At 41.4% G+C, this 72089-nt stretch overlaps 1 long non-coding RNA gene and 1 pseudogene across 4 annotated transcripts; one reads left to right on the top strand and one right to left on the bottom strand.

The window, feature by feature from the left end:
• Window positions 1-6260: 6260 nt before the first annotated feature.
• Window positions 6261-6995, top strand: LOC124248674 (olfactory receptor 2AG2-like; annotated as a pseudogene).
• Window positions 6996-26444: 19449 nt separating this feature from the next.
• On the bottom strand, window positions 26445-46650 carry LOC124248338 (uncharacterized). 4 transcript variants are annotated; one of them, XR_006890987.1, is made up of 4 exons: window positions 46189-46241; window positions 40021-40302; window positions 31997-37178; window positions 26445-30179 (listed from the first exon to the last, which is right to left on the bottom strand). It is a non-coding gene; the product is annotated as an uncharacterized LOC124248338 (long non-coding RNA). The 4 variants fall into 4 exon arrangements; XR_006890989.1 differs by lacking the exons at window positions 40021-40302; window positions 46189-46241 and adding an exon at window positions 46537-46650; XR_006890986.1 differs by lacking the exon at window positions 40021-40302 and having other exon boundaries at window positions 46189-46271.
• Window positions 46651-72089: the final 25439 nt, after the last annotated feature.

Below are 72089 nucleotides of genomic sequence, written 5' to 3'. Positions count from 1 at the left end.
GGAAGGACTAATCTTGTTGGAGAGCTCCATAGCTTGTGAGCAGCCATACACTGAGATCACCAACATCGTCTAAAAAAGAAGAGGGTCTCGGGGGAGTTATGGAATCTCATGGGGTTCCGTATATTGTTCAATGGATGCATGAAAGCAAAGAAGATGTCTGTGCAAATCCAGGAAGACTGGACAATAAGATTGATGAAATGATCAAGATTTAACATAGAACCAATCAAAACAAATATCTGAGCATTCACATCCTAGGGTGTGAGTGTGTGAAGATAAGCATATTGGGGATTCTTACAATTTAACTGGGAGATAAAAACATAAACAACTAAAATAAGATGTAACAAATAAGATCGGATAATACAGTGCTTAAGTCTGAATTGAATCCCTGATCTAATACTAATTTGTGTAATCTTGGGCAGGTGACACTTTCTAAAAGTCTTGACCTTCTTATCCATAAAATGGGGTAATAGCATCTACTCCACTGTGCTTTTGTGAGGGCTTAAGATCATAGTGCATGCCAAACACTTAGCATAGTGGCACCCGATGCATTTCAGCCCCTATTATCACTATCATGATATTTATTTATTATTAAGAATAATATAATAACATAATATAGAAATCATATAAAATTATCATATAATTAATTATAATTACATAATATGTATTATTTATAATATATATAAATGCTATGGTAAAGGTATCTTGTCCTGGTAGGTAACTGCGAATTTAATGGAGATAATAATGAATTTTAACACTTAGTTAATAATCAATCATGCAAGTAAGGATTGAGGATATTTGGTTTAACAGATATTCAAGTGAAACAGAGTTGAAAGTTTTCGTTAGCAATAAAATTTTATTTTAGCCAGCAGTGTAAGTTAGTACTGAAAAAGAGAATGACTGAATTGATAAAAGCATTTTGTCCAAGTCAAAGAAATTAAAAGTCCTTTAGCACTCTAAAATAGTCAGACTGCATGCGAAGGACTGTGGGGTCTTGAACAATGTGATGAGGGATATTTGTTGAGCACATACAGAGAAAATTTGGAAGGAAGAGGGTCATAGCCTTAAATGGGTTGTCAGATAGCTCAATGATTGCACCCATGGGATTGTAATTTATTGAGGTGACCAAGTGAAACACAGGGAGGCTAATGCCAGTGAAAGAAGATGTTCATTACTTACAGTTCCCAAGAGGAAGGGCGTGGCATGCTACACGGCTACATGGGGAAGCACCCGTGTTGATCAGGAGGCAGAAAAGAGCAGGGGAAAGCATAGACCGCAGTCTTCGTTGTGTTTCCCATGGGAAAGGAAGGCAAAGCAGAGGAACAGCTTAGGAGTTGCTGGTCTGAAAGATTCCAGCAGGCCTTGGGGCCAGGGGGATGTCCCTAGTGATCTGGCACCTGGCCCTGGGGTGACATAGGGCAGAGGAAACATTGGCTTGGTGTGTGAGAGTTAGATAAAGGAGATTGTGAGGGTATGGACTTGGGGTTGGTTGGTTTTTATATGAAAGGTGTATTCTCAGGCATGCTTTTTTATTATCTTAGGAATTTGTTATCCCTGAGAGGGGCAATTTCTCCCCAGCCCGCTAGTCCCATAGATGTCAAAACATCATTAAATATGGAAAATCAAAACTATGATTAATACATGAGAGTGCAAGTTTCAGCTCCAGGGGAAGTACCAGAAACCATGGGAGGAAGTTTGATGGAGGCAGACTTTAGGGAGAAAAGCAATCATTCTATGAAATAGAGCCATCTAAAAGTGGAAGAGCTGTCTTTGTCAGACAGGGAACGCCTGAATGCAGATGCGTTCTGAGACGAGAAAATAGGTCATGCACGTTTTAGGTGGGATTCCCTCAACGACTGGGAGGTTGCAATAAAGTCCAGCTGATAGATTCTATGATTCTGTAGTTAACTGCACGCCTCGTCTATGAAGGAAATTGTATGGCAATTGTTCCTCTTTGTGCTCTGCTCCTTAACTTCTCAGGGATAGAACCAATTTAAAACGACTAAGATTTAGTAATGAGAATAAATGTCATTTTTTTTACATAGTTGCAATAACTGGGGCTCTGACGGTAAGGATTGGAAGCAAGCCACCGGAAAAAAATACCCCTATTTCAGTGCCAGTTAAGTGGAAGCCAAGTGGCCAGACGCCTTAGTTAAAAACAATGGGCTGACCTTGAGTTCTCCTGAGAAACTGGGGATTATAAGATTTGTATTGGCAAAGGCTTCTATGAAGTCATTCTTCCACTAGACGTTTAGCGAGCCCTCCCTTTGTCCCATCCATTGGGGACTTTACCGTGTGTCAGAACCATCTTTTAGATCCAGCTTATTTATTAGTTATCATTTTGAGTCTGTGCTCCTAGGAAATATTAAAAGATTTTAGGGGATAGTAAGAATCTCAGTTTCCCCTTCCTTAAAATGAAGGGGTTGTACTAGAATGATCTGTAAGTTTCTTTGTGATTCTAAAATTGATTCCATGATGATGTTCTTTGTGGTAATCTAAAAATCCCTGCTCAAGTCACATGATTCAAGTCACACGAGCTCCTCTTTGTTGGTGGCAGTGCACTGTGTGTCTATCCACCGCTGCCCTAGGTGCTTTCATGTGTTACAAGGTAGGGAGTAATGCTCTTATTTATAGCCAAAGAAGCTGAGACTCCAGAACCTGGGGAATTCAGTATGTAGATCTGCTTTTACTGGGTAAGCTTTTCTTTTCAAACATTTTAATGAAGGTTTTTACATCCAGTTTCCACTGTATACTTGTGAAAATGAAGATAACGCATGTCAACAGTAAAATGAGTAATAAAATTACCTATTTCATGAGGTCCTACAAGGATTAAGTAAGATAATGAATGTATGTAAAGTCCTTAGTCTAATTTCTGGTACACAGCAAACACGCAGGTTTACGTCATTAAATGAAATATTAGTCACGCTTCTGTCAGTGTTCACCACCAACATCATCATCGTGATCATCATCAACACCTTTGTCAGCTTATTTCAAAATACACAAGAGCTTTGAAATCCTTCAGGAATAGTTTTTTTCTTTAAATTTATCTTCTAATAAATATTTAATGCATCAGTAACAAATAAAGCAGTGAGCGTATGAGTGTGAGCCTGAGTGTTAGTACATGAGAGTGTTGTGAGTGTGAGTCTGTGTGTGTTAGTAGAGCCACGTGTTGAAAACTCTATTTGGTCTTATCAGACTTCACTTAAAGTCATTGTTTCATTTACTGAACTAGTGCCCGTTGTTAACATAGAGTAATTCCTTTTCTCCCTTTTAAATATACAGATATACTATTGAATATGTTGTTACAGTGAATGTTAAAATAATGGCTAATACACAAGGGGCCAATTTAGCAAGAACCCTTAATCATGGCTTCCTGCCACTGGGCCCCTGTTGGAGATGCATAATTACAGATCAGTAATTGTGGATAAATGAACACCGGAAAACGGAGCTCAGGCTGATGGAAACCAGCCCCCCAGCTCTTTTCAATATAGGTTTTAAGAAATGGGAGTTACCTTAGGCATCATCCAGCTATCTCTTTGTCTCTCCACTTCTCTTGACCTCGCTGTCCCCAATCAGCAATTCACAACAGCCAGGTTGCTCAGTAAACGAAGAACCACTTTCTCCTTTCTGGTCGGAATTAACACGCAACATCCAGTGTCAGGTGCTTTGGGAGGGCGTTTGCTGGAGGACAGGTTACAACAAAATCACACACAGTCTTTCTTTTTTTACAGGGTCATAATCATATGATTCCTTTCCCTATATTTTTTGTGATAATTAAAAGAAATGAAATGTGAGGTTTGTCAAGGAGCACAATATTAAGCACTCATGTCAAAATAGAAAGGTTTGCTTACTGTATATACAGAAGCGTTGCTGTGTGAATGCATCATCTAATAAACTGAAAACGAACGCAGGGTCCAAACTTGTTCGGACGCTAAAGTGCTAATTGGCAACTTGGTAGAATGCAAACAGTGTGGGGCTCAGCGCTGGGGACCTGGATCCTAGGACTGCGTGACCAGGGGCAGGGTGCTTACTTACTGTCAACTCTTGGGAATCTCAATTTCTTCAGATTAAAATCAAGAATTTGGTCACTCGATATCCTCTACAGTTCCTGAAAAACAATGTGTCTGGCCTGTGGCATTTTTCAAATGCTTACAACTTTATATAGAAATGGTGCTTAGTTTGTGGTGCCTGCCTTCCTTCCTCCCTTCCCTCCTTCCTCCCCTCCTTCCTTCCTTCCTTTCTTCCTTTCTCCTTTCCTTCCTTTCTTCCTTCTTTCCTTCCCCGCCTCCTTCGTTCCTCCCTCCCCTCTTTCCCTTTTCTCCATTCACTTTCTTCTAACACATCAATTGAAAATTCACTGAGTACCAGACTTGAATTAAGTGGTGAATAGAACAGACATTTTCTTTGCTCCCATGGAACTTACAGAGCAGACATTTAAAAAGTTATATAAATAAAATAATTAATTTTATGTTTGTAAGGGCAAGGAAAGAGAAGTTCACAGTGTGTGAGAGCTTGTAACCAGATGGTGGATGGGCAAGAGCAGTAGGTCTGGCAGCATGACGTTGGAGCTTGATGGTGGAAGAGGAGTTAGCTAAGAGAAAGGGGAGGGATGGGAGGGGAGAGTTCCTAAAGGGCACAGCACATGCTACATGAAGGCCGTGAGGCAGGAGAGTTAGGGGCAGCGGGAAACTGAAAGAGCCTAGAAAGAAGTGAGCCAAGAAGAGAGTGGCTGACGTAGGTCAAGCTAGGGATTTTTAGTTTTATTCTAAGAGGAGTGAACAGCAATTGAGTGATCTTCACATTGTTGGTGTTGAAAATAGTATTTCAAATATACGGAAAGTTATAGAAGGTAATAAACAAAGATCTCTGTGTTGACCACTCAACTTCATTAAATTTGGACATTTTGCCCTAATTTCCTCTTTTTGGAGGAATATAACCCTGCAGATACACGTGAAGCCTTTGTGCATACCTTCCTGATTTCTCTCTCTCTCTCTCCCCCCAGAGATAATCACTCTATAGCATCTGCATCCACCCTTCACATCCAGGCTTTATATTCCCACTAAAACTTTATGTAGCTATAAATAATATGCAATATAGTTTTGCAAGGTTTAAAACCTTATATAATTAACATTATGCTCTATAATTTTGCAAATTGCTTTTTTCCACAGAACTTTATGTTTTTGAGATTTATATGTATTGATATATCAAGTTATTTATTTTTAACTGCTGTATAATATTTTAGTGTGTGACTATACCATCAATATACTACCATTTATTTATGCGTCTTCCCCTTAATAGACATTTAGGAATTTTCCTGACTTTTTTTGCGATCCAGACAATGCTGCTAAGAACATTGTTCTACATGGCTCATGATGTAAATAAGCAAGAGTTCTTCTAGGAAATATTCCTAGAAGTAGAATTGTTGGATTGAACGATATGCACAACTTTCGAAAAATTACTTTCCATTGTCTGTCAATCTCATTGCTATAATGTATGCTACAGTTTAATAATGTCTTAGTATCCTATATGGCAAGTGCTTCTTCTAGTTCTCTAAATTTGTCTGCCATGTGAATTGAAAGATCAGCTTCTCAATGATTTGCCCTTTCCTGTCCGTCGCCATGTTTCTTACTGTGGCGTGTGCCTTATTCTTACTGAGTTTTCCGTCCCTATTGATTCTAATCTTTTGTAGGATCTTGTTCTTTGACTTGTTCATTCTTGTTCATGATGGTTTTTGATACACAGTAATTTTAATTAGTTAAAATATTCCACATTTTCATTTATGGTTTGTACTTTTCATTGTCTAGTTTAGGAAATAATTCCTCAAGATGATGTAAGTTATTTTTCTGCATTATTTTCTAAATTTTTAAAAGTCTGATTCTTCACATTTACACCTAATCCAGATGGAATTTATTTTTGTGTATGGATGCAATTTTACTCTATTCCCCTGTGAGTAATCAATTGTTCTAGCACCATTTGAGCTTTTCATCCTTTTCTCCACGGATTTGCATCATCACTTTTGCCATGCATCGAGTTTTCGTACTCCTGTGGTCCCCCTTGTGCACTCTCTCTTCTGTTCCATTGGTCTACTTGTGGAACCCACTGCTGTACAATATACCGTATAACATAACGTTATAAAAAGTCTTGGTATCTTACACGGTATGTCATAATTCTAGTTCTTTAAAGTTGTTCTCTATATGAATTTAAGGACCAGCTTGTCCATGAAATCCCTCTTGGACTTTTAAAAGAAATTTATTTATTTTTTTATGTTTGCATCTATAGTTACTCCCAAAACACTTGTGGTTATCTGCACGGCAGGAACACCTTCTCCTTTGGGGGCCGGGCCTTTCAGATGCTAGTGGTCCTCAACTTGGGAGATGCAGGAGACCTCCACTGGTGTTCATGGCCCGTGACAGGTATGTGGTTATTTGTCATCCTCTGAACTATGTCGTCCTCATGAGGCCAAGGATCTGCTGGCATATGAAGGCCACATCTCGGATCCTGGCACTCCTGAATTCGGTGATGCTCACCTCTGTACTATGCACTTTTCTTTCTGAGCGCCCTGGGAAGCCAGGTGCCTGCTCCGCCGCATCCCAGCCTGGCTGAAGTTGCCTTTTGGAACTTCAACTCATTCCAGACATGCGCAAGTGGTGCATGTGACAGATGTGACCTTTGTCACGTCCACCCTTGCTGATATCCTTGCTTTCTATGCACTTGTCCTAGTTTCTGTCCCCCACACGTCCTCAGGTGAGGGAAGGCAGAAAGCCCTCGTCACATGCTCTTCTCCCCTGACTGTGGTAGGACTGTACTATGGAGCTACCACGTTTACGTACATCCAGCCCGGTCCCTACCATTGTCCCCAACAGGACAATATCCTGTCTGTATTTCATACTATCATTACTCTGATACTGAACCGTCTTATCTATAGTCTGAGAAACAAGGAAGTAATAGGGACCCTCAAGAGAGTACTGGGGAGATTCACTTCTGCCCAGAGAGGGTAGATGCCAATGTCACACGGAAGCCCTCATAGTTTCCAGATGGGACTTCAGATCTGCTCTTGGTCTTGAGCTATCTCCCTCCACATTTTGAAAATTCTGAAAATCTGACATACTGGAGAGAAGTCCTTATTTGCCTTAGAGACACAATTCTGTCTCCATCAGGTCTACGTTTCAATAGCAAAGGATGATTCGTTTCCCTGATCAACAAACATCCCAGGATCTGGCTGAAATTCCCCTTCTATTCTGTTCTCACTTCATGTTTTTCTTTTCCTCCTCTACAACAATCCTATACCAAATCACACAGGAAATTAGCCAGAATTTTTTTGATAGTTCTATTTAAAGCATGAAATAAAGAAGAAAAGGAAGATATTGCATGAAGATAAAAATGTTAGACTTTACTAGTTGATAGTGACAATATTTCTCAACTCTTACCTCCTCATTAGTGTGAATTTGTAGTCATATAATATTAGATGCTTTACTATGGGCAGCTTCCCAGGTTTGTATCAGAGTTCCAGACTCTGTAAAAAGTTCCTATCAGACACCTGTGTTTTGGATTCTAGCATCAACTCCTTAAGCTGCGCATATTGCATTAGCACACAAGCACTTTCTGTGTCACATTATTTACAAACAAGGTTCATTACAAAAATATTAATACAAAATATTAATGCCTTAAAGAAATTGTGTGAAAGCAGCCAGGACACCTGGTAGGGAGGCTTATAATGCGAGAGCTCTCTGCTGGGAACACGCTCCTTTTGAGCCTGAGCCCAACTTACACTGCTGCGTGCGGGCGGACGGTCAATTTGACATCTGAAATGGAAATGGCCTCCCCAAATCTTCCCCATGGGCCTCTCCTATATCTGCATCTTCACCATGTACACTTTGCCCAGGGCCCAGGTTTTCTTGATGACTCCTTCCTGCCTCGGGTCCTCTCAAGGTTCCCTGAATTCCCATTTGAATCGAGACTCCTCTTTGCTTTGAGTCCCTTGAAAACCTTCAGGGGCTCTGCAATGCTTGGAGCTGACTCATAAGGAAACAGATAAGAAGGTACCTTTCCACACACACAAAAGTGAACTAATATTTCCTTTGGATAAGAATCAAGAAACAACCAAAAGGTAGAACAGATATTTAAATTAATGCTCCTGAAGGAAAGCAATATTAAATACTGAACCAGGCCAAAATCCTAGGAATCATCATAGCTCTTCCTTTCTCTCACACATAATATCTAATCTAGCAGGAAGTTCTGTTTTTATTTTTAAATTTTTTTCTCCTGAATATATCCCAGATTATGCCAGTTTTCAACACTGAAATATTCCAGCATGGTCCAAATTACCATCATCTCTGCTCTGACCATTTACTATGGCAGATTACTAACTGGGATTCCTAATGCCATTGCCCACACAGGAGCTAGGTAATGTCACCTTCTTTTAATGCGTAATGTATCTGTAAGATAGACAGTGAAAGAGCGTCCAGTCAGAGAAGTCCAGCTGGTATTTCCGTCCTTGCCAGCCTATTAATTTCCACTCCCTGTTGGTTCCCTACATGTACGCATATCCCGTTTGTATTCTATTTGTTGACATTTATTGAGATCATGTTTGTAACAATACTTGCAAATGTTACATGTATATTTGAAAGAAGATATAATTTTTTTTCCTAATTGCCCTCCCCTTGAAATTTTAATATCACAGATACACTGTATATTTTTTCTTTGTTTTTTAAATAGATGCAAGAACTTAAAAAACAAAAGAACAAAAAGCAAATGATTATTTGCTATAGAGTCCATGATAGGCTTGTAACTAAAGCTCAGTTTTGTTTTCTAGCTGTGTTGTTTAATCTATACCGAGTAATACTTTCTGTATGGATAACTTTGGCCCATTAACCTAAAAATAATTTATGAATGAACTCTGACATTCTCCCATTTTGTAAATCTGCTGGTGTTTTCTTCATTGTAATGAAAAGAAGTTACGTAACAGTAACTAAATCTCGCCCTGCACCTTTTCCTTTCATTTGTGCATTTATTTGTGGTCTATTTTGTGAATAACAGTTTCATACATCAGTACGCTTAAAAAAGGGGATATTTTTCTTCTCGTTTACTTGAGTGGCTGCAGGTGAAATCCTGTAAAGCTATACATGTTTAGGGTGAACCATGTGGAATTGCATAATGTGACCATCTTGAAATAAGAAAAAGGAAATCCTTGATTTCATTGATATCCATGACTGCAAAATTAAAGGACTGCTTCTAGTTTGGGGAATATCGTTTTGAATTCATGAAATATAAGTAGATTGATTTTTGCGGCTTCCGTCACTGAGTCGGCTCCATGGCTGTCAGGTCCATGTTCCACTGAGAGTTTGAGTCAGCTGTAACCTCTCTGTTGCTTCAGTGTCTAGCTTCCTTAATTAAAAACTCTGATCTCAGTTTCTCAAAAAGTTAAAAATAGAAATACTTTATGACCCAGCCATCCCACTACTGGGTGTCTATCCTAAGAACCTGAAATCAGCAATTCCAAGAGTCCCATGCACCCCTATGTTCATCGCAGCATTATTTACAATAGCCAAGATGTGGAACCAACCTAAATGCCCAGCAACTGATGATTGGATAAAGAAGATATGGTATATATACACAATGGAATACTACTCAGCCATAATAAAGGACAAAGTCGTCCCATTCACAACAACATGGATGGACCTTGAGGGTATTATGTTAAGTGAAATAAGCTAGACAGAGAAAGACGAACTCTGTATGACTCCACTCATAGGTAGAAGTTAACATATAGACAAGGAGAACTGATCGGTGGTTACCAGGGAAAAGGGTGGGGGGGAGTGGGGGGAGGGCACAAAGGGTGAAGTGGTGCACCTACAACATGACTAACAATAATGTACAATGGAAATTTCACAAGGTTGTAAACTATCATAATCTTAATAAAAAAAAAAACCAACTCTGATCTCAAGTCGTCTTTTCCTTTTGACTTCCTTCACCCATTTCTCGAATCTCCGCCCCCTTCCCCTTGGCAACCACTAATCTGTTCTCTGCATCTATGAGTGTTTTTTTGTTTTTTGGGTTTTTTTCCTCTTGGACATTTGATCAGAATTGCTTTGATTTAATTTTTGAAAAACGGATATTTTTACTCTGCTGTTTTTCCATACGTAAGTATGGTTGCTCTCTCAACAAACTCCTTATATATCCATTCACAATCAATTTTACGAAGTTCTTACATGGTTTTTGTTAAGATTGATACCAAGTACTTATAATTTTGATAGGAATTTTTTGTGGGGATTTAAAAATTTTTATTTCCTACTATATTTTAAGTAAAGACTTGTTGACCTTGTATTTAGCAACTTGCTGTACTCTTGCATAAGTTCAAACAGTTTGTAAGTTTTTAAAAATTGGTTCCACTTCTCGTAATAGCCTTAGTAAGCTCCTATCAGACTGAGCTTTCTGCATGCAATGACTACATGCATTGGACAAACAAATAAAAAGGTAAAGAGAAGAAAAGAAAACAAAAACAACACTTGAAGGCCCTGGAAGGTGAACCAAAGCAGGAATATTTTGGAAGAGAGCTGGCACTTGGGAGAAGGCAATAACCCTACATGACTACCTCATTTTTAGGCAACTTGAGGGGATTTTCTACCATGTGAGTCTGCCAAAATTCTAAGAAAACCTATAGTATTTCTGGAATGAAGAACCAGATAACAAATTCAGGCAACTACAGTCTCTGGAAAGTTAAGGAGGAATCTCAGAAAGGAGAGTGCCTCAGATTCTCTGCACAGATTCTGTTCAAATCTTTGCTGAGTCTTGAATCAAATGTATATGAGGCTGACTCTGAGGAGCTGAGCTAAAGATAGAAGAAGCGAACTGAGATCTGAGCTACCATCCAAAACGGAATTTTCAGCTTCGGTCCAATCTTGTTAATTGCCTTGTAAACATATAAAAAGAATCTACACTCTTTGGAGGTCTGTAACAGAATCCAGAGTCTTTATAAAATCATATTCACAATGTCCAATACAACCAATATTCCTCACGTTCTGAAGATGTAGGAAAATGTGGCCCATTCTCTAGGGAAAGAAAATTAATAAAAAACAATCCCCAGATGTTAGAATTATCAGGCAAGATTTATAAAGCAGAAATTATAACAATGCTTAATGATGTAAAGAAAAATATACTCATAGCAATAAAAAGAGAGAAACATCTCTGCAGAAGAATAAGAACCATGAAATATGGAAATTCTAGAACTGAGAAATAAAATATATAAAATAACTCACTGAATAAGCTTAACAATTGGATGCAGATGATAGAGGAAATTATAGTTAGCTTAAAATTGACAATATAACTTATCCAATATGAAGAACAGAGAGAAAAAAGACTGGAAAATATGAACAAAGCCTCAGAAAACTGTGCAATAATATCAGAGATCTAACATATGTATAACTGGAGACCCAGAAGTATAGGAGAGAGATAATGGGCAGAAAAAACTACTTGAAGAAATAATGGTGGAAAATTTTCCAGATTTGGTGAAAAACAAATTTACAGATTCAAGACGTTCGTAAATCCCAAGCAGGATAAATAGAAAAACATGCCTAAGGACACCACAGTCAAAGTGGAAAAGCAAAGATGAAGGGAGAGTCTTGAAAACAGACAGACGAAAACAATACATTATATATTAGGAAGTAATCATTGAAATGACTGTTTACTTCTCAACAAACAATAGAATCCAGAAATCAATGAAATAACTTATTTAAGCTGAAGAGGGAAAAAAATCCCGTCACCTCAGAATTATACATCCAGACAAAATATTCTGAAACAGTAATGATAATAATATACAAAAAATATTTGCAGGTGAAAGAAAGCTAAGGAAGTTTATTGTTAGCAAAACTGGCAATGTTAAATTACAAGAAATTCTTCAGTTACAGGAAATGCTAAAGAAAGTTTGTCATGCTTAAAGAAAATGATGCTAAATCTTTAGGAAGGAGTGAAGAATACCAGAAATGGATAAAAATAAATACATTTAAAAGACTATATTTTCCTCTTAATTTCTTTAAAGTACACATTCTTGTTTAAGGCATAAATTATGACACTGTCTTGTGCTGTTTACAAATATATATAGATACATATGAACACCACAGCATCAAAGCTAGGGAGGGTAGGAAATGTATCTATGTCACTGCAGAATTTCTGTTATGTATTAAGAGCTACAATACTAACTCTGGTCTCTTAAATTTCCTTTGTGAACAATCGTAGTATTTACAAATAAAGGAAAATCTTGTCTTCTCATTTCTAACTTTCATACTTACTAATTATTTTTCCTGTCTTGTTGACATTCACTTGAATGCAATTGGTGATAACTGGAAATTTAAAAAAAATTCATGACGAATAAATACTTTAGAAATTTTTACCATTAAGTGTAATATTTTATGCAGTTTTTGGTAAGTTATTTAGTTTAATAGCGCTCCTAATTCTTTCTAGTTCTCAAATATATTTTAATAATGAAAAGGTGTTGAATTTTGTCAAATAGTTTATAAAAATTTATTGAGTTAATGTTGTCTTTTTCCTTTTAATTTCTGATTATTCTCTATTATATCAATACATTTTTCTGATGTTGAAATATCTTTTAAATCCTTGTATGTCTATTTGGTCTTGTTCATACTTATTATATGGTATATTATTTTCATCTACATTTAAATTTGACTTGCTTTTTAAACACTAATTTTTCAGGATTTTTGCACGTATGATATTTTTACGTACATGATATTTAACTATACTTAACTATAATTTACATTTATGACATAGATCCTGTCTCTTTTGACAGGACTTATATTGACCAATATCTCCAAACGGGTACCTTTTTCTCCTCATCTAACTCTGAAACAGTTAGTAAAAGAGAAATTGTGCCATGAAAGTTTGTTAAAACTCTCCTCCAAAATACTCTGGGTCTGATGACTTTTGGAGATGGAAATTTGATTATTAATTTAATTTTTAAATGGATTATTAGTTTGTTCAGTTATCTATTTCTTCAGTAGTCAATATTGGTAATTTTTGTTTTCTAAAAGTTATTTTATCTAAGGTTTCGATTTTATTTTGATAAAATTGTTTATTGAATTCTCCCAATTAAACATATTTCTATGCCTATAATCTTGGCTTCCTTTTCTTCTTCTTTTTTTTTCTGAGGAAGATTTGTCCTGTACTAACATCTGTTGCCAGTCTTCCTTTTTTTTATTTTGAGGAAGATTCACCCTGAGCTAACATCTGTGCCAATTTTCCTCTATTTTGTATGTAGGTCACCACCACAGCATGGCTGCTGACGAGTGATGTAGGTATGAGTGACATAGCATCAGGGAACCGAACTTGGGCCGCCGAGGCAGAGTGCACTGAACTTAACCACTAGGCCACCGGACCAGGCACCCTTTTATTCTTAATATTATTATTTTGTGTTTTCTCTTTTTCCTTAACCAGTCTTACAAGTGATTTGTCTATTTCATTATCTTTTTCAAAGAAGCCACCTTTTGGTTACTTTATCTGTTATTTCTTTGTTTTCTATTTCATTATTTTCTTACTTGTTTATTTCTCTCCTTTTTCTTTTGTAGAATGCGTTCTTCCCCACCAAGCATCTAAATTGAATGCTTAACTCCTCTATTTATCTTACTTGTTTTTAAAATTAATACATTTAACATTATAATTTTATAATTAAATACTCTTACAGCTTTATCTCAGTTTTTTATGTGGCTAATTTATTATTGTTCAGTACTAAACATTGCTGAGTTTTATTGGGAATTCTTGTTTTACCTATGAGTTGTTTTTGTGTGCACTTTAAAGTTTCTAATCACACTTTTTTTGGGGTGCTATCTTTTTATGTTTATACAAAATTTAATTGCATGTTGGTCAGAAAATGTGGTTTATATGCTACTAAATCTTTGATTTCCATTGAGACTTCCTTAGTGATCTAAAATGTTCATCATTAGAAAATAGTTGATGTAAAAAGAATATATACTGCTGGTTCTTTGGGTGCAGAATTATATACAATTCTTTTTTCCCCAACTTTATCGAGAAATAGTTGACATACCTCACTATAAATTTAAGGTGTACAGCATAATGATTTGATTTACATATATTGTGATATGATTCCTGCAATGAGTTCAGCTAACATCCATCTTCTTACACACATACAATAAAAAGGAAAGAAAGGAAAAAAAAGGAAAAAAATTCTCCCTGTAATGAGAACTCATACGATTTACTCTCTTAACAGCTTTCATATATATCATCTTGCAGTGTTAGCTACAGTCATCATGCTGTATATTACAGCTCTAGTACTCACTTAGTTATCTTATAACTGGAAGTTTATACCTTTTGACCACCTTCCTCCAATTTCCCTTCCCCCCACTCTCTGCCTCTGGTAACCACAAGTCTGATCTCTTTTTCTATGAGTTTGTTTGTTTGTTTTGGATTCCACGCATAGGTGAGATCACACAGTATTTGTCTTTCTCTGTCTGACTTATTTCACTTAGCATAACACCATCAGGTTCATCCATGTTGTTGCAAATGGTAAGATTTCCTTGTGTGTTCTTTTGTGGCTGAATAATGTTCTATTGTGTATACACCATAACTTCTTTATCCATTCATCCATCGATGGACACTTAAGTTATTTGCACATCTTGGCTATTATAAATAATGCTCCTGTGAACATGCGGGTGCAGAGTTAGTGTTTTCATTTCCTTTGGATATATTCCTAGAAGTGGAATTGTTGGATGAATGGTAGTTCTATTTTTAATTTTTTGTGGGACTTCCATACTCTTTTCCACAGTGGCACAAGGGTTTCCTTTTCTCCACATCCTCACTGGTATTTGTTAGCTCTTCACGCACCTCTTGGTCTTTCAGATATCTTCTTTGGGGAAATGTCTATTCAGGTCCTTTGCCCATTTTTCAGCTGGATTATTTGTTTTTTTGTTATTGAGTTTTATGAGTTTTTATATGCTTTGAATATTACCCCCTTATCAGATATATGGCTTGCAAATATTTTTTCCCATTCCATAGATTGTCTTTTCATTTTGTTGACAGTTTCTTTTGCTGTGCAGAAGCTTTTTAGTTTGATGTAGTCTCATGTTTAAAATTTTTTATTTTGTTGCTTGTGCTTTAGATGTCATATCCAAAAAATGATTACCAAGACCCATGTCAAGGAGATTTGTTCTCATATTTTCTTCTGAGAGTTTCATGATTTCACATCTTACATTTAAGTCTTTAACCCATTCTGAATTAATTTCCATGAGTGGTGTAAGATGTAGGTCCAGTTTCATTCTTTTACATGTGAATATCCAATTACCCCAGCACCACTTATTAAAAAGATTGTCTTTTCTCCATTGAGTATTCTTGGCTCCTTTATCAAACATTAGTTAACTGTACACATATGCTTGGGTTTATTTCTGGGCTCTCAATTCCCCTCCATTGGTCTATTTGTCTGTTTTTATGCCACTATCATACTCTTTTGATGACTATACCCTTTTATATTGTAAAGTATAGCTTAAAATCGGAAGTATGATGCCTCCTGCTTTGTTCTTCTTTCTCAGGATTTCTCTGGATATTTGGAGTCTTTTGTGGTTCTCTATAAATTTTAGGAGTGTTTTTTCTAGTTCTGTAAAAGATCCCATTGGAATCTTGATAGGGATTGCATTGAATCTATACATGGCTTTTGGCTATGTTGACATTTTAGCAATATTAATTCTTCCATTTCATGACCATTTATTTGTGTCTTCTTGTATTTCTTTCATTAATGTTTTGTAGTTTTCAGAGATCTTTCACCTCCTTACTTAAATTTATTCCTAAGTATTTTATTGTTTTTGACGTTGTAAATGGGCTTGATTTATTTCTTTTTCAGAAAACTTATTGTTAGTGTATAGAAATGCTACTGATTTTTATATGTTAATTTTGTATCCTGCAACTTTACTGATTTCATTTATTAGATCTAACAGTTTTTTGGTTGAGTCTAGAATTTTCTATGTATAAAATCAAGTTATCTGCAAATAGAAACAATTTTACTTCTTCCTTTCCAATTCTGCTGCCTTTTATTTCTTTTTCTTGCCTTATTGCTCTGGCTAGGACTTCTAGTACTATGTTGAATAGGAGTGGTGAGAGTGGACACCCTTGTCTTGCTCCTGATCTTAGATAGAAAGCTTTCAGTCTTTTACCATTGAGTATGATGTTAGCTGTGGGCTTAGCATATATGGCCTTTATTATGTTGAGACATGTACCTTCTATGCCTAAATTGTTAAGAGTTTTTACCGTGAATGGATGTTGAAATTTGTTAAATGCTTTTTGTGTGTCTGTTTAGATGATCATATGATTCTTTCCTTTCATTCTATTAATGTGGTGTATACCATTGACTGATTTGCATATGTTAAAACATCTTTGCATCACAGGATAAATCCCGCTTGATCATGGTGTATATTCCTTTTAATGTGCTCCTGAATTTGGTTTGCTGATATTTTACTGAGAATTTTGTATCCATATTCATCAAGAAGATCAGCCTGTAGTTTTCTTTTTTAGTATTGTTCTTTTCTAGTTTTGGTATCAAGATAATGCCAGCCTCATAAAATGAATTTGGGAGTATTCCTTCCTCTTCAATTTTTTTGAAGAGTTTGAGAAGAATTAGTATTAATTATTCTTTAAATGTTTGGTAAAATTCACCAGTGAAGCCATCTGATCTTGGGCTTTTCTTTTTTGGGAAATTTTTGATTACTGATTCAATCTCCTTACTAGTAAATGGTCTATTCAGACCTTCTATTCCTTTCTGACTCAGTCTTGGTAAGTTGTTTGTTTCTAAGAACTTTTCTTCTCTTTTAGGTTGTCCAGTTTGTTGGTGTATAGTTGTTCACAGTAGCCTCAATGATCCTTTGAATGTCTGTGGTATCAGTTGTAATGTGTCCTTTTTAATTTATGATTTTGTTGATTTGGGTCCTCCTCTTTTTTCCTTGGTTAGTCTAGCTAAGAGTTTGTCAATTTTGTTTGTCTTTATGTTCTCTGATTCATTTATTTCTGCTCTAATCTTTACTATTTACTTTCTTCTGCTAACTTTGGGCTCAGCTTATTATTCTTTTTTCAGTTAGATTGTTTATTTGGGATCTTTCTTGCTTCTTAAGGTAGGCGTTTATTGCTTTGAACTTCCCTCTGAGAACTGCTTTTGTTTTGTCTCAAGAAAATTTTCTATTTCCTCTTTAATTTCTTCTTTGATCCATTGGTTGTTCAGGAGAGTGTTGTTTAATTTCCATGTGTTCTTAAATTTTCCAGTTTTTCTCTTGTTATTGATTTCTAATTTCATCCCATTGTGGTCAGAGAAGATACTTGATTTCTATCTTCTTGAATTTGCTAAGAGTTGTTTTGTGGCCTAACATATGACTTATCCTAGAAAATCTTCCATAGACTTAAGAAAAACGTGATTCTGCTGTTGTTGGACAGCATGTTCTGTACCTGTGTGTTAGGTTCATTTGGTCTATAGTGCTGTTTAAATCTGCTGTTTCTTTATTCATTCCCTGTCTGGATGATCTAACCATTGTTGAGAGCAGAATATTACAATCCCTAACTGTTATCATATTGCTGTTTATTTCTCCTTTTGCTCTGTTAGTTTCTGCGTTATATATTTAGGTGCTCCAAAGTTGGGTGCATAATTGGTTACAATTGTTTTGTCTTTTTGGTATATTGACCACTTTAACATTCTATAGTGACCTTCTTTGTCTCTTTTTACCACTTTTATAGTCTATTTTGTCAGATATGAATATAGCTACTCTTGCTGTTGTTTTTGGTTATCATTTGCTAGGAATGTCTTTTTCCATCCCTTCCCTCTGAGTCTGTGTGTCCTTAAAGCTAAAGTGAGTCTCTTATCAGCAGTGTATTGTTGGATCTTGTTTTTTAAATCCATTCAGCATTCTATGTCTTTTAGAGAATTTAATCCACTTATTATGTAATTATTGATAGGTGATGACTTACTTTTGCCATTTTGTTAATTATTTTCTGTCGTTTTGTAGTATTTAGAGTTCTATTCCTTTCTATCTCTCTTCTATTCCTCCTTAGTCATTTTTTCTTAGTTCATTTTTTTCCCTGGTATTAAAATTGCTGCAATAAGTTTGTTTTTAGGTAATATATTTGCATACCACATTACTTATTCTTTTATTTTTAACCTTGTAGCATCTTTTTTTAGGTGATCTCTTGCATCTAAAAAAATGTGGCAGGAATTACTTTTTTAAAGCAAATCAGATAATCTTTTAATAGATGGGTGAATCCTTTTATGTTTATTATAATTACTAATATATTTCTACCAAACTGTTTTTAATTTTCTTTATACCATCCTCATCAGCTCTTTTTCCCTTTTCTACTCTTTACTGAATTGATAAAGTTTCCTAGATTCCACCTTTTACGTCTTTAGTGATTTGGAAGCTACACATGACATTGCCATTCTTTAGTCATTCTTCACTTTTAAACCAGTAACTTTAGTTGTAAACTTTTCTAACACAGTATATCTATCCTGCCCCTGAAGGTGACATGGACCTTAAATACATCAACCATCCATAGAATGTTCTATCCATCTTATCTTTGTTTCTACTTGAAATCCTGTATATATTCTCTGAGTTCTTTTTTTACTTTTTCCTGAGGTAATCCTTTAATATTTTTTCAAGTGAGGATCTGTGGGTACTTGCCTCATCTTTTGTGTGTGTGTGTGAGGAAGATTGGCCCTGAGACAACATCTGTTGCCAATCTTCCTCTTGTTTTTTGCTCCCCAAAGCCCCAGTACATAGTTGTATATCCTAGTTGTGAGTCCTTCTAGTTCTTCTATGTGGGATGCCGCCACAGCATGGCTTGATGAGCAGTGTGCAGGTGCATGCTGATGATCCGAATCTATGAACTCTGGGCAAGACAAAGCAGAGTGCATGAACTTAACTGCTATGCCACTATTGTGTCAGCCCCATATGGGGCTCTTAATTTTTCTATGTCTGAACATATATTTTACCCCTTGGGTCTTGATTTATAGTTTCTCTGTGTATGAAATTTGAAGTTGAGAGTTACTGATTTTTCTCATTAAGTTGAAGATATAATTCCATTGTCTTCTGTCATCTACTGTTGCAGATAAGAAGTTCCACTGTCATTTTAACTGCAGTTCCTTTGTAGATAATCTGTCTGTTCTCTCTGGTATCTGTAAACATTTCCTTTTTATTCTTCACGTCTTGCAGTTTTACTATGATGAGACTGGGGAAAGTTTTATAGTTATTCATCCTGGTTGATACTTGCAGTGCACTTTCCATCTGAAGATTCATCTGAAGTCTTACTTCAACTTTGGACAATCTGAATTCTGAAGGCTGCTTCCCTGTGCTTGTGTGAGAGCTGCTGTCGGGCATTCAGAGCCTCTCAGTGCACTCCCCGTGTGTCTTTACTGCATGTGATCGGTCTGTGCTGCGTCCTGGCAGAGGCCTTGCAGTGCCCACTTCTCTCTTTGAGTCAGGTCTGAGCATATATCCTCTATTGAGCTATTAAACTCAATATCTGTATTTTTTTCACTTATGTCTGTTATTACTTTAAAATTTCTCACTCTTTTAAAATGGAAGTTATTCATTTATCTCATTGGGCAACCAAACATACCTATTTTAAAGTTTTGCCAGATGCTTCCACAAACTTAACTTCCTCTGGGGCGTATTCATGTTTTGAATGTTGATTTTGTTGGCTGTCTTTCTCAGTGTTAGATTTCTTCCTCTGTTTTGGAATTTTGCTTTGCAGGCTTATTTTGAGTGGGAGCCTTTTGTTTTTGTTTTTCTTCTTTCTGTTTCCTTTTGCACTCACCCCTCCTGGGCCAGTGGTTTTGTGGTTACCTTTGCCCAGCTGCTCAGGACTCCCTGCCCTAAACCTGGCATTACAGGGCTCCTGTCCCGCAGTGGTATTGGGGATATTGTGGCTTGCTTCCTGACATGATTGGAGACTGCATTTCTGTCTTCTTTTTCCTTCCTAGGCTTGCAGCTTACTAAAGATCCTAGCCCCCAGGGGATGGTTAGCCATGGCTGTTAGGTTCTTTTATGGGCTGGTGTTGGGAGTGGGGATGGGAGTAGGTAAGCAATGCTAGCCCAGATCTCCATTCTTTTTTTTTTTTTTGAGGAAGTTTACCCCTGAGCTAACTACTGCCAATCCTCCTCTTTTTGCTGAGGAAGACTGGGCCTGAGCTAACATCTGTGCCCATCTTCTTCTACTTTATATGTGGGATGCCTACCACAGCATGGCTTTTGCCAAGCGGTGCCACGTCCGTACCCAGGATCTGAACCAGCAAACCCTGGATCGCTGAAGCAGAACGTGCGCACTTAACCGCTGCGCCATCGGGCCAGCCCTGGATCCCCATTCTTGAGTGGAATAATTTTATCTTTCTTGCCCCACTGGACCCAAAGTGCCAAGTGCCACAGCCTCCTTCTAGAATTGGCGTCCAGCAGGCCCATAGCTCCAGCAAATGCCACTGGCTTATGTTGCTGTTCTGTTTCTGGTTCCTGCAGAGATTTATCTTTTCTGAGTCTCATTAATGTTTTTAGTTATCTGTTTTTTTCTATTTTATCTATTTTTGCTCTGCATTTGGATTGAGAGAAGTGTGTCCCATTAATGCGTCTTAATTAGGGAGTGACATGGACAGAATAATGTGTTAAAAAGAGCTTTCTGGAGGCTGGCCTGGTGGTGTAGTGGCAGCCCAGGGTTTGTGGGTTTGGATTCTAAGCACAGATCCACAGACTGCTCATCAAGCCATGCTGTGGCAGCATCCCACATACAAAATAGAAGAAGATTGGCACAATGGTAGCTCAGTGACAATCTTCTCCACCAAAAAGTAGTTATAAACAAAAGCTTTCTGGTTGTTGTGCAAAGCAGTTTGAGGGGCATGGCTGGTAGGCAGAAAGGCAGGTTATAAGGCTATTTCATAGTCCAGGAGAGGTGACCTGTACTTGAGTTGGAGGATAGCAATAGAAATAAAAGAGAACTTGCTGATGTCACCTGCATCTGGCTGCTAGAAGCCTTAGGAGTTTTTTACCAAATGAGGTGGAGCAGTGGCTCCCTCAAGAAGTCGCTCTGTTGGCTGTACAGATTCCCACTAGAGCATTCCCATGTTCCTCCTCTCACTTTGCTCTTATTCCATTGTTCCTTTTTTAATTCTTTACTTTTATTTTTAAATATCCATCCTGCATCTTTCCTCTTCACTAATGTTTTTCTCCCCCTCATCCCACTCCACAGTGCTCAGAGGGCCAGTGGAAGCCAGGGTGTTTAGGAGCCGGGCCCGGGCAGGGCTCAGGCTGGGGGCTGGGCCCTCGTGGCTGCGGGGTCTCTTCTCCTGGGGTCAGGAGGGTTAGGAGATTCTTTTCAGCCTCCAAGCCCTCCCCCCACCCCCTCCTCCAAGCTCCCTATGCTGTCTGTGGCGATGTGGGCTTCCGAGCTGCTGCTGAAGGCAGGGCTGGCTCATGAGTGAGGAAGAGAGACGTTCCAGGGCCTCCTGCTCACATCTCACTCTTTCTAGAGCCAGAGAGCCTGCTACGTGGGAAGTCTGTCGAGGACCGAGGACCGTTTCTTACTCTTTCAATGTGATGCACAATTTCCTATTCCAATGGCTTCCAGGGAAGCTTACGGGTGTGAGCTCCATCCTCATTCAAGGGCTTCAAGCAGCTACAGCTGCTACTTTTGGGAGGCGTGAAATGCAGAGGTGGGTGAGTCCAGTGCAAAATTAAATTGTGGCAGCCAAGGACCCTAAACCCTTTGCGTCCACTTGTAGACCCTGAGAAGGGATGAAGTAAGTTTGGAAAAAAACATTAGCACAAAAAGGTGGCACTACAGAGTCCCCTCTAATTTGCTACAAAATCCCAAATCTTTACCCGTTGCAAATGGACTAAGAAACAACAATACTTTCCCCCTAGGTAGTAATTTACATTTACAAAGCCCTGTCGCATACCATTTCCTGGGATCCTCAGTGGGACCCCAGGAAGAACCAAGGGCACATGCTGTCATCTCACTTTTGAAAAACAAAACATGGTTTAGTGAGTGGTACAAAGTCAGAGAACTGGTAAGTGTGTGTGTGGGGTGGGAGGGAGCGGCCCCCCACTCTGGATGTCCATCGCCACAAGTGTTGGAGATCAATGCCTCCTTTTGGACTGGCTTTGGTGAGTGAAACTTGGGAGCATTTAGTAGAGTGATAGGAGATCCAATTTTTTTCTCATGAAATCTGGGTAACTGGGTTAACATTAAAAAATAAATAAATAAAATGCAAATAATTGTGGCATTGAGGCGTGGGTCAGTAGAGCTGCTCTCTGACTGCCCTTGAATGTTTGTCTGTTGGGCTGACATGAAGAGGTTCTGTGAGATCCTCTCCAGGTGTCTTCTGCCCCTCCCGCAACATCTTCATCCAGGTAAGATCAGAGTGTTAGGTGGAGATGAGGGAAGGGGGAGTCATAAAGGGCCAGAGTGAAGCCTGAGGGACAGAGGAACATGGAGGAAGGGAGATCATAGACTGACATATCTGCTTGTTTATTCAAAAGCCATCCACTAAATGCCTACTCCCTGCCAGCCCTTTGCAAAGTCTGAGGGTGCAACGTGAGTGAAGAGGAAGCCCGCTGCTCCCCAGGGGAGTCCCCTTGTCTGGCAGACAAACACATAAGTGCACACGTCTAAGAGTCTAAGAAGGAATCATGAGCAGCATTTGCCCTCTGAAGGTGAGGGTGCTTTGTGGGCTGGTGAGGACTGTCTCCAGGACCAGCTGGCTGGGAGCGCTTGTCCTCCAGGCATCTCCCTCCCCAGTGCTGCTCAGTAAGGGTTCAGGGAGGAGGCACATTTTGGCTCTGGTCGAAAAGTGGAGAGCAAGCTATCTCTGAATTATGATGCCACAGCCTTGGCAAAGCTTCTCCAAGGGTGACCAAAATCAGCTCCCCTGGGAGCCATTTCTTTTCTGCTTTTCTCTGTTACAGGCAGGAAAAGAATGAGAAAGGGGAGGGAGGGCAGAGACAACCATGGCAGGGAGCCCTGGTGGAGGCTGGCCTCCGACGTCAGGCACTAAAGACATTCACTGAGCCCCAGCCAGTGCCCAGTGCTCCTGACATTCACAGAGACGACAGGCCTTCTCCAGAAGTTAACGCTAACTGGGGCTGTAGGAACACTGACCGAGAAATACGTAAGTAAGAGCAGCATTTTAGCAAAACGGGTGCTTAAAAACCATTGAGGGACTGAATCAGATTAACTGCAACCTCGGCATTGTAGGAACTGCTTTTATTGTATCTGTGCCCCTTCTCAATATCACCCCTTGTGGCTGCGAGTATCTTTAAGACTTTGTGTGTAATTCTGATCATTCTGGTAGAAGTATTCGTTAGGCTGCATAGGTCATTTGAGGCCTTCAAATCCCAGTTAATTTGGACACCCTACTAAACATGGTTACTGTCAGTGTGGGTTTGGCTTCCAGGGAGAAGATTAAATCATGGAAGTGTCGTTTATCTGTGAGTAACATCAAGCTTGTAAGCAGAACGCACATTATTGGGTGAGGAAAGAGCTACTGCCCTTGGCCTTTGAAGCAAGGGGACTTTCTGCCCCTGGGTGTCCCACGGACCAGGGCACCCACCGCACGTGCAGCCGGCACCATCCGGACTCGCTGGTTTTCTCTTTGGCTGCCTGCAGTGCGCAGTTCATTACTGAGGTGAGGGGAAAATGCCCCCTTCTATGGAAATCATAGCAATGCTATCAGACACTAAGGATTCATGAGTGTGAACAGGTGTGTGATTAGATGCAGCTGAGAATGACGAGGCTTGGTGTTTATGATAGTGCATCTTTAAAGCTGCTAAAACAAAGGAAGAAATTCTGTTGTTCAGGTGATTTTTCTGAAAAAATTTTTTCTTCTTCACTAAGCATTTTCTTTTCTTGCCCACGTAGCTAATAATCCCATTTATTAGTGGCTTTCCCTTCAGGATCAGTTTCATCACTGGCAGCTTCACAGAGGGTTCGGCTGCCCACACACAGGTCTCAGCATTGGCAATCCAGAGTCTACAGCAACTGGCAGCCCTGGAAACTGGCCCCACCGGCTTGAGACAATTGACAATCTCACGCTTCCAATCAGTGATTTATAGGGAAGAGCTTGCACAAGTGGGGGGAAACTTTGCACGAATCTTGTCCCTTTCAACAAAAGACACTATACGTTAATGTCAGAACTTTATTGTCCTGTTTTTTGGTTGTTGTTAACATTGGAATTCCCCCCAGTTAGCCATGAGTGACATTGTCCACGTTCTTTTCATCATGTGTGTGACCCCAAGGCTAAAGAGTTGAAGACACCATGAGATGGCCCCCTCCCATTAGGGGCCCATCCACAAACAATGTATGATGGGATGTGGGGTGTGGAGAAACCCTACTTCTGTATTTGGAAATATTCAAATAATCAATTGTGACAAAGTCCATGTCACGGACAAGGTGCTAAGGACTGACAGCACACACTGTGTATAGGACAGTCAATCTTCCCTCAAAGAACTTGTATTCAGAGTGGGGAGACAAGGCCCTGTTATGTAATGAGTCCTACCTGTATCTCATCCTGTCACTATTGTGGTAAGAATGCCAGGTCAGGCAGAGCCCTGGCTGCTCACTGCTGGCACTCTCCATTCGGGCTCTAGCTCTGACGACTGCAGATTTGGAGTCTCTTCCATGGGAGTTCTCAGCTCCTGTGTCTTGGGTTCAAGCTACCAAAATTCACACCAAAGAGGGGATTGATAAACTTGATGCTGAATATTCATTTATGGCGAGAAACCTAAGTTCAAAGAAGATTGGGATACCATTTAGAACAGTCTCACACACAGACTCTCTGGGAGGCATTCTTCCCAGGAAAAGTCTGTGTGTCTGTGTCACGTTTCTCAAAAGGGAACATGTCTCCTTAGGTTCCCAGAACTCTGGGTCCACCTGTGAGTTGAAACCTGTATTCAGCTGATGCATGACACGAGGGGAGAAGTGAGGAGGGGCTCTCAGGGGGCTGAATGTTAGATCCTGGAAAAAACCCTTGACCTTGAATACAGTTTGTCACAGCTGCAACTGGGCAAACTCTTCGTTATCCATCTCAGGGAAGCAGGAAGGAGAGGTTCTGGAAGCTCATTCTAAAATCCTTTTAACTGCCCATGTTTCTCCCAATCTATTCCAGGAGGCTGGAAGCTTTTCCAAAATTAGACTGAAGTTTTAAAATACAAATACTCGTTGAAGTGACACACTGAAATTTCTTCTCAGCAAATTAGAATCACGTCGAGTATGAAATAAGTATAGCAGACTTGCTTTCATACTTTAATGCAGGGAACGGTGTGGGGGGTGTTCAGGATGGCACTGGAATCTGAACTCAGGGAGAGGGCTCACCAAGATGGGAAGCAGAAGAGAACCCTCATGTCTGAAGTGATGATGGTGATAAAAGCATTTACTGGTTTCCTACGTGCCAGGCACGTGCTAAGTGCTTAGTTCTGCTCGGCGCTCCTAACAATGCTATGAAGTAGGGACTATTCACTCCTATGCTACAGACAAGGAAGCTGAGGCTTCAGAAGGTGCACAGTGAAATCCCTCAGAGTTCCAGGAAACTCTGTGGAGCGTTTTGTCAAGCCAAATGCAGACCTTTATAGCACAGCTTCAACAGTTTATAAATGTTTTTCTTATCATTCATGTACTTTGATACAGAGAAAGTTTCATCACCAGAGCATTAATAATTGAGATTTTCCTTTGTACTCAAACAGCCAAGAGTTCCGAGCAGTGAGGGCTGAGTGCCCACAGAGAGCTGATAACAAGTACGCTGGAATGCAGAAGCTGGAGAGGGCAGCTCAGGCCGAGGCTCCCAGGAGTCTTCCTGGAAGCGGCGAGGAAAGAGGACGAGGACCTCCACATATGGAGATGGGCAGGAGAAATGGGTTGCAAAGACGTTAGAAATGAATAAACTAAAGAAATGCTTGGCTACTTTGATGCGGCTAAGGATGAAGGAAAGGAAAAGTCTACAGTGATGGAGGCTCTGGTGTTGGTTGACTAGAGAATGATGACACCATCTCTTTTTCCCGACAGAAGTCAGATTTAAGCTCTAAATCTGCCCTTTAGTCGTTGCCACCCATCTCTCCTGCACCCTTTGGCATCCCGTATGCATGATCTCCTCATATCATTGTACTCTGTGATATACTCATGTGTTTGGTTTACTGCCTCCCCCTCCCCCGACTAGATCGTCGGGTCCCAGGGCAGGGATATTTGTCATTTTGGTTTATTGCTGCATCCTTAGGACCTAGAGCAGAAAAGGGCTACGTGTTCTTTCTCTGTCCCTCTGTCTCCAATGTGTATGTACATATAAATGTGTGTGCATATGTACATATACATCGAGAGCATTTAGTCCTGTTTTGTATTTTACGTATTTTTTAACTTTTAAAGAAAGGAGGAAATTTCACACAAGTGGTAACCAGATGATTTATTGTGCTAATCATCAATATTTCCAAATCAACATTTGGAAAAGAATGAGGGGAAATGAAAAGATTTTGGACCAGGAGAATAGAAACACCTGACAAGTCTGTGTAGGTCTTGCCATCTGGGGCTGCCTGGGAAGAAGGGAGTCGGGTAATCATGAAGGTTCTGGCACAGACGCCTGGGGGGCGAGAATCCTAAGGAGCTTGGCAAGTGGCAGCTGAGGAGCTGGTACTGAGTCTTGGAGCTTGGCGCTTTGTTGCTGGATGTGAGCGGGATGCCAGAGAAATTAGTCATATTACTGAGGCTTGATCGAATGATGGAAGATAAATATTCCTAGGAACATGATGCTGCCAGTCCCTAGAAGAACACAAATTGAGATCTTCGATAAGGAGAAATTAAGAAGGTTGTATGTCTCCTTAAATCTCCCTGCATTGAATCAAAGCCGCAGAGAAAAGCTTTCAGTACAAATAAGACCCACATGTATGGATGCTCTCAGGACACTTAGCTAACTTATTTTGATTTCTCTTGTTTTCTGACAAATATGTTTGGAATGATAAACTTCCTTTTGAGTATGACATTTGTTTTATCACATACATATTGACATGAAGTATTTTTATTGTTCGGTTTTGAGTTTTTCAAAATTTGTATAATTTCTTCTTCAAATAAGATCTATTTAGTATTGTTTTTGTACATATGTACATTTTGGACATAAGGACTTTTTTTAGCTAACATTTTTGTTAATGATTTCCACTTCTACTTCATTGTGATAAGGAAGCATAGTCCATATGATACTATATTTTTTTCTATAATTTATTAAGGATTACCTTGTGGTCTGTACCTGGTCAGGTTTTGTAAATATTACGTGTGCTTGAAAAAAATTATATTTTTATGTTTAGTGGGTGTAAGGTTCTGCATATATCTAATATTTCAAGCTTATTTAGTCATGCTATTTAGATCTATGCATGCTCATTTTTGACAGTGTGATTTATCACTTTCTGAGAGCAGTGTGCTAAATCTCTTTGATAAGCTATATTGTCAGTTGCATATACATTCGTGATTATTAAAACATTTTGAGTTTTTCCTTTAAGAGAGTATATTCCATTCTCTCTCTCTCTCTCTCTTTCTCTCTCTCTCTAGTTTATATAGTTTTCCCTTATGATGATTTTTTCACCTTGAATTGTCTTTTGTCCAAGATTAAAGTTGGTATCACAGTTTAGTACATATGCATCTGATTCTTATTTTTCATCTCTCTATTTTCAACCTTTGTATCTTAAGTTTTAAGTGGAGAATACGATTGTCTTGTCTCTTTAATCCAATTTGAGCAACATGTTCTTCTGACTGGTGAGGTGAACAAACCTTCTGTGTTAGTTGTAACAATAAACATCGCGTAGTGCTTACTTCACACCAGGCGTGGTTCCAAGGTCTTCACATAGATGAACACACTTAATCCTCACATTAACCTGAGGAGGTAGATGAAATATATTCTCTTTACAAGTGAGGAAACGGGCACAATTAGGCTCAAGGTTGTGCAACAAGTAAATGGTGGAACCAAAGGCAGGATAGAAGCTCCGAGAATCAGTCCTGGCTTCACATTTTTAAGCATTATGCTATGATGTCTCTGAGCTATAGAGTTTGATTAGGACTTTTCCTTTATTCACATTTTGTATTTATCATCTATGTTTTCCTCCTTTAACACTTCCCAGTCATAGATCAATTTTGTTCTCTAGTTTGATGATTGTACATCATATCCACCTTTTCTTCGGTACCTTTTGTGGTGGATTTAGGGTGAGAACCAGCAGCCCATGTTAGTTTCTGTTGGGTAAGTGTCTAGAAGTCAATGTAAGCTTGACCCCTCCTTCCATCTTGTTTCTGCTGCTCCTCAGTATGAGCCCTCTACTCCAGTCTCATTGACTACTCTATTTTCCACGTCTTTTTTTCCCTCAGCTTTTTTTTGGTCTCCAATCAGCTGGAATTTTCTCTTCTCTCTTTGTCCGTTGTTCAAACTCTCCCCAGCTTTCAAATGCTCAACCCAAATTCCTCATTTTCTTCAAAGTCTTCCTTGACTTCATGTGTCAGGGTCTGAGATGCCCGCTAAGCAGAAAGAGATTTACTAGTGAGTCTTAATTAGCTTACAGAATCCCCAGGAGGGTTAGGCAACCAGGTCTGGATGCTACACAGCTAGTAACCACAGCAGTCAGGAGATGTAGGAACGTAGTGAAAACCTCACTGCCACAGCCTCATTCTACTTAGCACCTGTGATACGAGGGAAAGGATCCGAGAACCTCAACTTGTGTTACCCCAGAAGCCCACGCTTATGCCACTGCGTCAGCAAGAATGGTGCAGTTGAGTGTATGACTGCTCCTTCACGGGGCAGACTGAGCAAGCTGGTGCAGCTCTTTGACAACACCTAGACCATTGCCAGAACCCACAGCTGCAAAGGCATCTGAGCAACGCAAACTGAAGCTTTGATAGTGGTGTTCTAGAAGGCATTGGAAAGAGAATTGGGCAAGACAATCCATAGTACCTGCTGGATTTGATTATCTTCTTCCCATGTGACCTCTGCCTGCTATCAACTCCTAGAGATTTTGTGCTCTATATATCTTGTAACGCATTTTTTACTTATCATGTTTCTTTGGTTTCTAGTAAAGCTTATTTGTTGTACTCTTTTAACTAGACTGCTGAAAAAATATATGGGGACTTTTTGACCTTAAAGTACCGGGAAAAGTATCTTAAAATATCACATAAACAATAAATATTTGTTGACTGAATAATGTAATTTCAAGAGATTGAATTTGTAAAGTGACGCTGTTTTAATAAATTTTGTAGGCAAAACCAAAAATTTATAAATCTGAACACATGTATGAAGAATGTGATTATTTGCTTTATAGGAGAATTCTTCACTTTAACAAAAAATTTTAAAAAAGATTTAGCACAAGTTTTATTTAAAAAAAATGCACCCTTAGAGGACTTCAAATGTGAAATGTGTGGCCGTTGTTTATAGAAAATCATATTCAAGTGACATATAAGCAATGCACATGTGGCATCAAGCACCATGTGCCATCGGACTATTTAGTGACAGAGTAATTAGAATGAGAGGGAGGCCACATGTCTCCCGGTGCTGACAATAATATATCTGCAGAAGTAAGACAGCATTTAGAAGGACCTGAAATCATGTAGCTGTCTTGAAATTGGTGGCTTATCTTATTTATGGCATCTTTGCATCTGACCTCTGAAACAAGTGGTTTTGTCATGGTTTATCTGAGTATTTTGACAACGTGATGATTTCTACCCATTGTTCTGGCCTTTATCTGCACTGGTGGGGTGGTCATCTGTATTTATCACTTACGCAACATGTAGAATTGGCACCTACTAGGTGCTGGCTCTTTCGCCCTCTCCCATTGTCACTGACAGTTGTCCTAGTTAGGTCTCTCTCTCTCTCTTTTGCCTTTTGTTTTCTCTTTTTTATGGCTTGGACAAATGTGACAGTCTCTTGCCTTTCTTTGTTTCCACTCCTTTTTCCTTTAGTATGTTGGGGAATGCTTTTGGCTGCAAGTGATAGAAACCCTTGGCCTAACCTGACTTAAACAAAGGAAAATTTATTATGTCAAATGACTGAGACTCCACAGGTAGAGCTAGCTCAAGGCGCAGCATCTTCAGTGGCTGAGCGATGACATGAAGAAGCCAGGCTCATCTGTCCCTCCGCTTCCCTGTCAGGATCAGCTTCATCACAGTGCTGTCTGTGGTGACTCATGGCGATGGGAAGTGACCTTCAACAAAGGGAGGGAGGGAGAGAGAAGGAGAGAGAAACTGAGATAGGGACACAGAGAGATCTCCCTTATGCATGCAAAATGCATCATCCTCTTCAGGCTGACTGGCCCAAATGAAGACTAGGGCCGCCCCTGGACCAAGAAGAGCTGTCAAGGGAACGCCATCTGTTGATTGGCTTAGACGAATCATGGTTGCCCTTTGCCAGTGCGGCTGGGGCGGTAGCCTCCACAGGAATAGGATGGCATACTCAATTCCAAAAGAATTAAATACAGGGCCAGGCTACTGAGGTATGGGCAGGGATAAGGGGGCCAACACAGAATGGTGAAGCTCCCGGGAAGTAGTAATTGTGGAAAGCTAGTGTCATCCCCGAGCCTGAGGCGCATGAGGAGGGAACGGTGTCACTGAAATGCAATGAGAGTTGCGCTGGGGGAGAGTCCAGCAGACAGGAGCCGTGACACGGGAGGAACCCAGCTGCCACTGCCTCCAAGGCTGAGCCCAGACAGAAGCCAAAGGGCAAGGAAGGCCAAGTGATGCAGAGAACAGGGTGAGAAAGCCAGGGGACTGGTTCTGGAGGGACAAACACAGACTAACCAGTATGTTGATGGAACAAAACCTGTTAGGAACAGAGACGGGGAGATGGGAGGTGGGTGGCCTCCTGGAATCCACCCTCCACCCTCGGGTAGGGGATTGTTCTCAGGGGCAAATGTAGTCACGTGGATTTCCCGCTTCAGCTCTTTCCAAGAGCCCCTGGCCGCCAGGATTCCGGCTTCAGCCTGCTCTCAAGGACCTGCCCTTTCCAGCCTCATGTGTCAACTTCTTCCCTCAGGAGCTCCAGACATTGCATTCCTTGTAGCTGTTCTTCCTGTTTAGTTCGTTTGTTACCTCTGCACCAGGAGGTGCTGCCTCTGCCTTCTCCTTTCCTAGCCTGGCTAGCCACTGTCCCCATACTAGGACTGGTCACACCTCCCTCCTCAGGATGCCTTCCCTGCCCCTCTCCCCACTCCGTCACCTCTCTCCATGGAAGCGACTGTTTACTTCTCTGCTGTTTTACAAGACTGTGAGCCCCTCCAAGGCAGGGACTTGGTTTTTCTTCCCCATATCAATCGGGGTCTGTCGAGTGAATGATTCACTTAAATGAACTTTGAGTCATTCTATTCAACAGCCTTTATCAGCCTCCAGAAGGGAGGCCTGGAGTCAGTCCTCGTTCCACCCCACAGTCGCTGCTTGATCTTGAGCAATCCCTCACCTTCCTGAGCCTATTTCCTCACTTACAATAGAGAGAGTAAAAAAACCAACAACTTCTTAGGGATGTTTTGAGGCACAAATGTAATAATTGTACACCTTCTCATACCCACTGCCAGGCTCTTAATTCTCTCCACCATGCTGTCCCCAAACTGCCCCGATCCAACCTCCCTGCCAGCCTGTCCCCAGAGACTGTCTCACTCCCGGGCAGACACCGGACCACGGCCCCACGGCCACCAGCCTACCTCCCAGCCCCTGTGGCCTCTGGAGAGTTCTCCCTCCCTCCACGACTTTCAGCGACACTGTGCCTTTCTCTGCACACCAGCTGTACCTCGGCTTACATTTTAGGGCATGAAGTCTGGAAACGCGGTTAGAAATTGTGTATGTAACAAATGGGGCTCTTTTATACCAGAACCGAGATGTTACTTGATCATCAAATCTAATCCTGACACTTCGGGAAAATGAAGCAAAAAGAGTTTTAAGCCAAGAAATTATTAAAAATTAGTAATTGTCATTACAAACGACTAAAAAGACTGTTACTATTCTGCATATTAATTTCAATGTGACATCTTACCACAATCATTGGAGAAATGGGAGCACCGGTCCATATGGTTCCCACTGGGCCGGGCACTGCCACCCTGCCAGTCGCCTCCCCCAGCGCCGGGCCGGCCTCTCCTCCCCCGCATCCTCAGATCATCCGCCGGTCTCCTTTGATCTTGCTTGGTGCACAGAAATAGCTCTATTTAGGGACTGTCAGTCTGTATAAAGTTTATTGTAAAACTGGACGGTAGTACAGAACTCAAGTCTCATTTCGCTTCAGTCACAGATTTAGAAAATGGAGCACAAATAAAAGATTTTAAAACTATGAAATACTTGAAGTGAACGAAGCCCTGTCCTCTGACCCCTCCACCTTCTGACTAAACCCGCAGCAGAGAGTCCGAGGCGGCCCCGCCGGGCAGCTTTAGCTCCGCCGGGCAGCTTTAGCTCCGCCATCCCCGTGGCAGCGCAGGATCTAAGGAGAGCTGCGTAACGTATTTACATAATTGCACAAATTAGAGATACCTCAGAATGAAAGGTTTCCTGGGGATTTTCCTCTGCCCTTTCATTTGCTGGTTACAAAATTACCAGCGCCCCCGCAGCGCCGCTGCGTCTCCGCTCCCTGGGCGCGGCCAGGGAACAAGTGCCCGCTCCCGTCCGCAAATGGCCATCAGGGGACACCTGAGCGGGCGGCGCCTCCCGGGAACACCGGCGCCCAGGGCCGGGAGGCCACCCAGGCCCGGTCCCGCGCCCGCCCAGCCCAGGTGGCTCTCGGGGCCAGGTGACCGCGAGGTGACTGCGGACGCCCGTCCTCCCTGTGCCCGCCCCCCACCTCCTCCGCCCTCAGCTCCAGGGGCTGCACAGGGAGCAGGCGATCAGGTGGGACCTCGGGCGACACAGGTTTATTAGGTAGTTGATCTTTCCCACCTTGGATTAGAAATCGCTCTTTAAAAACTTCTGCAAGGTTAAACGCTCTTGAAATGATATGCGGAAGGGCCTTCTGTAGATTGAAAACAGTTCATTTCTCAAAGTGTTTAGAGCAGAGGACTAATGAAACGCTAGATCTCCGGCAGTTTGAGGGGGGCTGGTTTCTTCTCTCCCGGGCGCTGCCTCAGCGCCAGGAGGACCCGCGGAGAGGGGGGCGCCCCGGCGGACCTTTTGCTCCCTAACTTGTTTTCCCATTTGTCAAATTGCAAAATATAATGTCTGCCCCACCTGCTTCGTGTGATTGCGGTTAGAATCACATAAAATAATTTGATGTGAGTCACAAAGGAAATTTATATTAACACAAGAGTGTACAAGTGTAGTCAAGGAGCATCTGTTTTGGAGTCAGGAACCCCGGACCACGTGCCATGTGAGCAAATGCAAGTCAGTTCATCGATCTGACCCACTTTTCATTTTAATTTGTAAAACGGGGTGACGACAATGCTTGCCTCGCCAGCCTCATCTTGGTGCTGTCTGGATCAAATGGGATGGCCTAGGTGCCAGTTCTTTGTGAAACTGTAAAGACAGCCAATTCCATATAAACACTCGCTGGTCCAGGAATTGTGCCACATGCACAATGCCTTCTTTAATCTTCACAAGGACCCTTTGAAGGAAATAAGGTGGTTTCCCCATTTTCCAGGTTAAGAAAACTAAGGCTCGGAGAAGTGGAACCACATGCTAAGCGGTGGAGCCAAGATTCAAACAGCTCTACTGGACTCCTGAGCTCGTGTTTTCATTCACTGTCCACACAGCTGCAGATTACTATTTTGCTGCTTTTATTGTTTCAGTAAATGACAATGACAAATGAAGGCACAGGAGATATTTTCTCAGAGATGGAGGTTCTTATGGTTGACCTGGCAACATTCCATTTATGGAGCAAATTTTATATTCCTCAATTATCATTGCACTTAGCAAGAGATATTAAATAACTCCTCGAAAGACCACAAGAAGATGGGAGAAGGTTTCAGTAGGCTTCATCCTACCCCAGCATCGCTTATTTCTATGGCTTGAGTACAATCATTGATTCTTCCTGGCCTGATCAATGCATAACTTTCTGAATATCAGTCAGATCTTTGTGAAATGAATTTGTCACGTGTGAGACTGTTGCTCTCAGGTGGAACATGGCATCTGCTTTCTGTTGCCTGTGGTCAATGGTGAAAGGAGCAGGGAGGCGAAGGCGAGCACAGACGCGTGTGGCAGGAGCTCTGGGAAAGAGTTCTGTCACAGAGGCTGGCTTTATCAGGTGAACATGGATACTTACGTCTTACTCATGTATTTGGTCATTTTGGTTTTAGAGTTTTCACTTGCTTGTTATTCAGTGATAACTATTAGAAGAGATTCGTTGCTCGGCTCAGTCTCACTGCACTTTCTTGTGTCTGATGACTTCTTTGGGGAGGCAGAGGGTGATTTTCTATGTAGAACAGGCCTGACGTGGAGACAGAACCGTGAAGACCAGAAAGAGGAGGATCGGAGTTCAGAACGAAGCGATTTCAAAAAGGAGAAAAGGGTTTCCATTCAGTAGAAGTGATTTGTGCTCTGGGGACAAAAACAACCCTCGGCCGTTTACTGAGCACCCTCAGCACCCTCAGCTTTGGGTCTATCAGAGTTCTTGGTTGGAACTCCCTTTCTATGGAGAAAGTGGTCTTGGATGGTGGGAAGGGGAGGCTGAAAGGATATATGTTGCTCACTGGGGCCAGATGGAGAGAAATGACTTTGGAGAGAGAAGAGCAGAAATCTCTTTCACGAAGAGTTGTCAGGTCAAATAGTTTCCCAGGCTGGAAAATGGCAGTGACCAGGTGGGAGGAGCTCAGTAAGACACCTCCCACTCAGGACAGACAGCGCCCTCTGTCGATTATGGATTAACCTAACTTGAAGGCAGTTTATAGTCTGACTGGAAATATGGTCACATGGTGCTTTCTTTGAAGAAGCCAGTCTCAGGGGAGGGTTGGGAAGGCGGGACAGTGGGTACAGGTCTTCACCATGAGACACTGCTGTACATATCCTGTTGAGAGCAGGCAACTCTGTCATTAAGATAAGCTAAGCTTTAGGTCAAACCTGTGGGTCTTCCTTCAGAGTGATGCTCTGACTTACAAGAAACGTCTTTACCTCAAATTAGTCTAAGCTCGTTTCTTTGGTTGTTCCTCCGTCTCTCAGATGGACCTGATTTGGATAGAAAAATGAAGACATGGCCAGCTAAACTCATTCGAAGATCTACCTTTTAACATCACACAGCTTCCTCATTGCTGAAGAATTTGGCAGTCGTGTCCAGCAGAAGAAATACACTCTTGGCTTGAATGATAGAGGGGTAGTCTCCCTTGGCCTCCATTTGGGTTCGTCAGTTGATTCAGGATTTCATGTCTAGGGGAAAATCCTTTCTCAATTTTTCAAGTCACTGAGGATTTTTCTCATGGCAAAGTGAAGGCAGCAGAGTTGTCAGATTCAGCTGGTTTTTGCAGAGACTTCCAGTTAGTAGCTTTTATTTCCTCACCTGAACTAACTTCGAACCTGGGTTTGGTGTGGTGACTCTGCGTTCTGAAGCCATGATCAGATACTCCCTGTGATGATCCCGTGAGCAGATGCTACCTGTGGTGATTCCCTGAGCGGGTGCTCCCTGTGACGGTCCTGTGAGCGGATGCTCCCTGTGACGGTCCTGTGAGCGGATGCTCCCTGTGATGATCCCATGAGCCTGTGTTTTCTGAGCTCGCCCTCAACAGCCCTGGCTCCACCTCCCTTTAGCTCCTTCTGTGGCTCTCTCAGAACCCCTCCTCAATTCCTCCACTCCAGCACTGCTCCCCTGCAAGCATTAGAATTTGGGGAAACAAAGTAGCTCTTAATCAGGAAAAAAGTGCCTTAAACTGAAGAGGAAAGGGTAAAGGAAAAGAGAAGAAAGACCCTAAGGGCATTGGGGCACGGCTCTAGGTAGACTACCTGGAGGAAAGAAATACTCCAAGTCAAGGGTCTGTGTTTAAAATGCAATGCAGAAAACAAATAATTTCAATTCCTATCCTTTCCACTCACTCCCTTTGCTCTGTTCTTCCTTCCTTTATTTCATTCCTACCCTATCATTGGTTAAATGCTTGCAATGTTCACAAGATCTCAGAGAAGAGTACCTTTATTTTTCTAATCTGTGTTTTAAAAAGCAGAGATCTAGTTTATTTCCATTAGCATTTTCCTTCTTGATGCAAGCTGACCATCTATAATCCTGTCATTCATTCCTGGATTCATTTGTTCATTTCATTTGTTGAGCAAATACTTTATTCCAGTCCTAGTGTTTTCAGAAGAGTAAAAACAATGATAACTAATATTTATTGAGTATTTTCTATTAGCTGATCCTATACTGTGATTAATAGGCCGAATACATTCACTAACTAGTCCCCCAGCATGATTGTCACTGCCTGTTTCCCAGGTGGGAATGGAGGTTTAAGGACGGAATGGCTTGTCTGAGGTCAGCAGAGCTGTTTGCACGTGGCAGTTTGATGATATGTGCTGTGTGCTGTCCTCTTTCTAGGCCAGTAGTTTGCAAACTTTAGGTGGGTCAGAATTGTCTGGAGGGCTGTTTAAAACACACATTTCTGGGCCCTTCTTCTAAAGTCTCTGATTCATAAGTCTGAGGATTTGCATTTCTAACAAGCTCCCAGGTGATGTTAATGGGGACCCTACCATGAGAACCACTGCTCTAGGCTACACTCCCCCTTCTCTGTGGTGGGGTTGCTTTAGGAAAGGTGAAATGTATGCTTGCATGTAATTTGCAGCTCAAAGTCACAATATCCGTAAACGGAGGGGCTGTTTCAGCCAGGACACCTCGCGTGCCTTTCTCCTGTGCTGCGTCCTATCTGTGAACCTGTCTCACGTTCTTCTATTCCTTTAGAACTTCTTTAGAAAACACACCAGGGGAGACAAGCGTTTCGAATGGAGGTGCTGGTTGTTCTTGGTGGCTGGTAGAAGAAGGTATGTGGTATGTCCTGCAGTGCTGCTCACGGAGTTATTAGAAACAACACGGGCATCCAAATGACCCCGCAGTTCACCGCGACACAGGATGCTAGCTAGGGTCAGAGCCTGGCTGTTCTGGACCGTCATTCTGAATCTGGAAAGCAGACAGCAGCTGGACAGTCTGTTTATTTATTTAATCCCTCGTGTAAACACAAGGAGGATGACGGATCATCATTGGCCTGTCAACATGACTGTGCTCCAGCAGGGGCCTTGTCCTCATCTGAGCCCGTGGCCTTTTCCTGCATCTGCAAACAGTGGCAAAGAGGAAACAGAAGGGAAATATGAGCGAGGAAATGGCGCTGAGTTGCAAAACATGGATAAAACAATTGGCATTGCAATTCCCCGGACAAACAGGACCCACCGGATGGTGGAGGTGCGCACTATGGAGGGGCGGGCCTGTCCTCTGGCACCAAGGGGAGGCACTTTTTGCAGCCGCGGATCGTCCTGCCTCTGAGGAAGCTATTTACAGTTTTGCACAGTGGGACGGTTTTATGAGCCAACCCTCTCATTTTTATGAGGGTCCCCGGGGTAAAGCAGTTATACAATCTTACGGCCAGCACACCGACTTCAGTGGAGTGCAAACAATATAAAGTAGGCCAGGTAGGCGGGGCAGCAGGCAGTGCCGGCAGTCATGATTCAAGTTCCGTTCGGGGCTGACCTGGCTTATTACGATAAGATGGAGGGATGAATAGAGCCTACGCGGGGAGAGAGAGCATTGAGTGGGAAATAAATAATTCATCGGGCTCCTTCCGGAAGCTTCAAGTAGAAGGGACAGAATCCTGTTATTAAAAAATGGACCAAAATTCAATTGCTAGGTTGGTCTCTCAAATCGCTTTTCAGATTTGTTGGGTGAAGGAAATGACACCATCTCTACCAAATATTTGGTTAGCGCTCCGTCATCCACACGAGAAGGCTTTCCGAGCTTAACGTGGCTTTCTCTGACCCACCGACTTTTCCCTGGTGAAACTGGAGAACAGGTCTCGGGGTGTGCTTGTCTTTATGAAGGAGCTTGCTACGCTTTGCCTTCCTAAGACAGGGTTAATTATGAACCAGACTATGGGTCTTAAATTTATCAGCAGGCCAAGTAGCTGGTGACTGCCCCGACCAGAGCCGGCTTCGCGGAAATGAAATGGGACTTATTTACATTTAGAGTGATGCCAGCTCTTTAATCACCTCAAAGCATTTAAAAATTAACTTTACTACCAGCAACTCAAGGGGCATAATGAAGCCTGGCGGGGCTCTGCTATTCCTTCTCCCTTCTCTTCTTGAGCTGCCGACTCATTATTTCAGCCTGTGTTCTCTGCTGTGTCTTTTGGCTAAACCCTGGAAAGTTTCTTTCTGTTTCAGTTTTGCTAAATAATCTGTGGTTTATTTGGTAAGTCTCCTAATAAAGCAATTTTCTCAAACCTCACCAGAATTGCTAAGGATCACCAGGATAGCGGAGTCTCTGTGCGTAATAGGAGACAGGAGTCATTCTGGTAAACTCGCGTCCATGTGGAATGTTGTGGTTAAATAGGTTGGTTATCAAAGGTTATTATAGATTGCACATGCTGGACAAGAGGAGTGGCCCAGGACCCCAAGCTACTCCTTCTCACGTGGCCATCTGGTGACTTTTAAAAGAACACCAGCAATGATCAGGTAAATTTTGCATTAGAAATTGCTAGTCAGCCAAGAAAAATGACCAGAGCAGTTAGGAGGAGGGACGCAAGTGTAAATGGCCGTTTCAGGCCTATTTGAGTTTAACACAACCTACGATTCAGCTTGAAATTCTTATGATTTAGGCTTGCAGCCTCTAATTATTTCATAGTTTTGAACTCAACAGAGGGCAGTATGATTTGCTGGCTTGGTGTCAGTGTTGGTAATGCCTTGCTGCCTTTCTCAAAGAGTTGTAAAGATAAAAAAATGTTTGTCAACTGAAAGGAGCTGGGCCAACATGAGGTGTTTTGACAATCTGTTACACCATATTTTAACAACATGATTACTAATTATTTGTGTTTTAGTTTTAAAAGTTGAAATTATATAAAATACCATCACTTTAAAATTATTGTTTTTCTTTTTGTGCAATAAGCTGCAATGTAAAAACTTTAAAGAAGACTACTGTTTTCTAGAAAGGATTAATAAAAAATGGACCTAGTTGAGACATTATCATGAGTGCCTTTTTGATTATAGAGGAAAGAATAAAATATTTGCATTTAAAGGGTTTGAGTGCTTTACATTTAGGGATCCACTGTGGTGTGAATTTGGGCAGAAGCGAGGCTCTTCCTTCTTGCTAATCACAGCAGCTAGGAGGCCCAGGGGAAGGTTCTGGAATTTCAGCATGGGTAACAGAAGCAGGTTTACCTCATGTGGCAAAAGGAGGGATACTTGTGTTCTAAGAGGCCATTCTTGAGAGCTGAGCAGAACCCATCTTTATTGCAGGCAGAACCCTGGGGCTCACTGTGCACATCGCGCCGAGTCGGCCTGAGGAGGATTGGCGGCTGCATCTCTTGGGCTTTCCCATAACAAGATGTTCGTCTCTTGAGGCTCCCCTGGTGAGCCACACCGTACAAAATCCATTCTAATTAAATATGCTGCTCTCTAGAGGGAGATGCCTTCATTATAGGGACTTATTTCAGGGGAATATAGAGATGTGCATATCTATATTTTAGTGATAGACACCAGTGTCTCTTTGCAAGCAAGCAAAGATACCATCCCCCTCTTTTTCCTTCTCATCTTAATCTTGCTATCTAGAGACTCACGCAAAACAAATCCCTTGGGATTGAACATACTTTCAAATATGTGAAGTTAAACCCTTCCCAGACACATGCGTCTTTCCATCATGAGTACAATGAGAAGCTTTCTATGACTCTAATTTAATGGTGCCATCTCTAATTGAAGCACCTGGCCCAATTAGGAGTTAATGACTGCTTTCTGATGATAAAGATAATGAGCACTTATAGCCACAGCCAAGAAGCAATCCTATTTTTTTCTTTTTTAAAAATGTAGGCCAAAGAAGAAAAGCTAACACACAAGTTAGTGGTCAAAATAGCCTCCTCTTGCTTGTTTTTAAAAATTATTGTCAAATCTTATACAAAAAGTTATACTCACACCCCAAACTGACATTAACCGGATTCTGCTTCAGAAATAGGGGAGGTGAGAGAAGATCCTACAAGCATGTCACATGCTGGCGATCGGTTTTGCCTCCTTGAGAGCCATGTGGAAGCAGGCGAAGGGATCCTGAGCAACAAGTGGCAGGAGTATTTGGGCAGGTTTGTCCCCTTTTTGCCTTCCCTACGTGACGATTGCAGAAAAGGGAGGGATGGAGTCGCCAGACATTTGGAAAGTATCGTCACCCTCTCTTCACGGACTTTCTTGTAGGACGCCAGCTATCTGACAAGACAGAGAAACGAGCCAAGGAGTACACACTGAAAAAATATCTATGTGTAACCATATTCATAAGACTTTTGAGTTATTAAAAAGAGACTTTGACTTTGATATGGAGAAGAATTCACTTCTTAAATTTGTATCTTTGTTAATTTTTAGGTTTTGAAAGTAAATAGGAATTATGTCGGAGGGACTTACATTCAGGTCAAGAAAAAAATTATTGCTGTGGTGACCCCGAGAAAGATGTTGAACCAACTGTCCATTTAATAGAGTCTATATCTGCTGTTGTAGTATTTTTCTGCTTCTAGGAAAGTTATAGCTGATTTATTTGCCTTGCATTGATGATCTTCCTGCTCTTATGCATTCAGATGGTGTGTGAATTCTCTGAGTTTTTCCCTAGAGACAGTATCTGGAAACTCATGGTCAAATTGGGCTTTACTCAGTATTCTCACGTTGGGTTTTATGTGGGCTCATTAAGGGCCTTCCTTTTGATCGACAGAACAGATATTTCTGGGTCCTTGACAATGAGGTTGCATATAGAAAGTCTAGTTCAAATTGGAACAAAAATCTTCTAGTCCCACATGCATTTGTACTTTACTTTTTTTAAAATTTGACTTTAACTTTAGGGGTAATACCCTTTGTCCTCAATTAAAATAGTGTCTTGCAAGAATTTCTATTTCTGAGTGGCCAAAGTCAGTCAAGACTAAAATAGTTTTTATGAAATGTCTTCTTTGGTAAATTAAGGTGGTGAAGCTTTTCATCAATAGCCTATGGGATCGCTAATTTCTTTTAATTTATTGATGGTATATTAAAAATATCACACCCTACCCCAACATCATAATGGCATGTCTGCTCTCTTCCAGATGAAACGTGGTACATCAAAGTCTGTCTTCAGAATCTGTGTTTTGAATTTTTGGAGAACAGTCTATGTACCTTTGCTGAAATTATTTTTGTTTTAAATTGAGAAGTAATTGACATATAACACTGTATTAGTTTTAGGTATATGACATAATGATTTGACCTACGTATATATTGTGAAATGACTACCACCGTCAAGTTAGTTAACATCCATCATCACACATAGTTGCAGTTTTTTTCTTGAGATGAGAGTTTTTAAGATCTCCTCTCCTAGTATCTTTCAAATATACAACACTGTATTATTAACTGTGGTCCCCGTGCTGCACATGACATCCCCAGGACTTACTTATCTTATACCCTTATACCTGGAAGTTTGCACCTTCGCCCATTTTGCTAACTCTCCACCTCCTCACCTCTTGCAATGCCCAATGTGTTCTCTGTATCTATGATTTCACTTTGGTTTTAGATTCCACGTATAAGTAAGATCATACAGTATTTGTCTTTCTCTGTCTGACTTAATTCACTTAGCTTAATGCCCTCAAGATCCATCCATGTCATCGCAAATGGTGGGACTTCCTTCTTTTTCATGGCTGAATAACGTTGCATTGTATGTATACATCACATCTTCTTTATCCATCCGTCCATCGATGGACACTCAAGTTGTTTCCATATCTTGGCTGTTGTACATAATGCTGCTGTGAACTTGGGGGTCCAGATATCTTTTCTGAAAGACAGCGATTTCTTTTTTTCAGATAAATATCCAGAAGTAGAATTACTGTATCATATGGTAGTTCTATTTTTAATTTTTTGGGGGAATTTCCATGCTGTTTTTCATAGTGGCTTCACCAATTTACATTCCTACCAACAATGTAGAAGGGTTCCCTTTTCTCCACATCCTCAACAACACTTGTTATTTCTTGTCTTTTTGAGAATAGCCATTCTAAAGGGTGGGAGGTGATATCTCATTGTGGTTTTGATTTGCATTTCTCTGATGATACAAATCAAATCACCTTTTCATGTACCTGTTGGCTATCTGTATGTCTTCTTTGGAAAAATGTCTATTCAAATCCTTTGCCCATTTTTTAATTGGATTGTTTGTTACATGAGTTCTTTATATATTTTGGATATTAACCCCTTATCAGATATATGATTTGCAAATATTTTCTCTCATTTCATAGATAGCCTTTCATTTGGTTGATGGTTTCCTTTGCTGTGCAGTAGCTTTTTAGTTTGATATAGTCCCACTTGTTTACTTTTGGTTATGTTTCCTTTGCTTTTGGTGTCAAATTAAAAAAATCATGGCCAAGATGGATGTCAAGGAGCTTACTGCCTATGTTTTCTTCTGGGGGTTTTATGGTTTCAGGTCTTATATTCAAGTCTTTAGTCCATTTTGTGTTGATTTTTGTGTGTGGTGTAAGATAGTGGTCCAGTTGCATTCTTTTGCATATGGCTATCTAGTGTTCCCAATGCCATTTATTGAAGAGACTTTCCTTTCTCCATTGTATATCCTTGGCTCCTTTGCTGTAAATTAATTGTTCATATATGTTTGGGTTTATTTCTGGGCTCTCTATTCTGTCCCATTGAGCTATGTGTCTGTTTTTGTGCCAATATCATACTATTTTGATTACTATAGCTTTATAATATGGTTTGAAATTAGGAAGCATAATGTCTCCAGCTTTTTTCTTTTTTCCCAATTGCTTTGACATTTGGGATGTTGTGTGGTTCCATTCGAATTTTAGAATCGTTTGTTCTATTTCTGTGAGAAATGCCATTGGAATTTTGATAGGGATTGCATTGAATCTGTAGATTGATTTGGTTAGCATGGACTTTTAAGAAATATTAATTCTTCCAATCCTTGAGCATGGAATAACTTTCCATGTATTTGTGTCTTCTTCAATTTCTTTCATCAATGTCTCATAGTTTTCAGTGTATGAGTAGTTACCTCCTTGGTTAATTTTATTCCTAGGTATTTTATTCGTTTTGATACAATTGTAAATGAGATTTTTTTTTAATTCTTCTTTTTGATAGTTTGTTATTAGTGTATAGAAAAGCAATTTCTTTTTATATATTGATTTTGTGAATTCATTGATTGGTTCTAAGAGTTTTTTGGTAGAGTCTTTAGGATTTTCTCACTATAAGATCATATCATTGGCAAACAAAGACAATTATACTTCTTCCTCTGTGATTTGGATCCCTTTTATTTCTTTTTCTTCCTTGATTGATCTGGCTAGGACTTCTAGTACAACATTGGGTCGGAGTGGTGAGAGTGGGCATCCATGTCTTGTTCCTGATCGTAGAGGAAAAGCTGTCAGCTTTTTGCCATTGAGTATGATGTTAACTATGGGCTTGGCATATATGGCCTTTATTATGTTGAGGTATGTTCCCCATACCCAATTTGTTGAGAGTTATTTATTATAAATGGATGTTGAATCTTGTCAGATGCTTTTTCTACATCTATTTAGATGATCATGTGGTTTTTATTCTTCAGTTTGTTAATGTGGTGTATCACATTGATTGATTTGAATAATCCTTGAATTATTAAAGATGTTGAATAACCTTTGCATCCTAGAGATAAATCCCACTTGATCATGGTGTATAATCCTTTGAATGTATTGTTGAATTTTGTTTGCTAGTATTTTGTTGAGGGTTTTTGCGCCCACGTTCATCAAGGATGTTGTTTTGTAATTTTCTTTTCTTGTAGTGTCCTTGTCTGGTCTTGCCATCAGGGTAATGCTTGCCTTATAAAATGAGTTTGGAAATGTTTCCTCCTATATTTTGGAAGAGTTTGAGAAGGATTGGTGTTAATTCTTTAAGTGTTTGGTAAAATTCACCAGTGAAGCCATCTGATCTTAAACTTTTCTTTCTTGGGAGGTTTTTGATTACTGATTCAATCTCCTTACTAGTAATGGGTCTGTTCAGATTTTCTGTTTCTTCATGATTTGGTCTTGGTAGGCTGTATGTTTCTAGGAATTTATCCATTTCTTCTGGGCTGTCCAATTTCAATAAGGAAATAGGGCCTTTGGGAGGTGATTAGGTCATGAAGGCAGGACTCTCCTGAATGGCATCAATGCCCTTATAAAAGAGCCCTTTCTACCATGAGAGGATGCAACCTGGAAGAAGGCTCTTACCCCACCACGCTGGTACCTTGCTCTCAGGCTTCCAGCCTCCAGATCTGTGAGAAATAAATTTCTGTTGTTTGTAAGCTACTTAGACTGTTTTGTTTTGTTACAGCAGCCCAAAGGGACTCAGATAGCCATCTTGGTAAGTATACGAGCATCATTAGGAACAAACTTTAGTCTTGAGAGTGATGCAGCCAAGGGAGAAGCTTTAGCTGGTACAATAGGAATGTTATGAATAAGAAAACATGGAACAAAATCCCGGGGAGTGAATTCTAAGCCATGTCCTACCAGAGCAGATAGACTGGGAAAATTTTTGAATTAAGTTGGAGATTATCTTAGTGGAGCTAAGCAGGGAAGAACATTTAGGAGGAAATATGGTACTTATCCTTAAGAATCTTAGAGTTCATGAGGAGATGAAACTGACAGACTTGAAATGACTTAACAACATGACCAAACAACATATCAATCAATAAAAATATATGTAATGAGAATCTAAGAATTATCCTAATTTTTCCTGGAAAAAAGACTGACTTCGCACTCTGGCAGAGGAGGTCCCTGTTTGCAACCACTGTGGCTCTAGGAGGTAGCTGAGTCTGATGTGAGAGCCAGGCAGGCCGGGCTCTAATCTTGTCCCCACTGCTTGCTGACTGGGTGAATCTGGGGAAATTTCTTAGACTTTCTAAGCCTCTTTTTCTTTTTTTTTTTTCAAACTCTAAAATGGAGCTAAAAATAATTCTCTCTTTCTTAGGTTGCTGTAAGCATTCACAAACTATGAGGCTATCCTGGGTAGGGCACACACACTTGCCTTCTCCTAGGCTAACTGGAGAGTGCCAGTTCTGGGCATGAGCGGATCAGAGCTTCTGAGGAGAATCAGCCTTAAAGGTCTAGTGTTGGCACCCACTCCATGTCCAAAAGGGGGACTACCAGGTTAGCTGGTTACAGCATTGCTCCTCCTTGCTGGGAATCCGCATAAAGCATTTCCAGCCTCAATGCTGAGGGCACGCCTAGGTGGTCAAGGGAAAGAGGGTTCTGTCAGGGACCAGAGCCCCTTGCAGTGGGGGAAGTGAATGAAATTGGTCAGTACAGATAACCCAAGATGAGAAACCAAAGGCAACTCTCATATTTCTTGGCAGACATCCTGGGCCCAGTTTGCCTCTGGCCTCATGAATTATTCCTCATGTTCTGCTCAGAAGTTTGCCCGTGAGAGTAGGAAACACCACTGAGTCCTGATGTACAGCAACTCGAGACTCCTGACTCAATGACCAGAGTCATAAACTCTGGGGCTCAGGCCAGGATTCTGGCTGAGGCTCATCCTCAGACATGGATGTCTGGCTCTACCCTTCTGGGAAATGCTTTAGACAACACTTTTTTTCTGTGGCTTTGGGGCACGGAGTGCCTGCCAGTTCCTCCCTGATCCCCCTGCCCTTGGCGGCTCTTCACTCTGCTTCTCTAAGACCTCATTCTTGTGAGAACTTGTCTGATATAAGCTCTTCTTACGCCCCTCTCCTGGCTGATTCTTAGATTTATTTTAAAATTGTGATCAATACTAATTTTAAAATAAGAGTCAATGCAGCTGAAACTACTTATGCCGTCCAATTGCCAATTGAGGGGAGAAATTCCAGAAGGTGGCATTGGCTTACTTTTGGATGTAGGGACCCAGACATATAAAAAGTTGGCACTCACAAAAGAGGTGTGATAAATATTCCCCTTGAGGGTATAAAGGGCTCTCAAATCTGCCTTCTTTCCTGGTTGAAGTATAGGTCGGGGGTGGCAGAGCAAACAGGACCAGAGGTCATTGGTTAGAGTCATGGTGGATAAGAGAGACTGCCAGAAGCAGGACCAGGATCCTGTTTTAAGAGGATGTCCCAAACAGAGTGGTAACCTTATTTCAGAAAAAAAATTTCTTAAAACTCACCCCACAATAGTCTCCCTTGGAGAAGCAGCTGTCTGTGGGCGGCAACAAAAGGCTGTGCCGCAAAGAGGTCTGGCCCGGTTTTACCGCGGGCTGACCTCGGCGTGAGTGGGACACCTCCCACTGTTTGTTTCTTCTCTTGCTCACTCTGGTTAGATGATAAATCAACTTGGCAGGAACATTCTGTTTCTATTCATTTGCTAGCGCACTGGACACATGGTGCATACTTGATACATGTTAAATGATAACACTGTGACAACAAGGCAAAGACTGTGAGCCACGGGTGGCGTTTAGAAAACCCGTGGGAAGTAGGACTCTGAAAATATATATGAGCTCAGGCAAATCACTCACCTTTGCCATTAAGTGGCTTCCAAAATATACTGCATCCTGTGACAGATTTGAACCGGGGCATTATTCATGAGTGGTAAAGTATGTGCACGTTGTAGCGAAATCAAGCTTCTAGGACAGGAAATAGCATTCAGAGGAGCCAGCAGTGTGGCAACCAGTGAGCTGCCGAATGGTGTGAGGGATCCCAGAGGCAGCTCGGAAGCTGCCCGCGTAATTATACTGGGACCTCATCACCTTAGCCAGCTTGGCACCCGGGCCGGGAGTGCAGGTGGAGGATGGATCTGGGACTGCCAGCTGGATGCTGTCTTTTCAGGGCCGAACTTTGTCCTTTGTTTGTTCTCCTTTGGGGGTGAGGGATGGTGGCTCTAGTTAACCAAAACACAAGAGAAGAAAGTAATGATTTTTAAAAGAGACCATTCTGATCAGCTGTGAAAGCAGCTTTTCTACTATAACAAAAAATCGGTAATTTGAAAATGCATATGCACATCCTTGAACATCCCCAGCATAGCAATTTGAGTCATTTGCCTTTGGGAGTTTAAAAGGCCACATACCGAGACAACAGGTCCCCGGGAGCAGGGGTGAACTTCTCCAAAGGCCAGACCAAGCAGTGTCGCCAGACCCTCAGCAGAGAGCTGAGCAAGATGGCCTGGAGTGCCTTGGGGACTTCAGCATGGCTCCGCCATGAAACAGAAGGAACAGGAGGGCTGATGCAGCCCCCATGAAGGGCCAAGGACTCTGGGACCCTGCAGACCTTGCAAAGGCTGCCTTTTCATCCTGCCTCCCTCAGAGACTCCAGGTCTCATGGTCCCGCGGTCCCTTCCTGTGGTGCCTGCGCTGGAGGGCCGTCTGGAGGGAGTGAAGGGCAGCCTCCTCGGTGCTTGGAACAGGCCAGGCTTCCTGGTTTATGGGAGGACTGCATGACGGGACTCACTGTATGGTTTGTAGTGCGGGGTCGGCCCCCGGGCTGCCCCCTGCCCTTCCGGGTGCCTGCTCCCCCGGACCCCCCAGTCCAGCTCCAACCAGGTTTCTCTGGCTGTTGATTGCCTCTGTGACCTGAGGACCCACCCAGCACAAACAACCTTCCGAGGCCTTTGGAGCCTGGCTTCCTTTAGCCCCTTCATAGAGCTGCCCCACTTCAGCTTATCCTGCAGGAGATATGATAATGCCTTACGCTGGAAGAGATAGCACTTCAGAATTTTCAAAATCCGCTTGCACAAGTTATTTGATCTTTGTGGCCATCTTGTACAGTGGACATTATGTCGGTTTTAAAGATGGAGACACCAAGATAGGAAGGACAGTGGGACCTTCCGTGGTGTGTTTGATGTGGACAAGTCACAGCATGAGCCCGGGCATGTCCCTGCTGGTCCAGAGCTGCTGCCCTGGGGCCCTGTCTCCCCGAGGCCCTGGACACAGCGAGGCCAGGCAGTGCAGGCTGGTGGTAAGGTCCGGGCTAGGTCGTACAGGTGAAGAGCCTATCATGGGAGCAGCTGGGCCTTGGTGCTGGTGCTGTGCCCGGAATACACTGTGCGCTTGATGTGCGTTGGTTCATCTGTCATCACAACAACCCTAGGGCTGGGGATCCTTATCATCCCTATTTTAGAGATGAAGAAACTGAGGCACAGAGAGACAAAGCAATTTCTTAGTGGTAGAAAGACAGGGACCATGGTCTTAAGCACAATACCAAACTTCTTTTGAAACAGAGCTTGGCTCCTGGTAAGCTTCCAAAAAATGTTGGCTGCTCCTGTGGCTGTCTTAGGTGTGAGGTGGTATGATAGCAGGGTCCCACCACCCACACCCCTCCTCTACAAGGCGTTCCCTGTGGCCAGAACACCAGTCAGGACTTCTGTTTGCTTGAATAGGACTTTTGTCCCCTGTGAAAATGCAAAGTCCCCCTGGGATGGCTTCCATTAAACATTAACTTGCTTCTATCCTTGGTGTCAGGGAGTCCAGAGGCTGTTTCCCTAGGGGGGTTTGGGGGGGGAGCGGGAGAGAGATCCTGACGACATTGCTTGGGGAACTGGGGAGGCACGTTGTCGCTGGTGGGGGTGTGGCAAAGCGGGGCAGGAATTGTGTAGAAGGGACTCGTCTATCTTACAGTGTCGCCCAGTGGCTGGAATGATCCCTGTTGTAGAAACTCATTAGTTCATTTTCTGAACCCTGTTTTCATGAATTGTTTTTGTGCTGTTATGTATTGGGGATCACAGACTAATAGGGCATCTCTGACAAATGAGGAATTCAAAGTACAGAGAGGGCAGGCAACTAGGCAGCAAAAACCCAGCTCTAGCACCCCAGAATCCTGCCTCTCTGTAGGGATGCGGTCTGCGTCCTGATGCTCTGATAACCTCACAAGGGGATACTGCATGCCACCCTGGCAGTCAACTAGACATTTTGATGTTGAGTTTCCTCCTTGGCCTCAGCACAGGAGTGAGAGTCAAGGGCTCTTTCTTGCTAATTTTGGCACCAAGGTTGAGCCTTTCTGGTGGAGGGCTTGTCATTTAACTTGTAGCTTCCAGTCTCCTCTCCTGAAACACAGGCTTAATGATGCTTGCCTGCCTTCCAGGTATGTGGTGAGGGTTAATTAGATAATGTTTGCATAGGGCTTTGAAGATGAAAGCACCGTATAATTGTTATTACATATCATCTCTTCCAGAAACCAGGAATGCTTCTGCTTCAGGGAACACTTGAGCGTGTCTTGACATGTATCACTGCCTTTAGGATAAAACATGTCAGGCATCGATGAACTAGTGATATTGTGTAGAGGACAGAGGATCAAACAGTCAGAACAAACAACAGATACTGAGAGCTCCTTGGATCACCAGGAAGCAGCTGTCAGTGGGCATGGATGGAACGAGCCCACCCGTTCAGTTGCTAGCTGCCGGGCTGGACTCCCAAAACTGGGTCCCAGCACAGGGGAACAAGGGTCAGTAAGAGAACCTCGAGGCCTCATAGGCCAGAAAGTGTTGAAACATGTGGGAGAGGCAAGGATGACATTTTAGAAGAGCTGGGGCGGGGCATGTCATGGGACGGAGGTTACTTAGGGTGAGAGACCCGTCTTACCATGTTTGAAATTATTTCAAGCGTGTCCTGATTGGTCTCCCTGCCTCTTGTGAGAATTCAAACACGTCAATCCACGTTCCTTCCACTGTTGGGCTAATTCCATGGTGCAAACCCCATGGCACACCTATGGCTTGTAGGCATTCGGTCCCATCCTCCCACCGGGAGAATGAAGTCTAGTCCTTTCAAACACTTCCTATGACCTTGAAGACCTGCTCTCATCTGTGTCCTATTAATTTTCCTACTCTTTTCCTTCACACACTTCTGTCTCCCAAACTCACGCATGCCACCCTGCCATGCTCAGGCGAAAATGCCTGCCCCTCCCCAGTGCCTTTACCTACATGAATCCTGGACATTCAGCCCTGTTCCCAGTTGCTTGCTGACTCTTTCTCTGATTGTGCAGGTCTCAAGAGCCCCCTCCTTTCAGTCAACTCTGTTAAGCACTTATCCATATTTTCTTGTATTGGCACAAATCTGTTTACATGCATATTTAATATATTGCTATGTGAGCTGCAATGCCAGCGAGAGCAGGGTTTGTTTCTGACATTCACATAGTGCACTGGGTCAGCAAGTTTTAATCTCCATAAGGGAAAGAGCATCGCCAACGCTTAACACAGGGCCTGACGTACATTAGGTGCTTGTTCTGGTTATCTAGTCTTGAGTAACAAGTCACCCAAACTTAAAATAATAAAAATAGTCATTATTATTTATTATTATTATCTCTCTTGGTCCTGGGGATGACTTAGCTCATCTAGGTCGTCCTTGCCTGGGGTCTCCCATGTGACTGCAGTCAGATGGCGACTGGGTTGGGTTCATCTCAAGGTTCCTTCACTCACGTGCCTGTTGCCTCGACAGGGCAGATCAGACAGCTGGAAGAGCTGATGCTCCTTTGATATGTCTCTCTGTCTCTCTTTGGTTTGTCCATGTGGTCTCTCCAACATGTCACTTTCAGGGTAGCTGGACTTCTCACGTGATGACTGGAGCTCCAAAGGTATGTGTCCCAAGAGAACCTTGCCGAAGTGCATGCCTCTTTTCTAACATGTTCTGGAGGTTAAGCAGCATCACTTCCACTGCATTCTGTCTGTTAACAACATCATATGCCATCATATTCAAGGGGAGGGGAATTAACCTCCTTGATAGGGGAAGTGTCAAACAATATGTGGACATGTTTTAAAACTACTATAGTACTCAATAAGTACTTGTTGATTGATTGATTGAATGAATAAATGAATGCATGGCTATTTTTACTGTTTCCAATATGAGAGAAAGGCAATATAATAGAGGACCGAAAATTTCTTACTGTGTCCTTCAACACACCAAAAATATTTTTTATTTTTTTTAACATGCTTACAATTCATGGGAAAGTATGGATTTCTTTTGTCCTTTTCATAAGACCATGTTATGTTATGTTACAAACTTGAATTAATAGCTGTTGGCTTCATTTCTGTGGATATTAATTTCCTTCTGTGATTGCCCCAGAAAAACCTATTAGCAGTAGCTTTGATGAAACCTTGCCAGCGTCTGAAAAAACAACTTTGATAGTCTATCATCATTGGTACCTCTTACTTTTTGTTCATCTCATGCTAATGTACTATTTTGTTGGAGTGAATTAAGCAAGGTTTTAGAAACTTCATCCAAGCTTCTAAACTGCCGAGATCCCCCTAAGAGTAATGCAGTCAATGAAAGAATAACAGCTTTGATGTTGAGGAGATGCAAAAAGTACTCTCCCACTCCACACCACCTTGGATCCTCTATGTCCAGCCCCTAAAGACTCTCCAGCTCCAGACATTGTTCTTGATGATCAAGAAAAAAGCTCTCTAAGCCCTGATTTATAGGACTTCAAAATTATGACTTTCTATTTTGATTTCTAGGATAAGAGTTGGTAGAACACGAGAATTTCTATCTGAGTTTTCCTTCCCCATTTCTAGACCTGAGCTAGTATCTTGGCTCTGTGGCTGGAGCTGCTTAGAGAAAGCCATTCCCATCAGAAGATAATGCTCTGACACTGTTCGTTGATTCAATGATATTGCTTGTTTACCTACGATGTGCCAGGCAGTAGCACCCCTGGGAGGCCCCAAAGAGGAGAAAACATTTCTTAAAGATGACTTTTGTGGGATAAGGTGGTTTCCAGACCAAGAAGTATTGAAGAGTGACTGCCGGGCTGAGGTGGCTCCAGGCCCAGGGAGGGTCCTGGCTGAACACATGGGAATGTGAACGGGGCCTGGGTCCAAGGGAGGGCAGATCCCTGAGATGGAGCAGGAGGCAAGGAGAGCATCTTAGTCCAGAAGGAGATGCTGGGATCTGATGTGGATGGCCTCAGATACCCTGCTCAGGGCTTTGTTCTATATCTTTTAGGAAATGGGAAGCTGGTTTAGGTGGGAGGAATTTTAACAGCGAAACAATAGAAATCATGCCTGAGATTTAGAATTATAGTGCTTGTAGCGATGTGGAGGTATGAGAGCAATTTGAAAGGGAGAGAAAAATCGAGTGAGGGAAACCATTCAGAGGGGAGCGTAGTGGTCCAGGAACTAGACAGCAAGCATGGACCTCAGCTGGAGAAGTGAGAACAGAGCAGGAAATGGAAGGAGACATCAGGAAGGCCAATTTGACAGGCCTCAGAGTCTGGTGTGGGGGTTGAGACAGAAGGAGGAGTTGAGAATAAATGTGAGCTTTCCGTCTTGAGGGTTTAGGTGGTTGATGACACCACTAACAGATCTAGGTGGCCCTGGAAAGGAGTAGGTCTGTGGGGGAAAACAGAGTTGGGGGCTGCTCGTGAGGAGTGTTAAGCCCCGCTCGGACACACACTCTTCCTGAGGCAAAGAGGTGTGTGGGTACGTGCCTTTTCCTGTCTTCCCCATCGTCTCATCACAGCAGAGCAGGCTCCCAGCCATCATTCCCTTTTGCTTTTTTCATGATTCTTTTAAACTTAGTTATTCAAAGTGTGGTAGACCATAAGGACATCCCACACATGGGAGCTGGTTAGAAATGCACTGTCTAGGGTCCCACGACAGATCTGCTGGAGGAGAATCTTCCTCTTAACAAATCCCCAGGTGGTGTGTGTGCACCTTGAAGTTCGACAAGCACTGCCTCAGAACTCTAGTCTCCCCTTCTCCACCTCCCTCCTGGCCATGTGTTGAATAACTTCATTGAATCTCAAATGCAAAATGATCTTCCTGTCTTCAGTTGAGCAGTTGGAGTCGCTATTATGGACGCACTTCTGAGATGGGAAGGAGAAACCGACTGCTGACTTGCCTTCCTGCTGCTTGGGCCTCAGCGGTTCCTGGCGGGAGGGAAGCCCTGCATGTAAGACGCTGGGTCAGCGTGGTCAGGAGTCATTCCTTCTGGTAGATGGCACAAGCCCTGGGCAGGAGGCACTGCTTGTTTCTAAAGGCAGTCTTCTCCCCACGAACGTGCTTGCTCCTACATGAATTCATTTTGCTCCTACATGATCTGCTCTTGTTAATCCTTGCACAATTGGGCAAAAGCTGCTGCAAAGACTACTCATGCCTTACCTGATGTTTTGTGGCTTACGGAACACCTGCCTTTATTTCTCTGTGTCTTCAGTTGCTAATCTCAGTGGGGTGGACTGAAACCTGCCAGGTTCAGTTTTCAGAAAAACTTATTCTTTACTCAGTTTAGTTTTTTCATATACTTCTGGGCTCTTCTTGCCTTACATAAATGGATGTGTTGCTTTTTACTAAGGAATTATGTCTTTTCTCAGTACTGACCTGCAGGCAAATGGAATAAGTAAAATTATTTTCTCTTACTGTAGGTGGGGCATCAGTGCCTGCGGTATGTTAGGTGGAGTTAAGAATATTGGTTGTCATCCTTGAGGGCTAGCTGAGAATGCATGACAGGGTCTTCTTTCCTGCGCCACAGTCGGGCGACGAGTAGTTCTCTTTCTAGACACCCTCAGAAAGTATGTGGATCTGAGATTCTTTCCATGCCACTCGCAGCAGGCTTGGTTATGTGGGCTAGCTCTGTGTTCTGCAGTGTAGGCGGGAGGACACAGGGAACTTCTAACTGGGATCCCAGCTGCTGCGTCCACAAGTAATGGCAGTGAATGTGGCAGTTTCTCCCTTGGTCAAAAGATCTGGATATAATAAATGAAGATACTGGTTTGTTTGCATGACCCCAGCAAATGTCTTATCCTGAATTCAGAATTCCTCATAATGAGTAGAAATGGCTTCCATGTTATTTTAGAGGTTAAGAATTTTTTAAAATATATGACGAATTCTCAGTGTAGGTTACATTCCATTTCTTGACGGTGCATGCCTATCATGTACCCTTTGTGGGTTATATTTTTTTGAAGAAATTGAGTTGTCTGAAAAAAAAGAAATTCTAATTTTCTTAGTATAATTCCATTCAAGTTATGTTTCAAACTGTTTCTCTTTGTATAACATATCTAGCCATTAGAACTACATGATTACTTCTTAAAACATTGCCTTAGGATCATTAAAGCAAACAGCATTAAAAAATAGCTTACCGCTTTAAAAAATAATGTGAAAATTTAGTGGTTTTTCTCCTCATACCACCACACAGAAACACACGCGCGCGAGTGTTCCCACTTTCACACACAAAGAGCAGCTCCGTGGCAGGCAAATCAGCTGACTGTGTCGTGAGTGAGCACACAGGCCTGCTTCTTACATCTGTTTGGACCCAGCTGTTTCCGGGGCGCTTAAGCTGTTAGCTCGCATGCAAATACCTGCTTCGAGGGGACTGAGAGCTGCTTTGGGCTGAAATTGATTGCTGAAGTTACAGGATTGAAATGCCTCAGGTGAAAAATTCAGTCAAAAGGGAAAGATTAAGGCGACAGCTCTGTAAAGCTCGCTGCCTGACAGCCGGGATGCTGAGGGGCAGGAGGAGCTGCTGCCAGTAAGGTCAGCGGAATTAACACTCAATTGCCCCTCGACTGTGAAAGGCTATCGAGGGGGTTGCCACCCATCCGAATACACTTCTGACTTCAGTGAATTTTAGGTGACTCCTTTCTTTACATTAAATTAAAGAGAGGTAATTTACTTTCCCTTCCGCCTTCCATTTTAAGCTGTTCTCTTAATTATTTGTAACTGTTTTGGCCTTTAAGTGCACAAAATTGTAGTCCTCAGACCAAGCTACTCCTTGCTTTGCGTCACATTAAAAGAATCATTCCAGTCTCAGCCCCTTTTGTTTTTTCCCCCTTTGTCTCCCAACTGCATTACCAATTGTCTGGCTCCCACAGGCTGCTCATTCTTGGATGCTGAGTAGGCCTTCTCTTTCTACGTACGAATATCTATGACAGACATGTTTTCTATGTGCTCCGAACTTTATCTAAATATTATTGGACTGTATGCCATGTGGAACTTCTTACGTATTTTTTTTCTCAACACTGTTTTTCAGCTCCCTCCTTGGTCATTAATCATCTTTTGACCCTTGAATAGTATGTGTGCAGAACCACACTTTAAAAATATTTTTCCTTTATTTTGCTATTATAACAATCTTTATACATGTCTCTCTGTTTATTGAGTTCTCGGAGGTATGTATCCAGAAATTCCTGTGTTGTGGGGCATGCACTAGCACACTTTTACCACATACAGCTAGATTATCACCAAAATGGCTGTAACAAGTATGCACAAAGCCACCAGCACACGTGACGCATCCTATTTCCCCTCGTGCTTGCAGACATTGGCCACTATCTGAATGATCATTTGTTGTCAGCGTAGCTCTAAATTGACGCCTCTGTTTTGGAATTCTCTGATTACCTGCCAACAGGGACAAGCGTCTATTCAGCTCAGCATCCCATCTCCACTTCAGCAGGTTGAGCGTTCATATCCTTTGTCCATTTTTCTATTGGGTTGTCTTTCTCGTTTTTACTGATTTATAGGAGTTTCTTAAATCTTTGGGTGTTAATCCTATCTTGGTGTACACATTGAAAATAACTTCTCTCCATCTATCACCTGTCTTTTAACTTTGCTAACTGTGTATTTTGTGGAGCAGAAATCTTTAATTTTGATATAAGCGGATCTTCTTGTTTTCTCTTTACAGCTAGTGTTTTTTCTGACATGCTTGAAAAATCTTTCCTGATCTCAGGGTCATAAAATTATTTTACTTTTCCCCCAGCTAATAGCTTGTTTTATACTAAGGTTTCATTCCCATCTGAATTTGGTTTTGCTTATAGGGTGAGGTAGGGATATAATTGAATTTTTCATTACAATGAGCCGATTTTCCCAGCACCCTTGATTCAATCATACCTTTTTCTCAGCTTAGGAATGATGCCATTTCTATTACAGCTCAGTTTTGATGTGAGTATGGGTCTGTTTTTAAACTCTTGATCTTGTTCCATTGCTCAATTTTTTTGTAAGTGGACCAGAAATATAATCTTTTAATTGTTATGGCATGTACCACGTCTTAATATCTGGTAGAGTCATTTTAACTACATCCATCTTGGTTTTCAGAATCCACTTGGAATTTTGATTGGAACCGCACTGGTTTAATATAATCCTTAGTCGCTTTTTGCCTTCTACCTCCATGCGTGTGGAATACTGTCCCTAAATAGCGCATGAACTCTGCAAAGTTAGTTTCAAAAGGTCCAAATTTCTACAGAAGGAATGAATTTCTGTGCTAAATCAAGCTTTCAGGTTCTTTAGTGGAATACCTGTGACGATGGTTTTGAGAAACTCTTCCCTCATGAGTCCTCATTCATTCATACGTGCACTGGCCCACTAACCAAACAATAAGTAAGCACATTCTGTATATATATATCAGAATCCTAAGTGTTGTCAATGAACATGCCCAGGCTCCTACTTCACTTCCGTGTTTAGAGGACCCAACCGTCCGTCCTCCTTTGTCATGAGTGAGTGAGCTGCTGCTTGGACGATGAGACTTGAGGGGTCTGTATTCTGTATTAAATAACTCTTCTTGTGGATTTTAGTAAATGGCGTTGACACTGGCATGGCTTAATGTTGTCAGATTTAGCTCCAAATGTTGGAACATATTCTCTGGGGGTCTGGACTTTAGTCTCCATTCTGCCACCAATGAGCAGGTCAGTTCAGTGGCGTCAGCCTCCGCTTCCTCATTTGTAGAATCAAGACATCGGATCAGGTGGTTTCTACGGCCTCTTGCAGTTCTAAAGTGAATGGATGAGTCTTTGACAAGCGGAACACGGAAGCTCTTTGATTATACGTGGAAGGGTACCTGGGGGTCTGGGTGATGAAGCGACTGGCACTGAGTGGGTTAACTTCCTGAGGCAGGTAGATAAGGAGTAGAGTGCTGAAGGATGGGGGAGGGGAGGGTTGGGGTTCTTGAAGAATGTGGGAGGCGGGGTAGCTGCAAAGAAATGCAACCATATAAGTAGAGGGTGAAAGGTAAATTTTTCTGGTTGAAATATATCTGAGCTGAAGTTGAAGATCAGCGAGTGGTGAGGGTGTCAGCTGTTGGTAGACCTTAAAATAATTAATGATAATGATATTATGGATAATAATGTGTGCCCTTTGTCTACTTATACAGTATAAAGTGAAGTAGTATGTTATCCATTTGATCTCTAGAATCCCATCTTTATGCATAGTAAGTATTCTTAGCTTTATTTTGCACATGAAGAAACTGAGGCACAGAAATTCAAACAGCCTGACTGCTGGCATGGTGCCAGTCACACTCATGTGTCTTCCAGCTCCAAAATGCCTCTAATTCTCACCTCACCACAGTGCTTGGAGCAGAGATGTAATTTGATGAGACGAGCATGCAGGAAGAGCCTGTGGCCCCTTCTGTGTCCAGGACTCAGAATGAACTCTCCTATGCCTTGTGGGTTTCCTGGCTGCCTTAAGCAAACAGTGCTCTGTGAAGGCCCCTTGATTAAGGAAGAATACACTCCACCCCCTTTTAAAAATATCTCAGCTTCTACCTGCTGTTGAGATAGACCTGCCATCCCAGGGCTTTCCAGACTCTTCTCACTTCCCCAGGTCAGATGGTGGTTGGGAAATGCTGCAGAGGGAAACAAGTCCTGAATGCCTTTCCCGTTTGCGCTCCTGTGCTCTGCAGCCTCTCGTTTCATAGCATAGGAGAGTTGAGTTCGGTGGCATGTAATTGACACATCTTTTAGTTGGATGGCTAAGATGGCTAATTATCCTATTCTTAAAATAATGTAATGGAAGCCGATGGAGCCTGGCAAGGCTGTCCAAGCATTTGAGAAGCGCCTGTTCTGTTCGGCGGGCTGAGCAGGGAGCTGCAGGCAGATGCACCTGGTAGCCTTCTGCTGGGCTCTGGGCTTGTCTCGCGATTTCCTGTCCAGGATGACGCACTTGGGAAGCTGTGTGTGCGTCTGTGTGTTTCAGAATAGTCGTTTCGATAGCACATCCCGAGAGCCAGCAGGGATTCCGTCTGTACTCATCAGAAATTTAGATGCCTTGAATTTAGATTTTTTTAAGATCAAAAAATTTCATTTTTCTTTCACGAGCGTTAATTCATGCTCATCTTTCTTTTTAAACCACACTAATTTTCAATATCCTAGGAAATGATTTGCCAAGAAAATAAAAGAGAAATAAAACGAGAGATTCTGTAATTTGCTGCTTTATGTTTCCAAAATTTAAGTTGACTATAGTCACTATTTCACTCATCTTTATGTTGCCAGAATCATTGCTGAATCCCCAGGTACCTCAAGGGAGAATGAAAAAGGGAGCAACTTTGCTTTCTACTACAAAAAAGAGACATTTCATGCCGATAGCAAAAGGTGCAATTATATGATTTGGTTATGTGAGATTTTTCTGTTGGTAAGACTAGACTTTTGGTAGTGTGATTGAGTTAAAAAAATTACTGATGCCTGTCAGCAGATATTCTGATTTATTGTTATTAGAATATGTTAGGTGATTTAAATGTGAGCCACTGATGCCCAGACCATCCCTGACCTGAAGCTGCTCATTTGTTAGGAACTAGATAGGAGAAATAGAACAAACAGGACATTTTTGTTAATTAAAAATTATTATGAATCTTATGGTTTGTTTTATTTTTTATTAATGAAACTGCTTTAGATTTACAGAACAATCAAGCAGATAGTATAAAGAATTCCCATTTATCCCCTGCATACAGTTTTATCTATTATTGACATCTTACATTATTATGGTATACTTGTTATAGTTAATGAGCCAATAGTGATATATTATTGTTAACTAAAGGTCATAGTTTATTCAGATTTCCTTAGTTTTTATCCACTGCACTTTATCTGTCTCAGAATCTCATCCAAGTCACTATATTACGTGTACTCACCATGTTTCCTTCTCAGCCGTAACAGTGTCTTAGACTTCCCTGATTCTTGACGATCTTGACTGTTTTCAGGATTACTGGCAGACTCATTGTAGGATGCCCCTCCACTGGAATTTGTGTGATGTTTTTCTTACCAATAGAGTGGGATTACAGGTTTTGAGGAGGAAGATCACAGAGGTGAAGTGTGATTTTCATCGTGTCGTATCCAGGGTATATAATTTCCATTGTTGATGTTGACCTTGATCGCCTGGCTGAGGTGGCGTCTCTCAGGCTGCTCCACTTTGCTCTCTGCCCGCTTTCTCTACAGTCCTCTTTGGAAGGCCGCCACGAGGCACAGCTCGCACTGAAGGAGGGGGGAGTTATGACCCTTCCCTTCAGGATAAAGTATCTACATAATTTATTTGGAATTTTTATGCTTGAGAGATTTGTCTCTGTTCCCCTGTTTATTAATTTATTCAATTATTTATTTAGATCAGTAAGGGCTTATGGATATTTATTTTATATTTTAGGTTATAATCCAATACTATATTTTGTTGTCCAAATTTTTCCAGCTTTGGCCACTGGGAGTTCTTTCCCTTAGTTTCTGTGTCCCTTTGACATACCCTTATCTTTGTGGGATTTTTTTTCACATTTCTTTATTTTCTAGAACTACAAGATGCTCCAGGCTCATCATGTATATTTCCTGCCAAGTCCTAGAATCATCATGTCTCCAAAAAGCCCTGGTTCCTTTTCTTGAAGAATAGTATCAGAAATCAAGATCTGGAAGCTTATGGTTTCTCTTTAAAGAATTTGAAATTACATTGGGTAATTTCAAAACATTGGGTAGAAACTCTAATTTAATCAGCCTGGTCTGCTAATGTGCTGTTCTGGTTGACTGAATATTTTTATTAACTGGCTTTAATTCATGGGTGCTGTGACAGTTTTAGAAGAGAAGGTTTGTCTTCAGTTGCTTTTCAATTTATTCAAATGTGACTTGTGATATTCATGAATGACATGCCCTCACACATAGTCAGAAAGTGAACATAAGTTAGCCTGGGTCAGTTACACTCAAGGCTCACTCTAGTATTTATTTTCAAGTTTTGCTTGTATGTATATAAAACATGCTTTTTTTCTACTCTCCCCCACCCCTAACTATAACTCTCCAACAGTGATGAAGGGGAACCAGCCTCCTGGCATTCTGGGACCTTTGGGCTACAGAATCAGAAAACTTGTGGTACTATTTTTGACACCTACCCTATATTTTAGTAAAAAAGTAACATCATTTTAGTGTGATATGTTGCTACTAACTAGCTAGTAGAATCATTTAAACATTTGATCATAACTCTACGAAAATGTATGCACAGAACTTGAGGAAAATACACCAAAATGCTAGAAATGATGCTTGGTTTCAAATGACATATGTGACTTTTTTTCTTTCCATTTTTAGTATTTGTCCAATTTACAAAGAAATGAGAATAAGTGAAAATGATAATTGAGAAAAACGTTTTAAATTTTAAGAATCTATATACTGTCAGCCATGAGACCAGTGTTGGCCTCCTGCTTTCCCAGGTCCCATCCAGCTGTCAGGCCAGCTTCAGCCAGGGTTTGTTCTCCTGGCAGCTCCTGTCTCCAATTCTGCCTTCATCAATCTCATAGAACTCTGCAGGGCTGGGAAATTTATTGTTAACCTCAATCCTCTCAGTATAATTTAGCGTTTTTTAAAATAGAGTTTATCAAACAAATTGATGACAAACTGGTGGAATGTGTAAGGGAAACATATTAAATCTGAGTTCATGCCCTTTGCTGTCCCCACACCCACAACTAGGGGATTTTGTGCCAGACACGGTCAATGACCCCATGTAACCTTGGACAAATTATTTCACCTCTGGACCCCTGTTTCCTCATTCTGAAAAATTAAGAAGTTGAACTTGATAGATCTCTGAAGTCATTTCCACATTAAGACATGATATGGTCCCACTTGTTTATTTTTGCTTTTGGTGCCTGTGCTTTTGGTGTCAGATCCTAAAAGTCGCTGCTAAGACCAATATCAAAAGTAAACAAGTGGACTACATCAAAAACATGCTTCTGCACGGCAAAGGAAACAATAAACAAAATGAAAAGGCAACCTACTGCATGGGAGAAAATATTTGCAAACCATATGTCCAATAAGGTGTTAATATCCCAAAAATACAGAGAACGTTTAAAACTCAATAGTAAAAACCAAATAACTCCACGAAAGAAATGGGCAAAGGACCTGAACAGGCATTTTTCCAAAGAAAACATACAAATGGACAACAGGTATATGAAAAGATGCTCAATGTCACTAATCATCAGGGAAATGCAAACAAAAATCAAACACAACTGATTTCAGTATATTAATTTTGATTCCTGCAACTTTACCGAACTCACTTATTAGTTCAAATGGTTTTTTGGTGAAGTCTGTAGGGTTTTCTCTATATAGTGTCAGGTCATCTGCAAACAGTGACAGTTTAACTTCTTTCTTTACAATTTGGATATCTTTTGTTTCTTTGTCTTGTCTCATTACTGTGGCTAGAACTTTCAATACTATGTTGAATAAAAGTGGCAGGAGTGGGCATCTTTGTCTTGCTCCTAATCTTAGAGGAAATGCTCCTATCTTTTCATTGTTGAGTATGATGTTAGTTACGTGTTTGTCATATATGGCCTTTACTATCTTGAGGTATGTCCCCTCTATGCCCCCTTTATTGAGCGTTTTTGTCATAAATGGAAGTTAAATTTTGTCAAAAGCTTTTTCTGCATCTATTGAGATGATCACACAGATTTTTATTCTTTGTTTTGTTAATGTGGTTTATCACATTGATTGACTTGCAGATAGTAAACCATCTTTGCCTCCCTGGGATAAATCCCACTTTATCATGGTGTATGATGATTTTAATGTATTGTTGAATTTGGTTTGCTAATATTTTGTTGGGGATTTTTGCATCTATGGTCACCAGGGACATTAGCCTGTAATTTTCTTTCTTTTTCTTTTTGTAGTGACTTTGTCTGGTTTTGATATCAGGGGAGTGCTGGCTTCATAGAATGAGTTTGGAAGTGTTCCTTGCTCTTCAATTTTTTGGAATGGTTTGAGAAGAATAGGTACTAATTCTTTAAATGTTTGGTAGAATTTACCTGAAAGCCATCTGGTCCTGGACTTTTGTTTGTTGGAAGTTTTTTGATTACTTATTCAATTTCACTAATAGTCATCAGTCTGTTCAGGTTTTCTATTTCTTCCTGATTGAGTCTTGGAAGGTTGTATGTTTCTAGGAATTTATCCATTTCTTCTAGGTTGTCCAATTTGTTGGCAAATAGTTGCTTGTAGTAATCTCACGATCCTTTGTTTTTCTGTGGTGTTGGCTGTAACTTCCTTCATTTATTATTTTATTTATTTAGGCCCTCTCTCTTTTTTTCTTGATGAGTCTGGCTAGAGGTTTATCAATTTTGTTTATCTTTTCAAAGAACCAACTCTTAGTTTCATCGATCTTTTGTACTGTTTTTTGTCTCTATTTCATTTATTTCTGCTCTGGTCTTTATTATTTCCCTCCTTCTACTAACTTTGGGTTTTGCTTGTCCTTCTTTTTCTAGTTCCTTTAGGTGTAAGGTTAGGTTGTTTGTTTGAGATTTTTCTTGTTTCCTGTGGTAGGCCTGTATTGCTGTAAACTTCTTTCTTACAACTGCTCTTGCTGCATCCCACAGACTTTGGAATGTTGTGTTACCATTTTCATTTGTCTCAAGGTATTTTTGATTTCCTCTTTGATTTTTTTCAATGACCCATTGGTTGTTTAGGAGCATGTTGTTTAGATTCCATGTGAGGAAACAACAAATATTTAATTTTATTTTTCATATTATGTGCTTGCTCATTTGTCCCTTATTAGGACAAATGAGCAGACTTATCTTCCTCACGCAGAAATTTTTAGGGCAGTAGTTTCTAAAGATTTGGTTCCAGGACCGTATCACTGCCACTAAAGTCTTAAGAGAGGCAACTCATTAAATACACACCTCCTTTGTGATTCACTAACAGCTTGAGTCACAAATGAGGTGATAACTGTTTTTGATAAGCCATTACTTTTTATCAGGAACACCTTTAGAACATTATTATTTAGAAAGCAATGATAACATGTGAACTGATAGAAGCGAACTTAGAGAGCATCTTATGCAAACTTGTCATGTGATAAATGAGAAAACCAAACCACTTTGTTCAGGATTACACAGCTGGTTAGCGGTGGGATTCTTGTAGTCCAGGCAGCTTGACTGGTAAAGTATACCACAAAATCCAATGATCAATTTATAATGGACCCTAGAATGTAGAATACCATGTAGGTACCCTGAGGCAGAGGATACATGTTACAGTTATCACTATTTCCCTATTGCCTAGAATATTGCTTAGAGTATTATATAAATATTCAATAAGTAGTTGTTAGATGCTTGACCCTGAACAAATATCATGGATCACTCTGAGAATGCCTAGGGCTTAGCAAATGCACTTTTGTAACATAACATTCAACATTCATTCCATTAGTGTTCGTTGAAGACCCAACACATGACGAACACTGGACTAGCCTCCAGGGCTACAGCTGTGGGCAGGAGTGGATACGGTCTCACTCTTCACGGAGCTTGTAGTCTCATTGGGGTAGCAAAAGAAACAGAAAAATACAGGTAGATTACGAAAGTAACGAGTGCTATAAAGTAAAGGAACAGTCTCTGAAGACCCACGATAAAAGGATCTGACTGGTCAGGGAGGCCAGAGAAGGCTCCTCAGGTTCAGAGGGCTCTGCTTTGAGATGAGAGGGAGGAGGCATTGACTGGTGAAAGGAAGGGGGCACCCTTTGTTATGTTTGTTTATGCTGAGAGCGAAGATAATCACTGAAGGGTTTTAGGAGTGTGTGTGTGTATGTGTGTGTGTGTGCAAGAGACACGATCAGAACTGACATTTACCAAGAATCCTTTCCACTGTAGTATGGTAAATAGTTTGGGGAAAAACGGCAGTGGATTAGAGCCTCAAGATCGTTGAAGTAGACATTCAAGCCCAGACAATGGAGTTAGAGATATCCCGGAGGCCTGGGGATGGAATAGAGATGGGGGATGAAGAAAAGAAAGGTGCCAAGGATTCCTCCTTATTTCTGGCTTGAGAAGATGGATGAATTTCGGCGCTGTGTCTTCTCTGAGGTAAAGAGTAAAAGAGAGTGATCAGGTACAAGAACCAGGGTGGCCATCATGGTGAGGAGGTGGGTGTTGAAGATCACGATCATGATGGATTTAAGATTTTCTTGAAAAATTAGACTGCTCTCGAAAATTCTGGATTTGACTTTATGGTATTCTGAAGTCTTTTATAGAGTTATACACAAATTCTTTCTATTCAGGTCAAGGTCTTTGAGTGCAATCACAGAGTGATAGATGGGGGAGGCAGGCAGGAGAGCATCCTGTTCATTTTAGAGTGGAGGAAACTGAGGCCCAGAGAGCTAAAATGCCTTCCCTTAGGGCCTCCAGCGGATAAGTGACAGAACTGGAAACAGAACTGCATCCTGTCAGCACAGGACTTTTGCACAGCACCAACTGCCTTTTAATCTCCTCATTCTTATTGCTGAATAAAACTTGAAATTTTAACATTCAGTATTTGGATTGAGTTCAGGTTTGGGAAAATACGATGAGAAAAAGAAGAAGAATCCTTTCTCCCCTCACTTTTACTGAACATCCTTAAGCCCCCATGGGGATCTGGAGGTTGGTGAGATTCCTTTTATGCCAATCCACCACCTGTTTGGGACCAATATACTTTAATTAGAAACCAGTATTTTATCTCATATTTCAGACTCACATTCCAGAAATGTGTCATGCCAGCATGTGGCCCAGGCTGGGACTCTGCAAAATATTGTTTCACCATGGAAGAACACCTAGAAATGTTCTGTTTTGCTAGTATTGTGGAAATACATTTATGATCTAGAATTCTTGGAAAATTTTGACTGCACAATATTTGCATTTTTATTACAATAAAATTATTCTGCTAAAAAGACATACGTACCTCCTCTCTGGCTATGTCTAACGTGGCAGAGTTGGGGGAGGCAGAAATGTGAGGTAGTTACCCAGGTAAGTCAATGAAAAATGTGTTTACTTCCCCAAGAGTTGAAATATTTCATATTTGTCCAAAATAAAAACCATAAGTTATAATTCTATTCTTTTCCTTAGTACTATATGTTAAATCCTTGAAATCACGCTGTGACCTGGCTGAGTTGGTTACTTTAAAGATTATCTTCAAGTAGATTGGTCCAATTTGATTAATTCTTTACTGAAATTTTTAAGAATCATCTAGGCAATGGCTGATTTTATTATGCTTCTGCTTTCCCTTAGCCAAAAGGAAGGCCCGTATAACAAAGAGACGTTTCTGTTTGAAATAAGTGGATGTCTGAATTTTCCTTCAGGACTCCTCCTCTGGGCCAAGGTCAGGCTGGGCCAGTGTACACTGTTAAAAAAGAGACAATGGGCCCAAATGGAATCACTTGTGCTAAGCCCTGCGTCAGCAAACCAAGACTTAACATTAACCTAATTGTAGTTTCAACCTGCCCCTGAGTGTAAGCTTTGCCCAAGAACCTGGGATTCCCTGGTCAGCACTGGTAAGGGAAGCTGCCTTGTATACCCCTCCCGTTCCCTCGAGGAGGGCCGCCTTACCTGCCAAAACACATTCTTTACTAACAATTTCCTTCTCCACCCCCTCTCTGCCTTGAAGACTTTTCCCTTTCTGTAGCTCTTTGGGGTGCCCTTCTACTTGCTGGGTGGGATGCTGCCCGATTCGTGTTCAGTAAAGCCAACTAGAGCCTCAGATTTACTCAGTTATGTAACAACACACACACTTTCCAGGGTTGGCTGCACTGTAGGCTGAGTAGGCAGTTGTCAAGTAAGGTGAACTGAGGGACACTAGGAGGATCCCAGGCCCCAAATGTCTTCTTAACTTTCTGTCCCCAGGATGGCACTATTTGTGCATTGTTCCTTTGCATAATCAATTTTTAATGGAACCCAATAGATTGGCATATATTTTTAGATAGAACCTAATAGATTGATATAATATCATCTCATGTCTTTATCAGAAAAAAGGAAGGTTGCATCTTATTAATGTAGCATGGGAACAGGTGATTGATATGTGATAATGGGGTGCTAAAGGGGTCACTGGGAATGCAGCAAGATATCAACATCACCTGCTTCCTAAGTTTTCCCAGCACTGGGGAGCTATAGCAACAACTTAATGCTTCAGTTGGGCATTCATATTGCTGTGACACCACAGTGATGTCAGAAAGTATGCTTACTCTTTACAGAGGGAGTGTGAAATATTTGGTATATAGGTTTACTATTTTAGGTCTCATCGAAAGCCGTGGGGTCTTGTGGATTCCTGAAGCTGAAGACTGGAGCTTTGAATTTCTTGGTCCTGTCACCATTCTTTTTCTTACCTTAGCAACTCCAGAGTACCTCATTTTATTTTATTATTTACCCCCCTTTTTTTTTTTTTGAGGAAGATTAGCCCTGAGCTAAATACTACCAATCCTCTTCTTTTTTCTGAGGAAGACTAGCCCTGAGCTAACATCCGTGTCCATCTTCCTCTACTTTATACATGGGATGCCTACCACAGCATGCATGGCTTTTGCCAAGTGCTTGGTCCCATGTCCGCACTGGCGATCCGAACCGGCGAACCCCGGGCTGCTGAGAAGCAGAATGTGCGAACTTAACCGCTGCGCCACCGGGCCAGCCCCAAGAGTACTTCATTTTATGTCACAGTTGTAGTGATCATATATTTTTTCCAGCTTTATTGAGGTATAAGTGACAAATAAAAATCGTATATATATAAGATGTACAACTGGATTTTTTATTTTGGCTTCACGCTACCTTTATTCATCCTTCTCACCACCTGATGCCACCAGCAGACTGGGACTGACCAGGGGCTGGGGGACCCCTGAGAACACAGGAGAGGAGGCAGGGCCTTGGGAGAGACAAGGGGCAAGACAGGCCCCCCAGAGACCTGAGCACAAGTGGGCCAATGCAGGACGGAACTCGAGGCCCTGGTGCTGCTGCCATGTGAGGAGACCTGACCCCAGTGCTGGGAGAAGGCGGACAGTGGGGGGATGTTCTGCTGGGAGTGAGGCCTTCCTTTTCTGGGAGCAGGGCCACTGGCAAAAGGCAGGAGATTCAGACTGAGACAAGGCCGACTGGAGAGAGCCTCAAGGTATCCCCTGCCGCTAGAATGGGGCTCAGGGAATAGGGCACGTGTTTGAGAGCGCTGCCTTCGGCTGCAGCTTAAAAACCTGAGGTTAGGCTCACATGGAGGGGGTGCCACAATTCTCCTGGAGGGGGAGGAGGGACAGAGTTTCTGGCAGAGGGAGATGGTTGGAGAGCTACCATCGCCAGACCCCAAGATCAGGCTAGCAGTTGGCGGGGGTTGGCCTCTGGCTCCCTGGGGTCAGGGGGGCCCAACACCCTGACTGGAGTCTGGCCTTGTCTCATTCCTGCTTTGAATACCTAGTAAAAGAATGCATTCAGATGTGAGCAACAGAAAACTCAACTCAAATGACCTGACAATAAGGGAGAATTATCATCTCTGATAAGGAGCTTAGAGGAAGAACAGGTCTGTGGGACGTTAATTCAGTGGCTCTACAGATTACCAAGGGTCGAGGCTTTTCATCACCTTTTCTCTCTGCCATCCTCAACATGCTGCCCTTTGTTCTCAGACTTGCTCTTTCACGATTGCAAGACGGCCTATGCATCTCACACAACATTGTGTAGAGGCTGGAGGAGGAAAGAGAGCTTGTTCCTTTTCATGTTCTGTCTTAAGAGGGAGGAAAGTGTCCCCAGGAGAACTAGGAGCAATCTCGTGTCTTTTGAGCCTGAGCTGCAACTTATGCTCTTCCGGACCCACTCACTGGCAAAGGAATTGGGATAGCCTGACTCGGAGAAGGCCCGTCTTCCCTGAGCACACAGCCACGCCATGCTCAGTTGAGCTGGGGTTCTGGAGCAAGGAGCGAGTGGAGGTAGGCAACCAACAGCTGTCTGCCATGGGCTTCCAGTCCTGACAGTCTGGAGAATTCCACACTCTGGTCAAACTGTTCAGATGATTGCATCGCGCCAAGAGCTTCCATTTTGCTTTAAATGAGGCCGCTTACGGACAGAACAGGGCATCAGAGATGGGACCTCAGGTGCCAATTCTGCTCGTGTGGTTTGGTCTCAAGCCTGTCTAGGTCTGACTTTACGTTTGTGCAAAATAGGGGGATGGGTATATGACCTCTGCCATTTCTTCCAGTGCTATCTAAGCCTTCCCGCTTGTTTAAGTGATCTAACTGATAACAAACTCTCAGAGAGGAGCTTCTGGTGGACGAGGTGTTCCTGGTGGCGTGTTTTTCATCCAGGCGCTGCTGTGTGTAATGGAACTAGTTTCACAGACCCAAGTTTTCTGGCTCAACCTTCCAAGCTGCTTCAGCTTCAAAACCTGACCTTCCTCGGTGAGTCTGAGGCGATTAATACTGGAGACCTGCTACTAACTTGTGAGGTGGGTGACCTAGAGGCAAAAATCTTATTGAGTTTAGTTTTATAAAGGGAAGGCTTGTGGGAGAAGCAATTGTGCTCACTTAGGCTAATAGGTTAGGAAGATCCAGTAATTCTGGAAAATGTGCCTTTGCATGATTAGAGAGCAGACCAGTGAAAACTACAAAATAAATGTGAATGGCATAACTGAGTTTTGAGTTTTAAGATGTATGATGTATTGAATTCTAACTATTTAAATAGAATTAAGATAGAAGTACACTATGTAAAATTTTAACCTTCTCTCATCCTTTTTTCCTATAAGGAAAAAATATCTAACAGAAATAGAAAGCAAACAAGTTAAAAAAACAAAAAAAAAAGGAACTCATTTCCAGTAAAGGAAATATGTAACAAGTAGTTACAGAAATGTCTATAAAGGTTTCAATTTTTTCAGGTTATGGTGCACATTCCCAGACACATTGCTTAATAATGATTATCTTGGACACAGTCAGGTTTTTCTTGTCAGTGTTTGCTTCTTTCCATGAAGCAAACATCTGGGGGAAATGTCTTAAACTGGATACTTTACTTCCTAAAAATAATAAAACACAGAGTTTTACATCCTTTCAATTTTTTGGTACTAAGTAAATGTATGTTCTCATATTGCATCTGTAGTTTGACTCCTGCTTCATCTCTATATGAAAGTTTCTTTTAACGTGGCTATTTGAAGAAATAATTTATTAATAAGTATTTGAGCATTTAGTGGAATGTAGAACAAACCTCTAGTTACATGCCCAAAGTTTTAAACTTTCTCTGGATGCTTGATATTGTGTAGGTCTATATAAAATATAATAGATTACAATAATACGGTTGATTTTTAGTGTAAATCACGCCTAACCCACAAGCGGCACTTATCAAATGAGTGAATAATAGTTTCAAAGAAATGAGAGCCTCATCAATGTTTTGTGAGTACGTGGTGCTGTAATTATTTAAGTCTACCCATTAGAGTATCAGCTCAAGTTTTGGGAAAAAATTGAACCATTTGGAACCACTAAATTCCCGGTAGACAAGTTGTCGCTGCTATACTGTGGCTAGAAGTCTCCGGCGTCTGCCTGAAGGCTGCCGAAGCTAGAGGAATCCAGCAGTTCTTTGGTCCCTGCTGGGTTTCAGATGGACTGTCATAGACACTCAGATGAACTACAGATGTCTTCTCCAGCAGCAGATGTTATATGTAATAAAACCCAAACCAAGTCAAAACTATGACTTGAACACAATTTATAAACATTGCCTTTACATTTTGCTAAAGTTATCTGTGTTTTTGTTATATATTGCTGGGGGGCAGGGTTAAAAGTCCTATGACATTCATTCTAAATTAACAGCTGGAAAATGCTCAGAAATTGACAAAGCGTTACATTCTTTTTTTAAAATTTCTTGTTCAGTAAATAACTGATAAATTTTCTAGTTGGCAAAAATGAAGAGCTGATCAAGATGCTATTATTAATAACAGTATTGTTATGAATAAAAATACGATTTTAGTTTGAAAACATTCTCTTAATCTTTTCCAAGCCCTTTTGTAATTTGCTGAAGCTGATGATTGAAAAATAAAAGACAATAAAATAATTACTTTGTCTACCTAAGACTCATCATTTTCCCTGAGATAATGGTTGTTTTGATGCTGTGAATAATAAACTGAAAAAATAAAACAAGTATTTTGAGAATCTGTTATGAACCAGTCCTTTTCAATGAATCCTGGGGGCGATATGCAGTATTCTCCTCATTTTAAAAAGGAGGGAGGTGTGGCTTGGGATGGTTCAACTGTTTGCCCCAATTCTCCCCACTGACAAGTGGCAGTCCTAGGGTTGAGCACGCATTTGTCTGCCTCCAATGCCTCACTCCTTGACATGCCATCCAGACAGAGCGTGGGGAATTTTGCCTCTATCACCAATGCTCTGAAAGAAACTCAACTCTGTCAGTCAGACATAAGCTCCTGTGTGTTGCTTTTCTTCCAGAGATCTCCAATTACGGATGAACAATCTGGTGTGATGGTTACTATCTCATGCTTATTAAACAGAGTCCCACAGTCTTTGGGGCAGTGGAGAGAGGAACAATTGCAGAGCCAAGGGATGTTCCCAGAGCATGGAAGCCGTTCTCAGAAGCCTGCCGAAAGGAAGCTTCTGCAGCGTCCTCTGCGTCCCGGCAGTGAGGGTGCAATTTCTAGCTCTAACAGTTGCCTCTTTCAGACGTTTCTGAAGCTGTGGTCTCTTCCAAAATATGAAAAATTATATAAGGCAGTGAGAAATAGTTTACTCTTTCTTTAAGGACTGTGAGAGTTTCTTTTCAAAGTGTCATAGGGTCTTAGAGGGCAATGCCCCGCTGTGTAATTTCAGTGTGTATGAAAATTTGGAAAGTAGCAAGGCAAAATGTTTGTGCTGTGTTGATTAGACCACAAACAGTAGAAAGTTCGAGTAAGGCTGGTGCGAGACACGTGAAGCAAAGCCGGCTCGGTGTCTACACGAATTAGGTGCATTGTAAAAAAAATTCACTAATCTCAAACTTTTAATTCTTCATCCTTGAACGTTTTAATCATCTGTTCTAGCCATTACTGTGTGTTTGTGTGTGCTCTTATGTGTATGTAGGTGCGTGTGTCATGTGAGTGTGTTTTTTGTGTCTATGTCTGTGCTTGTGTAGGGGTGTGTAGGAGTGTGTCTGTGTGTGTGCATGTATGTGTGTGTATACGTATGTGAGTATTTGTATCATATAGTTGTGCTTTTGTGTGTATGGATGTATATACATGTGTGTATGCGTGAATCTGTATTTGTACGCGTGTAGGTGTGTGTTTCTGTGTATATATGGTATGTACGTGTGTTTCTGTGTGTGTGTGTGTGTATGCATGGGTGGACGTATGTGTATGTATATCTGCATGTGTTTGTGTGATGCGTATCTATGTGTGTTTGTGTCTACGCATATCTGTGTGTGTGTTTGTATGTGTGTGTACTCACCTTGCTTTGCTTTACTCAGGCTCCCTCTTTGAATTCAAATGCCCTAATGGAGCTTTCCCTAGACCTTTTCAAGGCAGTTTCCTGAAGATGATCTTGCTTCCTCTTCATTGCGAAGGCTGTTACATAGGAAATTGTAGAACCTGCTGTTTTTCCATAAATGTTGAAAATTCCACACACAAGTAGGTGGAGCACTCGACTTGGAGTCAGAAGACCTGAGTAAAGCCTCATTTCTGCTACTGCCTCATGGTGTCAACCTGACAAGTTTTCTTTTTCTTCAGGCGCCATTCAAGAGGAGTGGACAAAGACCGAAGGTCCTGCCACTGTAAGCATCTCGTCAAACATCGTTGTGCATGGTGGATGGGAGATCAGGGGAGCAGTGAGCGTGCTTTACTGTGGCAGCTGGCTTTGTTCCTGATGATCCTCAGGGACTCTAGACAACTGAGAGTTGATTCTAATTTTACAAAACCTGCAAATTTACAAAAATGACCCAATGCATCTTCTGCTAAAACTGAGATCCTGTAATCATACCCTAAATATGCGTAAAATAAATATATTATCTTCTGTAAATTCAAAGTTTAAAAATAATTAAAAGAATTAAGTAAAAAATAAGTTATTAATTGTTTATTAAATAAGAAAAACTACCAGCAAAACATAGCATATTCCAACTCATAAAATAGGAACTAGAAATATGTGGGAGCATTGAAGACCGCATGGCGAAGGCATTTTTGCTATACGATGTCCATTGGTACAAACGTTTCCTAGATTTATAGAAATAGTGAAAGTGTTTTT

The sequence above is a fragment of the Equus quagga genome, chromosome 12, assembly GCF_021613505.1.
Source record: "Equus quagga isolate Etosha38 chromosome 12, UCLA_HA_Equagga_1.0, whole genome shotgun sequence".
Lineage (NCBI taxonomy): Eukaryota > Metazoa > Chordata > Mammalia > Perissodactyla > Equidae > Equus > Equus quagga.
The sequence above is the reverse complement of the archived record's forward strand: the minus strand, read 5'-3'. Positions and strand labels throughout refer to the sequence as shown.